Source organism: Patiria miniata, unplaced genomic scaffold (assembly GCF_015706575.1).
Source record: "Patiria miniata isolate m_02_andy unplaced genomic scaffold, ASM1570657v1 HiC_scaffold_23, whole genome shotgun sequence".
In the NCBI taxonomy this organism is placed as follows: Eukaryota; Metazoa; Echinodermata; class Asteroidea; order Valvatida; family Asterinidae; genus Patiria; species Patiria miniata.
The window spans coordinates 9,235,322-9,291,379 of record NW_024037062.1 but is presented as its reverse complement, the minus strand read 5'-3'; the positions used below and the strand labels follow the sequence as shown (position 1 = coordinate 9,291,379).

Sequence of the window (56,058 nt, the reverse complement as noted above, 5' to 3'; positions counted from 1 at the left end):
AAAGAAGAGTGCTGAACAACTAACCTGATGAAGTTTCAGCTCAGCTTCAGCTGAATATTTCGAGAAAAACAACATGCTAGGATCTCAATTTTTAATCAAAAGTTGCTGAATCATGTTTTGGGCCTCAATTCAGCGTCCGAGACACGTTCTCACTGAGCCGATTGCAGCTACCGATCCGACGAATTATAGCAACCGCGCACGCGTGTGCTTCGTGTCAACGTTTGCTCGCACTTCGCCGAATAAAAAAATGAACTACTAACGGAAATTTCCAACGGTGCTTCTTAAGACGCACCGTTGGCAAGGCCTTCTTTCGTTGATTTCTTCAAAATGAAAGCTTGCCAGAAAGAATAATTTCACAGGGAGTTTAGTCCCCTTACTTTCTTTCAACCGAGTATGTTTTTCAACAATAATTACGCCAGTTACTTTTTGGATAGCTGCAAATGATGGACTCTGGCTTTAAAAGCGGTCCTATAGTGCCCTCTATTGTGCATGACACAGAGTCAACACATGGATAGAAGTGGAAGGCAATTTATAACGGAAGAGTTGTAGAAATTTTACTGAAAGTAAAGCGCATTGGCATTAAGAACATTAGAAATATTAGAATGGAGAAAAACATGAACAACTTTCTAGTTGTTGCCCTTTTAACTTTTGACCGCGAAGCTATTTGTTCTAGTTCTGCACCTGGAATATCTGCAGAAGTTTAACTTACTTCAGAAAATGAAAGTGTGATGAAATGTACATTTGTAACATTCCAATTTTCCACTAATAGTTCATCATTATGGACAAATTTTCATCTTCGAATGAACAATATGTACAACGTTGTATATGTCGGAAAAATGTTATAAATTATGTTGACATGATTCACAATGTAAATTATGTTCATAATATTATTGATACAAAATGTAATTGTATTTTCAATCGAATGTGACTTATTTTGTGCAATAAACATCTATTAAATCTGAAAATAATTTACCAGACGGTTCAATTTTAACTAGTTTTTGTTTATGCCCAATAGTCACCCAAAATATCAGTATAGGTGAACAGTCTAATTCACAAGTGACAGTCAGTCAGTGAGATAGGTAACCAGTCTAATTCACGAGTGACAGTCAGTCAGTGAGGTAGGTAACCAGTCTAATTCACAAGTGACAGTCAGTCAGTGAGGTAGGTAACCAGTCTAATTCACAAGTGACAGTCAGTCAGTGAGATAGGTAACCAGTCTAATTCACAAGTGACAGTCAGTCAGTGAGATAGGTAACCAGTCTAATTCACAAGTGACAATCAGTCAGTGAGATAGGTAACCAGTCTAATTCACAAGTGACAATCAGTCAGTGAGATAGGTAACCAGTCTGATTCACAAGTGACAATCAGTCAGTGAGATAGGTAACCAGTCTAATTCACAAGTGACAATCAGTCAGTGAGATAGGTAACCAGTCTAATTCACAAGTGACAATCAGTCAGTGAGATAGGTAACCAGTCTAATTCACAAGTGACAATCAGTCAGTGAGGTAGGTAACCAGTCTAATTCACAAGTGACAATCAGTCAGTGAGATAGGTAACCAGTCTAATTCACAAGTGACAGTCAGTCAGTGAGATAGGTAACCAGTCAGTCAAAAATTCAGCACAAATTCAGCTGTTTGCACTTTGGATAAAGTGGTGCATCTCCAAGGTATGTTGGATCATTTGGGAAAGAATGTTGCATCCTGACGCCACTTTTTTCATCAGATATTATCTCAATGAAGGTCAGTCATTGCAAAAATGTTGAAAAGACCAGACAGGGCTCTGGAGTGCTCTGAAACGTGCAAAACTAAATCAGGCCAACTTTACTCACTCTTTAGCCAGCAAATTTCTCCAAAAATTCCACTGGGGCAAAGAAAATGTCCTCAGTATTTCACCAACCAAGTTAACAGACTCAATTCAATTTTTAATTAAATTAAAGGAGACTTTTCTTCAATATTTTGCACATGAGAGGGAAGTCAAGTGATTCCAAAATGGGGCTAAAGACTAGACTGGTACATGTCCAACCATGGTCCAACTATTTGAAAAGACTGACCTCTTCATTCAGTGTCAATAGTCTGGTGGCTGACTATGGAGAGATGTGTAGTGAATTGAGACTAGTTCCCGCTTCATGCCACATGTTTCTTAAATTCTTTTGGCATGGTTGATTGATGCAGTACTGAAGCGGTGTTGGACTGGTTGTATTAGGTGCCAGTCTATTTTCTTGTTTTGCATGTTTTCAATATCTTAAGTTTTGGGACTCTCATACACAGTATTCAGAGTCCAAAATTTTCGGACTATGAAAAGACATGAATCTGGGACTGAGAAACATTTCCAATTTTGTTAGGAAATACTTTGAAAATGATCTGACTCTCCATAGACTTTGGAAGTGGCGTCTGGATTCTACACTCTTTTCATTGCTTTTTGTGAATTTTCATGAAAGAACATTTTGCAAACAAAATCTTCAGTTAAAACAGACATTTTATTTTCTTCTGACTGTAGGCCCACATAGAAGTTGCACATAAACCCTAACTAAGTACTGGACCAAGTCCGTCAACATCCATCAATCACACTGCTTCCAATGCATGCTTTGCTTTAGGCCTCCAGGCCCAAGTCCATCATACTCCATCAATATTTAGTCAAGCCAGGCCTGCAGGACCAAGTCCCCCGAAATCCACCAAAATGGGGGGATGGATTTTGATGGAGTTGGGGAGGTTAGTGTTAACAAAGAATCTATTGAATGAGAGGTTTTCAAATCGTGACCTAGCAAATAAGCAAACAATTTGAAATGTAACGAAAACCAAAACATTTCTGTGAATACATCTTGGAAGCCAAGTCGATATGAGACAATGAGAATAGACTTTGACTGTCTTGTGGGAAATAAAACACGTAAGATTCCTAACGAAAGATGAAATATCTTTGCATAACGTCATATATTTACAGCTGTACATTATATGGTTACGTTGTTTTTACACGCAGACTAAATCTACTCAATTCATTTTTTTAGAAGCTTAGGCCAAGTTCGGGCAAGGACCATTAGTCGACTAGTGGTTGATTTGTGTTGTACCTTACGCCTGCGCAGTAATAGCAACGTGCGAACGTCTCTAGTCAAACGCTGGTCAAAATGTCATCGCAAAACTTCTGGATCCTGGCTCTCTGCTAGCGTTATGAATGCGCGCCGCTATTGGTTACCAGTGCAGCAACCAACCCCAGTAGGCTGGTTCCAAATAGTCGACTAGCGTAGTCAACCACCGTTGACTAGACAGAGTTCGGGCAAACGTTAGTTAACCATTGGTCAACTATAGTCCTTGCGCGAACTTGGCCTTATCTGATGTTTTTCTAAAGACTGTTTACCAATCTGTGAGCATGTTCCGATGAGGACCATTAGTTGAGTAGTGGTTGATTAGTGACGTAACTTACGTCTGCACCCTTATTAAAGTAACACCCGATCATCTCTTGTTAAACCTGTTAGGGCCAGATCTTGCACTGTGATCAACATGATATCGAAAACACTGACTAGCAATATTTTCACAGCCAAAGACAACCATATTGGATTTTAATGAAATAGCATTATTTCATAAACAAATCAGCCAACTGGTGCCTTTACATTCTCAACACTTCTTTTTTTTCGTAATTTAAATGCCGTATTTTCAAGTTGGAAGTGATATGGTTCAATATGGCCTTATATCTGAGCAAAATGGGTGTCGTAAAAACACCTTTCTTGGTGTACAGACAATAATGGGATTATTGTCGTTATTGATGAAAGTGTCCATGTTACTATAATTTAAACATTAAATTTTTTTATAATCTTAATTTTAAGATTGGAGTAATTCTGTTAAATTGCCTCAATAAGGGTGATATTACGACCGCTAACACCAGGAAAATTACGCTGTTATGGTGCCTTATTAAAACAATATTGCCTCTTTTGGAAAAAATGTACCAGATGTTTGGCAGTAGACAACCAACTTTTTTTGTTTTTCTTCAAACTTGCCCAAGACTTTTTCCCCCTACATCTATAGCCTCCTGTTCCTACATGTATGTATCCATGCGGGTTATAGAGTTGTCTTACTTGCTGCCACTTGCGAATACTGATAGGTCTTCTTCCTCGCGAATTCCCATGCTCTGTAAAAAAAGGAAAACAAGTTCCCAAAAAATGACTTGCAGAACTTTCTACAGTGTTGTAGGACTCAAATCCAGGACTCGGACTCGCGTCCGTCTCGAGTTGCAATTTTAGTGACTCGGGCTTAATCGAGTCACATCGGCAAAAGACTCGGACGTGGACTCGATCATGATGACTCAGAATTGATGCTAATGACTCATGAGTCACATGGTGTTTTTTTTTACAAAAATATTACGTTTAAAGTATAATCTGATGTTTTTATCCCAAAATTAACACCACTTCCTGCAAAAACTGAATTATTGTTCGACCACAAATAATACATATTTGTAAAGTAATTCCAGAATTTAACGTAGAACGATTTTTTTTCCATTCAATGTCTCATTCATAAGTGAATAACTTTTGTATTGGTAGATAAATATTAATTTCATCATGAAATCTATTTTTCGTGGTGAAACTCAGAACTAGTACGGGCAGTAAATCGTTGTTAATCACACAGACTTACTTTGCGGATGAACTGGGGCGTGACGGATATCTCTTGTTCCATCTGTCGTAGCTTCTCATCGAGTAGGATGCATTCCCGCATCTTGAAGTGAAAAATGAAATTGCCGTAAAATTAAGTACAAATAACAAAGCTGGTCCCAGAGTGCATCAATTTCTATTCAATTGATTCAGAACAGCTATACACTGGTAGTCTTATCATGCATCTGGTCTACACAATAGTCGTCATTGGGGTTATGGGGTAATCCTATACAACAGCACTGCCCGACCCACAAGTGACAGAAAGTCAGTCAGTCAGTCAGTCAGATTCGTACAAAGACGACAAGACAAAGACAGAATTTACGAACATTTAGAAGATGTTAACTACTAACCTCGCCCTCCAAGTGTTTGAATAATGATGGGTTATCATACTTCTCGGGGTTGTCATGGAAACTGACCATCCCATCTTTCTTGCTGATGCTGGCGTAAATCTGTCCTTCCTCAATCTAAAAAAACAAAATTACAAGTTCTCAAAATTTTGCAGTTACTTAAAAACCAAACTAAAACTGGTCAACTTTTTAAAGTACCCTGTGTAATTTTGAGGAGTTGGAATTCCATAGTGGCTTTTGGACAGAAAAAAAATGTCAGATTGCAGCCAAAAGGCATTCTTACCATGAATAAAAAATGTAGCATTAACACATTTAAAGGTACATAAGATCATTTGCTTTATTTTGGAGAAACAACATTGCTCAAAATCTAAGGTAGGGTGCATATCAACTAACTTGTTGAAGTTTTAGTGAGTTGACATTTTGAGAAAAAGAGAAAATGCACGCACAGTTTTTGTAACATATCTTTTGAGAGGATTCCGTTGTTATCGAACGTAAAAAATTGCGCTGTGGGCATCTTATTGTCGAACCACCTTCAATGTTTGTTTTCTTCCAAACGATACCATTTCAGGCCGAATAATTTCACAGGGTATTTGATACCAGTCCTATCTTCACTTTGAACAAGGATTCTGTCATTAAATAGGTGGGAACGTTTTGGTTGCAAATGCTCCTACGTGGCTTTAATATTTACTAAAGTGAACATGGATTTTCGTCCTTACCATGGACAGAACGTGGAGTTCGGCTTCTTTCGCAGAGTTGAGATGCACCCGTCTTGCGATATCACTCAGTGATAATGTCAGGAAGGTCTGTCATGTAAACAAAGTAAATTATGATTATTTTTTTTTCGTTTTGTTTATTTATTTTGTAAAATTTTGTCGAAATCCATTGTGAAGTGAGCAAGCGAAGAAAGTACTTTGTCTGAATTTTGATGTTTCCTACCTTTGTGAGTCTCTGGATGTTTTTGGCAAACATCGATGTCACGACTTGCTTCACCAATCCCATGTTCTGTTCCTAAACAAATAGTTACAAACAGAACTAAACTTCTAAGTATTGGGTTTTGACGTATTTCATGTACACTGTATACTCAATGTTGTCTGAGGGTTTGCGAGAAAAACTTCACAAGCTTACTCGGATGGGACTCGAACCCATGACCTCCTGCTTGCTAGTGCAGATGTCTTACCACTCGACCACTGAGCTTGCATGGCTGGCTCGAATCTGATACAGCAGTGGGTATTGTAACCAATAAATATTTGGTTTATTAATACACTGTATATCTTACCCTTGTGAACTGCTCCGAGTGTTTGAGGATGACCGCCCTTATTTCTTGGGGGTTGTTGGTGGAGTACGCGTTGGCAAGCTCATGGTAGGGTTGGCTGAGCGGCTGCATAAAGACATCATAATCAAATCATAAGTCAATCACAAGTCAATCACAAGTCCAATCACAACTCAGGACACAAGTCAATTTGCAAGTCAATCACGAGACAATCACAAGTCCATCACGAGTCAATCACAAGTCTAATCACAAGTCAATCACAAGTCAAATCACAAGTCAATCACAAGTCAATCACGAGTCAATCACGAGTCAATCACGAGTCAATCACAAGTCAATCACAAGTCAATCACAAGTCGATCACAAGCCAATCACAAGTCAATCACAAGTCAATCACAAGTCAATCACAAGTCGATCACAAGCCAATCACAAGTCAAACTAAGCACAAGCAAAGGACAAAATGTCACAGAGCATTTACACAAAACAGACAAGGACAAGAAATACAATTATACGTCACACTCATAGAATTCAGCTTTCTATGAGCGACATACCTTGATAAACCGACCGACGACGAGTGACGTGTACTTGGGTAGGGTTGTGAGTTTGCCGTGGTGTATCAACGAAACCACGATGTATTTCTTGTAGGCTTCCAACATGATGTGACTGACTGCTTGGCTAGGGGTGGTTATCGCCTGAAAGTTCAGGAAAACAGTTTGGCTTTAATTCAAAGATTTGACCATGCTATTTTTGAGTTTCAACCCGAAAAATAGATTTGCTTTTAAAATGGATATTCTTCTAGCGATACAAAAGTTATTAAAGAGGTTGTGGAATGCTGAAAGTCGTTTTGTTTTTTTATCTTTTTTTATTGTAGAGTAGACCCATATACATCATAATCACAAAGTCCCATTCTTTTGTAATGTGCGTTTATATGTTTATAAAACTGATATTCATCGAGTAATTTGTTGGTCAGCGAGCGCATAATTGAAATCAACAGGCGTCGGGTTCTTCATAAAATCAGAAAAATTGTGACGTAATAAACAGGACTCGTTTATACTACGCTGCATAGGGAGTCCTGTTTATTACGTCACGATTTACTATGTTTTGTTTGCTGCCCCCAACGACGACTTTTACACAAATTGCACGTTCGGGTCGAAACAGGACCTGAAAAACAGCTCTCAAAACTACCTTTTGTATTCATGTCATGACAGAAACAATGGTCGTTTTTATTTCATCACACCTTAGGCTACATATACCCGAAAAATGACGGAAATGTCTTTGAGCATTCCACAACCTCATTAACATTTGAATGAGACATCGAACTCAAAAAAATCGACCCATGTTCTGATGAAATGATTTTATAAATTTCACCTTCTAAATTTTGAAATTGTTTGCGGTCTGACAGTGACCGTCAAAAGAGTAACTGTCAAGAGAATTGTTTCTCACCACTTCAAAGAAGTAGACGGACCTTCCCCACTTCTTGAGAGCCGCGTAGATCATGCCTCCATAGTAGTAGTAACACAGGAAATGTGTCGCGTCAAACAGTCCGCCCTACGGACAAAAAAATACCCAAAGCAAACGACCGGTATAACGACTGTGAAACTTTACTCGAATGCTCAGTAATTTTCTTAATATCTTGAGATGCTCACAAAGACGAGGCTAGTCTTGTAAAGCTGGTCCCAGAGTGCACATTATTCTATTCAATTGATTCAGAATGGCTATTCACTGGAAGTCTTTTCATGCATCTGGTCTGCACAGTGGGCCGGATTGAGCCCATTCATTGGTGTTACAGGTAATCCTATATGATAGCACTGCCCGGCTCACAAGTGACGGTCAGTCAGTCAGTCAGTGGACACTAGGCTGGCCCTCTGGGACCAGCTTTTTTCCCTTTTTTTATTTCAATTTTTTTTTGCAAATTTGTCATGGTTTACGTACTATCGACATTGAAGATTGTAATTTTGCCTATAAATTTGATTTTTTTATGTCCATATATTCAAAATATTTTTACTACTCCGCGCAACATGTGGCAGTTTTAAACACTTCTCACTGGTGTGAAAAAGGGGGTTAAACCACCCACGTGACAGGCTCTTGACCAATAGGAATGGGTAAACTGTCCCAGGTATTTATGAAATAATTTACAATTATAATTAAACTGACAAGAATGCTACCTCTTGGCTTATGTCAGTGATGTCCACATCCAGAAACGGTAGAGCAGGCTTCATACACTTGGCTAATAAACATAACTGGTGAATAAAATATATATATAAAAAATACAATTAGGTTAAATAATTTACATTATTGAAATCGAAATTCTTTCAATTCAATCTACATGAAGTAACTCTGTGAATTTTAAAAGTTTTTACTGCAAATTCGCAATAAATTAAATTTTCTGTATAAAACCGATATTCAAGTATTATCAATGCATTAAAAAAAGGAAATTGAAGCCATTGTTAGCATCATACATTGCCAAAAGTTGCATTATTAACACCTTTATTATGTAAGAAAGAGGCATTTTATTGAAGTCTTTGGTAGCGTTTGTTGGTGTTTTTTTTAAATTTTCATCAATCAAATGATATCTTTGGAATCATTAACAACTATTGTTTATATTTGCGATGCTGGCCTACCATAGTTTGCCAACCTTGGGCTGGCCAAGAAAGTTCTATACCTGACAGAGATCGGCGTGAATGGACGTCAGTTGAGCAGCGTGCATCTGAATCTTACTGATGGCCTTACAGAGGATCTCGATGCCTCGAAGGTACTGCTTCTTCTCAATCAAGACTCTGGTGAACTGGTGGGCTAGGGTGCCATCTGAGACAAAGAAGAAGATATGGTTCAGCTTCTGTAGCGTCAACCACAACAACAAAAATTGGAAAGAATGTTGCAACCTGACGCCGCTTCAGCGGTTGTGAATAAAGTCTATGGAGAGCCACGAAAATTGTCTAAGCATTTCCTAACAAAATTGGAAATGTTTCTCAGTCCAAGATTCATGTCTTATCATCATTTTTGCAATGAATGACCTTCATTGAGATGATATATGAAGACAACATTCTTTCCAAAAAATTACATGTTCTGGTACTCGTGGCAAAGAAATATACTTCCTCTTTATGCATCTATACTTGTTGCATGTTCAATGCACCATTCTGATGCTTTTGTGGTGCTCAGTGGTCTTGTGTCAAACTGGAAGGCTGAAAGGGAGTGGTGTCCCTTGCCTCAGTGTGATGACTGGCCAGTGTATTGTAAATAGACTCCTAAGATGCCAAAACAGCGTAGGAATTGGTCAAGGAAAGACTTATTTCTCTCCAGGAAAGTCATGGAATTTTATTTCAAGATTTTTGTGGGAACCTTGCTGATGTGTATTTAGACTTGACAACTCTCCGGAAAACCGAACGGTTGTTTACAAAGTATTTCCTCCTTTTTGTGGGACACAGCAAGATTTTAAAAACTCACAGCTATCTGTCGCAAAGCGGACTTGTTCCCCGTTACACATGCTGAAGAAAAGTTGTGTCTGGGAGAAGAGCGTCTCGAAGTCCGGCGCCGAGCCCGACGGCAGAGTGAATTTGACGTTACTAGAAGGAAAAGAACCGAAAAAGAAATTAAGAGGTTAATTTACAAGTTTTCGCAAGATTATGTAGGCCTTAGAACGCCTGTTTCGTCATGGCTATGCTCACGGACGTCACATAAATATGCATCGGTAACACGCGGACAACACTGTTCAGCTGTTCGCAATCCCAAACAGGTGTTTTTAGAAATCCACGTAATATGAAGAAGGGAGGAAAAACCTCTTCATTTTTCATTCACAAATACTTAAGACAGTTTATCCGTTCAAATGAAATTTGGACTCCTAAAAATCCAGTGCCTCTTATCGTTTAATTGGGTGAACGTTCACAATCCTCACGTAGGCATGCGCAATACTACTAGTAAGTAGTTTATAGTCCTAAATTCACAATGCAACGCCCCAGGTGCATTCTGCGCGACATCGCGCAGTACGCGCGACAATCTCTGATCTCGGTCAGTGAACGTGACAACAATGCATCGTCTGAGCTCTCCGGCGGTGGCTAGTGAACCAAAGCAACAACAAAGTGATATACAAACTGTCTGTTACATATTAACCCTCCAAGCAGCGAAGCGGTGATTTGATTCTCCACATTTTCCAAATATGGGCATAATTTGTTTTTCAATGGGCCAATAAGGCCAAGCTTCCATGTAATCCTCACCCCTACTATACACTACAAGCCTGTAGACTCCCATTGGCCAGACCCTACCCACTCCTGAGTAAGGAGTGTTGAAAGACAGAAGCCAAGATGGCGCCCAATGCCTTTGTGCAGTAATGGGAGATCTTAGTGGCCAACCCCTAAGTGCCGCCGATCTCTTTGTGTCAACCCCCCGTGCCGCCAGAAGCCCAGACAGGTTGTAAACAATCCCTGGCCATGTGAATGACCTATATCTTGTGCATGTACAGGCATGCCAGGGTTATTGACCTATAAACACATGTGGTGATAAAGTTCTCCATGTGGTTCCAGGGTGTGATTTTTTTATGTAAGCTGCTCGGAGGGTTAATTAAAGCTTTCTTGAAGGTCGTGTTAGTGACTGTGATAAGCCGCGGACTTGAGAAGAATTTCTTATTAAACACATTGCCGACGGTGGCCAACCTGCACACGAAGAAGCTGAGGGTTTATCAGAACATAACTTGTCTGGTGTACTTTGTGCCACTTGAAAAACTTACAGGACAGCTAAGACGCCCAGTGAGTGTAGTTGGGGATCCAGTGTTTCTAAGATCATGTCCAGGTTGGAGGAGTTCTTCTTGAGAAGCTCTAAACTCTTGTTGATCTCCTCGCACAACTGGGCAAAGTTACCTGTGTCAATTAAAATTGGAAATCAAGTTTATTAGTAACAAGAACAAGAAATCAAACATGTCATTTCCCTGATTGTGATTTACGACCATGACAACAACCTTTTCAACTTTTGGAGAGGCTCTAGACTATATCAAATTCAGCTACAGAGAAGTTTTGTCGTTTCATATTGGCAGCGCCGGTTTTCTCTTAGTAAACATATTTTCACAGAGGCATTCTCTGACCTGCTCATCAGTAAATGTACGTCATATCGTAATTATATGGCTATCTAAAGTTTCAGCACGTTCAGTAAACGTTAGGATGTTGTCGTTGATGGCTCCAGCAAACTGGCATCACACAGTTTTCATCGGTTGCCATGTGTTACCATTCAGCACTCCAGACTCCAGAACCATTGAGTTTCAAGAACATAGGTCTGGGAGCTAGATAAGCCAATGTAAAAAATTCTCGGATGTTGGCACCCACCGTACCTATATAACATAAGCTTAATTTAATATGAGCCAAAGCAAAGAGAAAGAAAGTTTACAAAAAGTAAAACCGGCACCGTCCAAATATCCACTGGCTTTTAATAAAGTTTGACCTTTTTAACTTAAATCAAGCACATACGCCTACTCTTTGTTCAAATTTAGAACACTGTACATATGAACATGTAGAATAGTTTAGCTTAGGGCCTACTTTAACCTACACTATCTATCGTCCAACTTGGAGTTTAAAGTTAGTCAGCGTCTGCAATTTATCACGAATCTAGTGCAGTACGATCAATGTGCGCGATGCAAGAAACTACATCTAAATCGTTAGCCTACAAGTCGGATGTTGGAGCAAATGAGGTCTAGATTTCCCATACTCACCCTCTGTTGAGAGCGTAACAACAGAATTCACGAATCCTTCCACTTGCGATGCCATTTTGAAGAGAAATTAGCGCTTACTCGGCGAGATAAAATGACACAAGCAAAACTGGAGATCGTAGTTTTCGATCGACCGTGTGTACGTGTGTGCGCCCTCTACGCCTAAACGCCTTCGAGGAATCTTCAGCTGTTGCATGTATCACTAGTACGTACATGATTGTACACACATTTAGGTCCACTTATAAAGGTACACATAACAGTCGTATGGTTTAGCGTCCGTCGCGCACGTACACACACACACGACACATGCACGAGAAATCCTCATTGACAGAAGGATTTTTTGGTTGATGTGGACACTGGAAGTTTTCTATTTTCATCTCAAGAGCAGTCGGCGGAGTCAGCAAATTCCCTTTTCAAAAATGCATGATTTGGATCTGATGGGCATGTAGGTGAGTAGTATCATGAATTTTGTGGTAGGATAGTGCCTGGGAAAGTGATAAATACATGTAAAAACGTCGGATGTAAAATTGATGTCTTGACGTCTTGTCTTAACAAGTGAAGTACTTTTAATACCGGCAGCCTAGGCCGGAATTGTGTGTTGATGTCACGCCCCAACTATCGCATCGGTCCCAACTATAGTTGGGACTGTCCCAACTATAGTGCGGCAGTTGGGTCGGCCCAACTATAGTTAGGACTGGAGTTGCGCCGGATGCTTCATGCTTGATAGATCTTGTTGGATTAAATGTTCCGCGGCGCTGGCACCGTGTATTCGTCGTGCATGCATGCCGCAAGGCTGACCGGTCACGTGGTACTGCCTAGTTGGATGAGTTGTCCAGCTGCTGGGTTGACTGTCCAGCAACATTTTGCAAAATTCAAAGATTGCCATGGCCGGCCAACTATAGATGGGCCCCACCCATAGCTAATGTCAAAGGTCCCAAGTAAAGTCGGACAGTATGTAACAGAGCTGTAGGGAATGTTTTATAGTCGTCGCACATCAATGTAAACTATAGTTGGGACCGCCAAATAAAAATATTGCGGTGGCCCAACTACAGATGGTCCCCACCCATAGATAATTTCATTGGTCCCAAGTAAAGTCAGATGTGTATTAGAGTTGTAGGGAATGTTTTATAATCGTACAACAATGTACACTATAGTTGGGACCGCAAAATAAAAAGATTGGAGTGGCCCAACTATAGATTCGCCCCATCAATAGCTAATTTCAGTGGTCCCCAGTAAAGTCAGACGTGTATCAGAGCTGTAGGGAACGTTTTACAGTTGTACATCAATGTAAACTATAGTTGGGACACCGCAAAATAAAAAGATCGGAGTGGCCCAACTATAGATGGGCCAGCCCAACAGTGGAACTTACAGTTGGGACCGTCCTAACTATAGTTGGGACAGGCCCAACTATAGTTGGGCCAGCCCAACTGTGGAACTACAGTTGGGACAGGCCCAACTATAGTTGGGACAGGCCCAACTATAGTTGGGACCGATGCGATAGTTGGGGCGTGACATTGATAATCATATGCATCACGCGCTGTGTTCAAAATACAGAGAAAGAGAGGGCTATGTTTCATACCTTTTTCCCCATTTTATTAAGGCTTCTCCAAACCTCTGAAAAAGGCCTTTATTATTCGGGTTGCCTTAATTGGCCTTATTAATGATCTGTCTGATTTATTGTCCGGCAAATATAATTTAAAAACTTGTAGGCCTAAAATAATTTCCAAGTTTGGAAATTTGAAAAAAGTTTTATTTAGGCCAAGTAAAAAAATTAACCAGTTTGTCATCTGTGCCTGCTGCTTTTTTCCTGCCGCCTTCTTTTTTTTTCTTTTTTTTCTTTTTAAATTCATAGGCCCCTACTGTAGCCTAGGCCTACATTTGCAATATCTTTTATTTTTTTTCAAACTAAATTGTAGCTCTGTTGTGGAAAGGGTGATGGCTCATTTGGACACAATATTTTGTATCACTGGCAGCGAAAGAGTCGAGAAAATTAAATAATCATGCGCCATCTTAGAAAATCTGCCATCTTTGGAAAACAAAAAAAACGCCCTCCATTTTTTTCAAAAAGCTCGGACGAGAAACAATTTTATTTTTTTTACCCTGCCTTAACAGAAAATACCATTTGTCTTCAATCTTGATTATGACCACATTTTTTTTCATAGGCTTCCTTAGAAATGGTTAGGACACCTTTGGCCATATTCCCATTTCTACAATTTTTTATTGGCGAAATGGTCGAGAAAATTGGAAGAATCCATCCGCCATCTTGAAAAATCTTGGGGAAAAAAAACTCCCACCTCTTTTGTTTTTTAAAAATGGTCAGACTAGAAACTACTTAATTTGTTTACTTGGCCTAAGTTTCCAATGGTTACAGACCAGTAAATAGACTACCATAGACCTCAGTGATAATTCACGCACTTCCCAAAATTATTACAAATACTCACAAGCCTTCAACTTATTCATGGTGTTTTAGACACACATCAAATAAAAGCTTATTTCATCATCTTTCATTTTCTGTTCAACTTTGGGGGGATTCTCCAATGACTTTTGGGAAAAAGTCCATCCTCAAAGCAGGCATGATCCATCGCGTTTTTGAAAACGGACACCTACGCTCCATTGCAAAATAGAGCCATTTTAGGGCCTAATGTCATCCACGTTTCACACTGATACAAGCTGGCAGTCCACTGCATGGCTTCCGCCCTTCTTTTTCACAAATCCTCAAGTTCACGACCCTCAAAATGCTCTAATACTGCAGAATTTGAGGGCATGCAAATCCTGATGTGGCTGTCGTGAGCAATTTCTGCACTCCTATTTCACTTGAGTTCAAATCTGCTCCTTTATTAAAGTGACATTCAGACAAATATAGATATGCCAGGATTTGAATCAATTTAAGAGAAGGTCTTGAGCCATAGTGATCAATAAGGCCAAATAAAAAAAAAACATGTTTAGTGTCCTGCCTTTTTGAAGAAAAAAAAGGAAGTGGGAGGGCCTTTTTTTCCCCCCTCCAACCAGGCTATTTTTTAAGATGGCCGCCAGGTTTGTTTTTAAATGGCCGCCATTGAACTCAGGAAATGACATACCGGCTTTTTGTGGGCTAAATGCAACAGACAAAGAGGCCAGAATGATGTCACTGTTTAAAATGTATCATTTTTTCAGTAAAAAAAAATATTAATTAAAAAAAAGGAGGCGGCCTCCAAAAAGGAAGCGGGCAGGGACACTAAACATTTTTTTTTGGGAGGGGGGGGGGCCTAATATTTGAATCTTATTAAAATGTGCACCTTTTTGATTGCTTGCAGTTGATCTTTAAGAGTGGGTTTTTTTGATACAGTGTTAAATTCATTAAGATGGAGTTTTTTTTTGTTGATTGAAATTGTTGTTTGCTAAATTTCTTGCAAACGTCACTGCATGCTATTTAAATGTTTTTGATCTTTTTGTGCCTTGTCGGAGCTTGTTTAAAATCACCCTCTTTGTTTGCCAAAAGCCAACATGTATGTTTATTTAGTATTGGCTGTTGTCAAAACTTTTTTTTTTTTTTTTTTTTTTTTTAAAGATAACTGCTTCACGTGAATAGGCCAATTAAAGGCATATAAAATCATAATTTGCTTTAAGTTTTCATGCATTTTGTTCGTTTCCGAAAATAACACCACTCAAAATCCAAGGAGGAATGTTCAAAACCGAACCTGTTAAAGTTTCAGCTCAGTGGATATTACACTTTTCGAGAAAACAGTGAAAAACCATGCACAACCTAGCTTTTGATCACAAAACACGATATCACTCTTTCCAAAAAAATCAGTCAATTGACTGATCGATGGAAATCACTACATTTCTTGATTTCTTCAAAATGACAGCAAGCCAGACGGAATCATTTCACAGGGTGTTTAGTACCAGTACGATCTTTAAAGGGAATATACAACATTTGCAAACATCGAAAAATAAAACTACCAAGTTTTTAAGAAATACCTTACTAGGATGTTAGTAAATGACAGTCTAAAGCATCCTGTAAAATTATGGCACCTGGTGTGAAGTCATTTTCAAGAAAATGGTATTTTTGTATACATTTCCAACAGTGGTCGGCCGACCACCGTTGGAAAAACCTAACTATATTTCAACTACTGCTCCAAATTTACCTTTCTTCAGTCCGAATTTTGTTTGCTTATTGGTTACATGTTCATGAACGGGTGCAGGTCAGCTAAACTGGTTCCCTTACCTTACAATTTTCCGGCATCTATAAATGGATCCATTTTATCTTTAGTGGAGTCAGGGAACCAGACTACTTGAACATTTTTGTTTTTCTTGGTTTTTTTCCAGCATTTTCGAACACAAAACTTCAAACATGTCAGTGTAACAATATTTGATATATTATACTAACCCCTCAAATACTCCATTTCTGAAAATTACAGCAAAAGCCAATGATGTACATTCCCTTTAATCCAAGTAAGCTTGTTAATAATAATTTGGTAGGTTGCTTTTTGGATTTAAAATGCAAATGATCCTGAACAAACACCAGGCTTATATTGAACTGTGTTGCAAGTACACAGCTGCATTGTAGGTACAATGTACAGTGTAAATACAATACTGCATTTGTAGGGCTGTTCCAAATATACGGGTACCAAAATATCCGAATATTTGATCAGCCACTGAATATCCGAGTACCGGTAGCATATTGCCAAATAAAATATTCAAAAACTGTGTCAAGCCGTTTTGCGAAGATGACGAAAAACATTCGTGCTTTAATTTTATTTGTATAAAGTTGAGCGGTTTTATTTAAAACAATGCCAAATTTTTGTGGACGGCCACTTAACATGCCTGATTTGCCAATTTCCGTTTGGAATATTACCCCTAATTTGCATTTTTAAACTCCCTCAAATATGAGCTACCGGTATTCGGCTACATGTATCTCGAAAAAAAATATTGAAACTTGTACATGACATTCATTAAAAATATTGTATCTCAATTAGTGTTCGGTTATTCAAATATTCGATCATACCAAGTTCCAATAATCGAGTACTGCATGTAAATTATTCGAAAATCCACAGCACTGTACTACATGCGACCGTGCTTTTCGTAATGTGATAGAGCTGTGTGCAAATTGTAGCCCTATGCCATTCAGTGTCGTTGGGGACATCGAGAATTGTGTAAAATTTGATTGCCCGAAGTACGTATTACGCTTGCCGATTCGGTGATTCACCGTTATGCTGCGCGTGACCTTTTACGATACATCTTCGCATAATTTACGTGAATAGGCAGTTTAGCCTACAGTACGTGTCGCACGCTTATGTGACAAACTGTAATTTTGGCCTGTGTATAAAGGCGGGTGGGTGACCGTGACAAGTCTTTTGTGTTCTTGGGAATCAGGCAAAAGAATTGACCCACAGTTAATTAAATTTTTGGATTAAATTCGTCCTTCACCGAAATAATTTCATCACTGACCAATTTGATTAAAAGTTATTGTCTAGAGATTCAGTATACATCATACAATTTACGTATATAAATATATGCGGCCCGGTTTTCTGAACTGGAACCATTGCTAAACGCTTCAATTGTTTAAATTTTGGTAAATATCTTATTAGAAAGCTGGGAAAAATCAAAGCCATTTCGCGGAAACAACGTCAATATCAAAATCAATTATACATGCGCACGTATCTTTTATTTAAACGATCAAGTGAAGGACATGTTGAGATCTTTAATATTTGTTTGCATTTTTTGTGTGTGTGTTAGTTTGTTCTGCAAAACATCCTACTACAGTAGCTAATTCCTCATCTTTGTAATATTTTATTTACCTTTAATTAATCAAACCCACTAAACTCATCCGCTTAAATATCAAAACATGTAGGCCTATGGCTTTCTATTTGTTTGGACAAGCGCAAAATATTTCCTTTCCCTCGACCAGAAACCATACATTTTTGTTTACACGGATTCGTCATTTACCTGCGTACACGAAAAAAAAACCTTGTCCCAGCATTTTATCATTACATTAATGAGTCCTTATCTCTCCACATTGCCCGACGATTGTTTGCGAGGCCGAAACCACCCCTTGTTGCCGTGGTAACGCCTCTTCGTTTGATGAGAAAATTACCCTGTGTCAAGGGAACCCGGCGCGGCGTGTGGTGCACAGTCGAACAATTCACTGTAATCGGGGGACGGAAGTGATGCCGAAATGCCGCATAATGATGAATCGTTGTCCTGATAAAAATAGACGCTGGGGTAGTGTGAATACAGGGAATATTTTTATTTCTGAATCGTTTCAAGGCAACGAACGAGTGTTGATTGTTTTGGCATATTTTTTTTGGCCAGAAAATGGAACCCACAAAATGATTTTTAAATTTGCTTCAATTTGTGAGGCGTTAGATGGCAAAATGAGACACAGGCCGTAAATGGGCACAGGCCGTAGTGCAAAAAAATGCCAAAAAAAAAAAAAAACTGGGGTGATTTCTTTTTTGGTTTTAAGATTTATTGATATTTGTAATCTTTGATATGTCTTCTACACAGTACACAATATTTTAAAGAAATAGTATAAAAATCTTGAAATAACAGTGCTTTTTTTAAGGTTGCAATTGGTGTTTTTCATTTTCACGAATACAAAACTCAAAACTTTAAAGGCCTTTTTCTCAGTATTCTACTCTTTTTTCATTCATGTGGATAAATGCAAAATTTAAACAATCATAATTTGTCAACAGAATTTCTGATTGAAGTGCAACAAAAAGTATTATAAGGAGAATTTTATTCTCTTTCCTAATTACCCACAAACCCTCATTTCGACCTCTGCCCAGTTCTGTCTCATTTTGCCAGAGCGCCTCACTTATTTTTTTTTTTTTTCTCCCCACAAAATTTCCATTTTGTATATTTTATTAAAATGCAAATTAGCTACTTTAGTTTTCTTTTTTGGATGTTTTCAACCCTCTGAAAATATGTTTTTATTTTCGGTTGCTTTTGTACTGATTACATGGAAAAAGACGTGCTTAAAATATTGTCGTGACACAAATAATTTGAAAGTTGTAATTTGTAAAGTTAGTAAATGTTCTAATTTTATGCTGATTTTTTGTTCGATGTCTCGTTCAAAACTGAATAACTTTGGTATTGCTGGAAAGTTGAGCAATTTAAAAGCAAAGAATATATTTTGAACTGAATATTCGTATCAGGGGAGAGCAATTTTAAGACATTTTTTCACTTAATTCCTGTCAAAATTTCATATGCGATAGAAAGAGAATATTGTGCTCTAATTTTTTATAGAAATACAGTTTGCCATCTTAGTATTGCAGATATTTTTAGGTGAAAATTTGGACTGATAAATTATCAATTTCCATTGTGCTACGTAATTGTCAAAAAATGGAAATAAATGAATAAAGGCCTATGCGTGAGTATAACTAGGGCAATTTGCGACCCGTTTCATTGAGCTTAGTTGTATGGGTCTCTCTATAAATTTGAGATCCACTTTTCCCTGTCCCTGTTACATCTGACATCTATGATTTGATAATTCTGATGCACTCCTTAATGCAGTCATCCTCCAAGAGTGATTATGAATAGCAAACTACCTACCCAACAAACGATAATTTGAAGTCATTCTTAATGATACTTGAATGGCAAATTACAAAGTACCAAGGTAACAGGGACAGGAAAAATGTCACACTTTGGACCCTAAATTTATAATGGTGACCCATATTCAGAATGAAATCTAAACGTCGTATTTTTAAGGATCAATCCCCAAAAACATTAGTTTTCTGTACAGTGTGTGAATTAGTTTATAGAATGATACGTTAACGGAATTATTTTTTTATTACACATATTCCAAGTTTTGCTTTGTTTCTTTTCCTAGAAAGAGTGCTTTGGCCTACAAATTGTTGAATTTGCAGAATTGGCATTTTCTTGAAAGCACTTAAACTAATTAATGAACCCAACCACGTCCGTTGCAGATTTACCATACGTTAAAACCCTATAATTTTCTAAAGTGACGTGTGTCAAGCAGAAGCTGGTGACATGTGACAAATGGTGACACTGTGACACGGTGACAAAGTGACATTTGACAAAGTACTGAGCCCTGCCTCTCAAAACGCATTCAGCCTCAATCCCCCAAAATCCTCCTCTTCTTCAAACACCAACAGCCTCAATCCTCCAAAATCAACCGATACCGAATGTCCATTTGCCCTCAATCCTCCACAATCCTCCAAAATTGTATGTTGCATTCGGCCTCAATCCTCCAAAATCCAACAAAACTGCCCAGAGGACTTTGGAGGATTGAGGACGGTTAGGGTTTTAATGGAATGATTTACTTCACAAATTTTTAATTATTTGTTGCCGACCCAAAAATATAAGTGTATTTTTCAGAAGGCTGAAACGTCTAAAACAGAAAAAAAAATTAGCTTTTTTTCGTTTAAATAAAACTTAACAATTGGAAATTCGTTAGGTTGCAGAAAATTGCATATGTTGAAGAGCACATGTGCAACTTTAAATCTGTATTCATCTTTTCATGTAGTAACAGCAACAATAACTGTATTGTTTTGTAATTTGTCTTTTGACTTGCATGTAAATTTCATCTCGACGTACATGTATGAAATAACTATTCCTTATATCTCACCCCTACAAAAATATTGCCACACTTACGGAAAACTACACCGGAAAATTTAGTTTGTAGCCCTGGTATTCCTTGTCGACCCTTTCGTGTGTCATTCAGAATTACACAATGCAACCCCAGGACTTTTGCCATTATAATATCGACAAGGTCAGATGTACAGCGTAATTTAATTTTACAGAAGTCTTAGGTGAATAGAGCTCCATTCAAATCCTTTGAATCATCGACCTATGTATTGTAAATTAGTGTCGGTCCTGCAGGAGACAAACGTATAATTAAATTCGTCGTGATTTTTTTATAGATTATTATTATTATTTGTTTTTTAATTTCCAGGAAAACGTAACATTTATTTGCTTGTAATTGTACTGATCACTGGAATTTTGTAAGGATTCGTTACAAAAAAAACATGTCTCTTTGTGGCATGGGTTTTTACCCCTCAGCCGAGAGGCTCGAGGGGTATTGTCATCGCCTAGGGCGTCCGTCCGTCCGGATGTATGTGTGTCTGTCCGTCCGTCCGTCCGTCCGGGCAGCTTAGTTTCCGGATGATAACTTGAGTTAGAAATGTTGTTTGGGGTTGTAACTTCGGTAGGGGGTTGCCCTTGGGAGTAGGCAAGTTGGGATTGGTTTTGAGGTCAAAAGGTCAAAGGTCAAGGTCACCGTGGTGAGTTAAATGTAAATGGTTTCCGGATGATAACTTGAGTTAGAAATGAGATTTTGGTGTCTAACTTTGGTAGAGGGTTGCCCTTGGGAGTAGGCAAGTTGGGATTGGTTTTGGGGTCAAAAGGTCAAAGGTCAAGGTCAGCATGGTGAGATAAAGGTAAATGGTTTCCGGATGATAACTTGAGTTAGAAATGAGATTTTGGTGTCTAACTTTGATAGGGGGTTGCCCTTGGGAGTAGGCAAGTTGGGATTGGTTTTGGGGTCAAAAGGTCAAAGGTCAAGGTCACCGTGGTGAGTTAAATGTAAATGGTTTCCGGATGATAACTTGAGTTAGAAATGCGATTTTGGTGTCTAACTTTGGTAGAGGGTTGCCCTTGGGAGTAGGCAAGTTGGGATTGGTTTTGGGGTCAAAAGGTCAAAGGTCAAGGTCACCATTGTGAGTTAAAGGTAAATGGTTTCCGGATGATAACTTGAGTTAGAAATGCGATTTTGGTGTCTAACTTTGGAAGAGGGTTCCCCTTGGGAGAAGGCAAGTTGGGATTGGTTTTGGGGTCAAAAGGTCAAAGGTCAAGGTCAGCATGGTGAGTTAAAGGTAAATGGTTTCCGGATGATAACTTGAGTTAGAAATGAGATTTTGGTGTCTGAATGAGGTAGGGGTTTGCCCTTGGGTACAGGCAAGTTGGGATTGGTTTTGGGGTCAAAAGGTCAAAGGTCAAGGTCACCGTGGTGAGTTCAATGTAAATGGTTCCGAATGATAACTTGAGTTAGAAATGAAATGTTGGTGTCTAACTTCGGTAGGGGGTTTCCCATTGGTACAGGCATGTTGGGACTGGTTCTGGGGTCAAAGGCCAAAGGTCAAGGTCACCACGTTGAGTTAAAGGTTAATGGTTTCCGGATGATAACTTGACTCTGGCTGAGGGGTTTCAACAGCAACGCTGTTATTTTCAATATTAAAATTGGCGTTCCGCGTGATCTCTAACAAATTCAGGGTTTTTTTTCTCTAAATAACTTTTCCATAATATAGTTTTATTTTAAAGGGAATGTACAACATTTGCTTTTGCTGCAATTTTCAGAAATAAATAGATTTGGAGAATTAGTATGTTATAGCAAATATTGTTCAACTGACTTGTTTCACGTTTTGAGCTTGTAGATGCTGGAAAAACCAAGAAAACCAATCATGTTCTTGTAGTCTGGTTCCCTGAAGTACCCCACTTAAGATGAAACGGATCAATTTATAGACTTTGGGGAATTGTAAGGTCAGAGAATCGGTCTCGCAGGCTTGTACGGTACCCCTTCACAGTTGTGTAATCAATTGCAAAGAAAATGCGGAATAACTAAATATGACAAATTAGGAGCAGTTTTTGTAAAAAGCCAGTTTTCTCCAACGCTTGTCCGCCGACCAGCGTTGGAAAAATACAATTTCTCTTGAAAATGTCAGCTCACCAGGAGCCAGGATTTTACAGGATGCTTTAGACTGTCATTCCCTAACAATACTGTAAGGTATTTCGTGACAATTTTATCATTTCGTTTTTCTGATGTTTGCAAATGTTGTATCTTCCCTTTAATTAAAAAAACTTGTTTTTTCCTTTTCTGAATATCTGCAACCCTCTGATTTTTTTTCTTCTGTTTTGCGAGCAGACTGGTTCCCGGTCTGTACATTATCGATACTGATTTGTGGGGAGGGAACCAGCTAACCCTGTGAGAATGGAATATTTGTCTGGCTGCCAATTATTGTAAATTGTAAAGTAATAATTCAATAATTAAAATTAGGCCAATGTATGAAAGGTTTGCGGAGACACCAACGCGAATAATTTCTCAACTAAGAGAATGCATGGTTCTCTGAAGACTCCTGAAGACAGTCAGAGCATACTGACCGGAACGTCGAGTTTATACCGCTGGTTCTTTTCAGAACCATTCTCTTAGTTGAGAAATTATTCGCACATGGTGTTTCCGCAAACCTTTCAATTAGTATCTCCACCATGCAAAGCCTCAAATCTTACTTAAAATTAGGCCGATTTTTGTTTAGTTATTTTTTTTGGTTGATGTCTCATCAAAAGTGAATAAGTAAATTGTAAATGCTAGAAAAAATTGCAATTCTGAAAAGGAATCTATTTTTCGGGATGAAACTCGAAAATAGCACGAGGAATGCAACTTTAACATGTTTACAGGGCCGGTGCAATGTAATTTCTGTAATGCAATCCTTGAAATTGCACCTTTAACCTGATTTTCAATTTCTTTTGCCGTTTTGAAGGATTTTTTGGTACCTTTTTGGTTTTTATGTTAATGCCAATTTCCATACCATGAGCAAAAGTGTGATGTCATTTCCGGCAGAAACCTCAATGTTACAGCTATTTTACCACCAAAAGCTGCCAGAATGTTGAATATTTTGCTGTCGTAAAATTTCTTTTCATTGGTGATTCGTTGTTGTATCAGTACATGGCAGTAAGCCAATGAGCAACCTTTTCTCGCAAATGTTTTCAATGAGCAAATTTTTGGGTTCACAATTTCAACAGAAAACCCCCAAACTGAACAGTGTCTTCCTGAAACGACATCACAGCAACAGTGCCCTCAGTTGTCTGGAAAAGCGTGAAGAATTTTAAATGTTTAAAGATGGGCACTTTTCAATAAAATTAACCCAAAACCCTGCCTTAGTTTCAGTTTAATTGAGCGCATAATTCACTTGAACATGAGTGAATTCTCACTTCTTGGGAATGAGAAAGTACGTTGTATAAATGTGTACTTCTTTTTTTTTAGCTGTGAAAACAAATCGGGACAAATTTGAAAGTTAATTTTGGCAATTTTTATGCAAAGTCTGATCATTTCATATTGTGTATCATGTTCCTGTTCTGGCTTAAACAGGTTCCTTTTTTTGTTGTTCAGTTTTTCACTAAAATAAGAACAACATATTTGTGTTTAATCCTAACCCACCTCAATCCTCCAAAAAGTCCTCCAGGCGGTTTTGGAGGGTTTTTGAGGATTGAGGATGAATGGTGCTTGAGAAACATGAGGATTTTGGAGGATTGAGGATGAATGGCGTTTGAAGAAAAGGAGGATTTTGGAGGATTGAGGATGAATGGTGCTTGAGAAACATAAGGATTTTGGAGGATTGAGGATGAATGGTGTTTGAGAAACATGAGGATTTTGGAGGATTGAGGATGAATGGTGCTTGAGAAACATAAGGATTTTGGAGGATTGAGGGTGAATGGTGTTTGAGAAACATGAGGATTTTGGAGGATTGAGGATGAATGGTGCTTGAGAAACATAAGGATTTTGGAGGATTGAGGGTGAATGGTGTTTGAGAAACATGAGGATTTTGGAGGATTGAGGATGAATGGTGCTTGAGAAACATAAGGATTTTGGAGGATTGAGGGTGAATGGTGTTTGAGAAACATGAGGATTTTGGAGGATTGAGGATGAATGGTGCTTGAGAAACGTGAGGATTTTGCAGGATTGAGGGTGAATGGTGTTTGAAGAAGAGGAGGATTTTGGAGGAATAAGGATGAATGCATTTTGAGAGGCAGGAGTGTCTGACAATTTTGAAGGATTGAGGCGCTGGGTATCCTTCATTTGAACATAAGTGCAAAATTTTGTAGGATTTTGGAGGATTGAGGATGGTTTCTAGCAAAAAGGGCCTAGTGGGTTAGGGTTAAGGATTGAAATAAAGGATATATTCCCTTTTTTCAGCAATTTGGCACAAACCGAATGGTGTTATTACGATGACCCTACATGTAGATAGTGTACATGCTAATAGTGCGAAAGTACATGTACTGATAATAACTTTTAGAATAATGCCACAGAAGAGCAAAAAGAAAAAGACAAAGAGCAGGATAAATTTAAGTTGCATCCTGAATTTCGATGCAAAGTAATCAGCCCACGGATTGTGTAACTACTTCCATTACTGCAACAGAACCATCCATTATGTCATTTCTTCGTTGCAGGAAATCACGGCAACATTTTCTCCGCACGAACCCGGGAAGAATGTTTGCGTTGTCTGGGAGAGTAGATTCTGAACTTTGGACCATTGCCCCCCCCCCCCATCTCTCTTTCACCCTTAATTTTGTTCCCCATTTTTTTCAAAGGAGTTGAAATCGTGTTCTATCACGATTCTATAGTAGACGTTTATTCAGGTGTAGTGTGTACATGTACATTAGGAGTGGTATGCTAGTTGAAAATTCATCTGTGGTATTCTTTTATTTTGCAGACCGTGTGCAAGTACATGTACATGTAGTATACTGCGCCAACCATAAAATGCAGTTAAAAGGTGTACTGTTTTACATTTATGACATGCTCATATTTACTCAATGTGTATTGTTGAAGAAGCCTGCAGTTTATCACTGATATTGCTTTACTTGTATATGTACAAAACACGCTTTGAACGAGATGATGTTAATCGGAAATAACATTTAAATGTAGGATATAAACATCCACACAACTATCCTTTCAAAACTGGGCGTTTTTGAGTTATTCCTGTATTATGCGTGCGAGAACGAATTTCGGGGTCCACTTTTGCGACCCCATAAATTCGAGCTGTTTGGATGCTAGTTGTGATTTGATTCGTAAAGTGTTCACCTTTTGCGGATGTTGAAGAAACCACTTTTTGACATTGGTGATTGGTCACCGCTGTTCCCGAGACGCACAACGTGTGTGAGAACGACATGAAAAATGTATTCGTACTCCGTCATATCCGATGTAAACAAGCGGGTATTTTCGTCTTTTCTCGGGAACGGTAAGACTTTAGGTTGGTTTCCTTTCAACCAGTGCTAAGTAGTCCTTTCAGTCAAAATCAGTGAAGTGACTGTTTTTAACAGTTAAGAGCTCCCAGCCTACATGAAGCAGGATTGACTGGCCGTGACTGTTCATGTAACTCGTTACAGCTTTGCTTTGGCTGCGGGTCATTGATAAGCCAGTTGTGCCCACAACTCGCCTGCTTTTTCTGTTCGTGGTCTGTTGACTGAGTTTGACTAGTCACAGTGCTTGCTTGACATATGATCTGACTGCTGGTGACTATCCTGTGTTAAAAGTATAGCAGGGGAAGTGGATGGAAAGTTTGACTGTCTGTGACTGTTTAAATAGCAGGAAGGTCTACATATGTGCCATGTACAAAAAGAGATGTGTACACATGACCACGTACTGTTTAAAGGGCTCATGATGTGAATTTTACTTGGGCTCATTTTTTGTGCAACTTTCTACTCTTCTTATTTGTATGAAAACTACCGGCATTTGGCATCTCTTTTTGGTTAAGTTTATTGCAAAGTGCACTTCTTTATTAAAGATTTCAAATTGTCCATGCTTTTCTTGACAAATGAGGGCGATGTTGCTGTGATGTCATTTCAGGAAGACACTGTTCAGTTTAGGGGTTTTTCTGCTCAAATTGTGGACCCAAAAGTTGCTCATTGAAAACATTCGTGGGAAAAATTTGCTCATTGGCTTACTGCCATGTACTGACACAACAACGAATCACCAAAGAAAAGAAAATTAACGATAGCAAAATATCCCAAATTGTGACAAATGTTCATGCTGAAAAAGCTGTAACATTGAGGTTTCTGCCTGATGACGTCACACTTTTGCTCATGAATATGGAAATTCTCATTAGCATAAAAACAAAAGAGCACCAAAATACCCTTGAAAGGTCTATTATTATTATAATTATTATTAATCATTTCATTGGTTTTAATGAAACCAAGTTTTTCTCAAAAGTGCCCTAGGTACTGTAGCTCGCAAGCCTGAAGAAACCTGTAGAGAGACGACAATGAGAAGAAATTACAGTTTTAGAGGTGTATGGGAGGAAAACCCCAGAATGATATTCTTGGGGGAAACCCACGGAATCAGGCAGGGTCTGAAAACCCAATGTGGCCCAGGCGGGATTCGAACCCGGGTCACAGCGGTAGAAGGCGAGGGAAGAACTGCTACACCATCCTGACTCCCCCGATGTTTTATCAGAACTGATGTTTTTATCAGAATTTTAATCCACTCCATGAAGTTATTATGCAAACTGTCAAATTGTACAAAATGCATGTCCGCCACCGTTGAACTGCCCTGGTTTTTAATACCATTAGTGAGAGTTTATTTTGACGTGGAATTCGCTTTCAGAAATTGGCGATATGGACCTACATGTAATGCTCCCACTTACTGTTAATTGTCGAAAGCCATTATTTCACTGTCTTCAAAGAAAATGTCCGTAAAATCAAATAATAGCCCCAACATTATCTGCAAATTTCCCATTTTTGACGTAAGCCGTATTTTTAATGGACAGGAAATGAAATCATAATTTCATTTCTAATTTTTTTTTTTATAAATACTCTTTTTAAAAGCCCAGAGTGTTTGACTTTCCTTTAAACAAAAAAAAGTACAGATTTTTTTTTTACATGTTTAAAGAGTTGAATGCCGGATTGAACGCAAGTCAGAATTGAATGCAAGTCAGAATCAGTATTCAATGGCTCGGCAATTTAATAATCTATTCACAATTTTTTTTTTCCATGTCATATTGAAAAGCCGCAATGGTTGACTTTCCTTTAAAAAAAAGTACGTATTTCTAACATGATTGAAAGGAATGAATGGATTGGACTTAGGTGAAGCTCGCTAGCAGACAACGTTTCAGAAACCATTGTGTGACTCGGAAAGTGCGTAGGCCATTGACCAGTCACCGTGATTATAATTTCCCGTGAGTTGTGTAACGCGTATTCCTGTCTAACGATTTTTTTGTTTGTTCGTACATGCAAGAGTTCCGTTGGGGGTATCAACGTAAGTTCATTATCGCATGTTCAGATAACTCTACTGAAGAAAATACATAAAAAGGAGTCTTTTTGGCCTTTGCTCAGGTAGAGAATAAGGCCCCCCCCCCCCAAAAAAAGTTCTGCTTCCGGTTTCTCTACCTACCCTATTCTGACAGCCCCTACCCTAAGTTTTTATGGGAAAAATAATGGGGAAAAAACACCCAAAACCATCAATTTCTACCTTTTACCCTTGATTAGACGCAGATGCCTCCATATGATTGTACACAAAAAAATTGGCAAACAATTAAAATTCCCTACCTACCTACCCAATTTTCAAATGCCATGTAATCGGAAGCAGAACTATTATTTATTTTTTTTGCCTAATCATAATTACACAGTACTCATTCATTGTAGGCCAAAAAAATTGTGTTTACTGAAATTTTATTTTATTTTGAAACATTGAAGTTTATTTTTGTCTGTCGTTTTTTATACTTGAAGTCGTTACTTAAGGAGTATTCTGTTAAATTAACTTGTTGGATTGTTTTTTTAATTAACCAGTAACACGCAAAAACTTGCAGGGAAATCTTGATTTTCATTTTAAACCACTGTTGTATACTTGGGTTTTTTTAAGTTTCTTTTGAAACTGGTTAACTCAGACTCCCTAGGCATTTTTGCTGGGATGCAACCTCAATCCTGCAAAATCCTCCAACTGCCGCCGTGTCAAAATTGCATACAACCTCAATTCTGCAAAATCCTCCGTTATTTCTTGAATGTGGTCCTTGGAGGGGTGACCACTGCCTCAATCCTGCATGCAAAATCCTCCAGCAATATGTTGAGGCAGAGCTAGTGACATCCTGGAGCAGTGCGGAGGATGTAATCTAGGCCTAAATCTATGCTACATTTGTATGACTGACTAAGCATAAACAACACGAGGTCCGGCCCAAGACCTTGACACAGTGCATCCTCCAAAATCAGCCACACATTTTTGCCGTATAGCCTCATTCCTGCAAAATCCTCCATTTTGCAAAGAGGATTTTGTAGGATTTGGAACGGTTAGTGTTAAAGACTTACATTGTAGTATCACCAAAAATATATTTTTTTTATCAATTTTTTTTTTGCTTTTCAAATGAAAACATTTTGCATCAAAATATTAAAAGACCATTGAAAAATATAGCATTGGGTTTAATCCTAAACAGGTTAAAGACTTCAATTTAGGTATCAGCCAACCAATTTGTATCAAAAGATTTTGTTTTTCAATTTGAAATATTTTGCATCTTAATATTAAAAATACTAATGAAATATAACATTCGGTATAATCTTTATCGTCAGATTTTGAAAAGTTGTGCACTTTGATTTTAGCAACCTTTGATTCAGTCTTTGAGTAAATCGAATTCTGACTCCGTTGCTGGACACAACCTCCACCGTTTTTGGCTGCTCTAACGCCGCAGTCGGCAGTGTGTGCCACGCATCAACCTGTAGTCTGGCCCATTAAGGTTATGCCACGGTTGCCGTGGTGACGGCCGAGAGACTCGTAATAGCAAACGAAGTTGTCATTTGTTGTCAAATGGCTGGATATGTTGTTGGTTTGCCCTTTTCAAGTGAGAATGTAGCCAGGCGTGATGATGAGTTGCGAGAATGCCAGGTTTTTTTTCCCGTTTGTTTTTTAAATCACTCTAAAAAGTCAATATTTGATTGTACATGTATGCTGAAAACAGCAGCTGGTACAATGTAGCAACAATACGAGTTCAAAAGAAGTTGTGCCTTCGGTTAAAAACAATATCTTCTGCAAGGAAATGCGGTTTAGTTCTGTTTAAACAGTATTCTAACAAATCGCTATTAAATTTTGTGTAAACTCCAGTCGACGTGTGTCCAGCCATGTTAAAGGACGCTTTATACACTCGGTGCGAAGGTGAATGCAAATGAAGTGTTTCGCGCTGCAGAACCGCAGGAGTTTGACGCATTTGAACTCCAGCGAAACTTCGCAGCATTGTTTTTGTATTGTGACGTCTAATTCGTTTTGCAATGGGTTTGAGGTGTGAAGTACATTTTCCATTTTTTTTTTTAAAAGAACTTGCGTGTCGATGAGCCTTTTACTCAATTCGAGTCGAGTCTTTCGCTAAGATCGTTGAGTTGAGAAGTGACTTGTGTCAAGTCTAGTCATTTGTCTCTGATGACTCAAGTCAAGTTAGTCACCAAAAATTGTGATTCGAGTCGTCCTCAGGTCGAGTCGTTGACTCACTACTCGGGTTTAAGACGCCCTAATGTTTGGAGAAAAAAAATTCTGAAATTTGAAATTGTCAGAAAAGATCTTAGGATTTTTTTTTATTTCTTTCTTTAGGCTACCACGCTCCAATGATGGACTCACAATGTTCATTACTAAAGACATTTAATATCAAAGACACAAGAACAAAATTAAGAAAAAGACTTAAAATTTCCAGCCCACAATATTCTCAGAATGCACATGAATGCTAATTAACCACTATAAATTCCGCAGTCAATTTTTTTTTTCAAAACCATTTATAAAGGCTTTGCAAACATATATGCATGATGTATAAGTGCATTAACTCCAAATACACGCAAATGTATAATTCAAGGAAGGGTTTGTCCCATGTACTTCGTGAATCTTTAATTGAGTTTATTTTTTAATCTGAATTTTTTATTTTTTAATCTTAAATCTTTTTTTATCTTAATTTTTTTTTTTTTTTTTTAATCTTGTCGTATTTGCAGGTGGGATTAACGCATGTAAGCTGATAGCATAATCCAATGTGCATGTCTACCGATCGGGACAGTATATATATAAGAAGTCCGGAACGCATTCACTATAGGTCAGTGCGTGGTGCAAACCGCAAGGATGGGGACCGGTGCGAGCAGCGCGTCGTCCCGCTCTCCCTCCCCCGAGATGATGCGCAACAACCGCAAGAATTCGTTCGGAATCGAAGGCGGGGGCAAGTGGAAAGGCCACAATGTGGTCTGCAACGAAGTCGCGCCGATTATCATCACCAAGGATTGCTTCGAGGAATTCCAGTGCACGCTACTCGCCGAGAAACAGGAGGTGACCATGGGGAGTATAAGAGACGGGCTCCCGGAACACGTGCTCGTTCAGGTGAGTCTTACAAGGTTGCCAATTCCCTAAAGTTGGCCCAAAAGTGTGACATTTGAGAAGACCTTTTGAATTTTGATGATAAAACTAGGATCTTGGTCTCTCAGTTTTTGCTGTAGACATTGCAAGCTTTGAACAAATATCCTCACCTGCAAAGTATAAAAGGTTTTGTACTTTTGAAAATATGGTGGATATTGTTTTAAAAAGTGTTACGTATGTAATGAAGGACAGACATTTTAGATAAAGTCACAAAGTAAGCATAACATTGAATGACACCCTAATTTTGTCTGATTTAAGAAGATGTACCCTGGGGGAATGCCGTCATTCAAAACCTAGCAAACTCAGAGTCAATGTGAAGAATTATTTGATATTTTATGATCAGGATTTTACGTACGAATACACTAGACATTTGTCACAAAATGTCTGTCCCTGTTCGCACATAACCCTAATCACATCCTAACTTTGAAGCCAGTGCAAAAACTTATATATTTTTGCTCGATAGCATTGTAAACGGGTTGATAATGTCAAACGAAAGTGCCTATTAGAAACTGAATTTGTCCTAAGCACCCTTTTTTTTGCAGTGTGTCTGTCCATGTTACATACGTATAACACAGACAAAAAGACCTGTTATTTTCTCAAATAAAAGAAGATAGGGCCTATATCATCTCTTGTATTTTCTTGTCCGAGTCACTTTCAACTTTAGCAAGGTATAGGAAAAACTTTAAAAAAAGGCTAGCTCATCTGTTTGTACCCTTTATATTCAACATCCGTAAACTTTTTTAATTGGCCCATTTGTGTGGAATCGCCCAATTGCGTATTATTTTTAAAAAAATATGAAACAAAGAAAGAGAAATGAATGGGAGGTTTGTTGTGAATGATATCTTTTGTTGAGTTGTGTGGCTCTGAGAAGAACCAGTTGGTTTAACTCAACGTTTCAAACAATGTGCTCTGCTCGTCATCAGGATACTGCCGGTTGGTGTAGTGGTTGGTTTCTTTAACGGATACCCAGATACCCGTGGGTTTTTTTAATCGAGTACCCGATTCCCGTACTTCGTATGCACGCCACTATTATCAATTCTGAATTTTTTGGGCCTTGGAAATTTATAAACATCAGGAAATTTGTTGTTACAATTTCCCAAATGAACTTCTGAGGAAATTTACCAATTAACTTCATTGAAAATGCCTCTAGATCTGAATTTCGCTAACTTTTGCATGTAGTAAAGTCTGTCACGAGCCAATGTGCCCAATCAGGCCGGCGTTTATCTCCGGTTTCAGTAGCATGAAACGACTGAGAATAATTTCTATTCCCCCTGAATGGGATGCTAGTCCATCGCAGGTTACTCCCCAGCTAATGCCGGTACCCATTTATACTCCTGGGTGGAGAGAGGCAAGTGGGGATGAAGTCGTTTTTATGGATTTTCCACTTTTCAGCTGTGTCCACCTTCGCGTGGAATTGCTTAGTTCTGTTCAGGTTGTGCTATAACTGCAAAATCGCATAAATGTCCGTCACACGTTTTGTTCGTCTGTTTTACTCAGGGTAAATACTTCATGGTGGCCGATCAATTCAAGGGCATCGATAAGATGAAAACGACGGAAAAACACGGCGCCCCCAACTTCAGGCGAGCAGGCGGCGGTTTCGCAGTGTTCGGCATGGGTCAGCCGACAGGCCTGGGCCTGGCCAAGGTCATGGATACACTTGGTCAAGAAGGATGTTCAGTAAGTATTGGGCAAGGTTTTTAAAATTCATGGATTTTTTTTTTTTCAATTAGAAAATAATTTAAATTATATTGATTAGAATTTTTTTCATGATTATTGAAAAAGAAAATTGAAAATCAGATTGTTTTAATTTAAATCAGATTTATTTTAATCAAATTTATTTTTTAGTTATATAGTCGTATCTTTAGATATAAGTTATAAAATTCTGATTCAAAACGAGTTTTGTCCAACATATTTGACGCAAATTAAGTAATTCCACACACGTCTGGTAGTCTCTCTACGGTATATTCTCCACTGTTTGTATACTTTTAAAATTCCCAAAGACTTGTATGTACCCTAATTTAAACCAGTTTATTTGCCTTACAGTTAACAAGACAATTAATAATGGGTTTTTGTTATTTATAAGTCCAAGTAATGAAATTGTAATGTTTGTCTCCAAAAGGAACTCATTGTGTGCTGCATACGAGAGGAGCCCGTCCTTTTCCTTAAGAAAAACGAAGACTTTGTGTCATACACGCCGAGAGCGCGGGAAAAGCTGTGCGAAAACATCTACACCAGACTGGCCACGTCGCTAGATATCAGTAACAATGAAGTTGCTATGCGGAAAGAGGTGGGTCTACCCCCACCCCCATACCCCCACCCTAACTCCCCACCCCGACCCTCACTCCCCGACCCCCATTCACCCATCACCCGACCCTCAACCACTGCCCCTACCTGAATTCCAGTATATGAACAATATTATGTATGATCTATTTTGAAGTACGCTTTATTTGTACAAATCAGAGTTTTATCAAGTCAGTAAGAAGTCATCAGAAGGCATCACAAGTCATCACAAGTCATCACGAGTCATCACAAGTCGTCACAAGTCAATCACAAGCCATCACAAGTCAATCACAAGTCATTCACAAGTCATCACAAGTCAGCACAAGCCATCACAAGTCATTCACAAGTCATCATAAGACATCACAAGTCAATCACAATTCATCACAGGTCAATCACAAGTCTTTCACAAGCCAATCCCAAGTCAATCACAAGTCATTCACAAGTCAATCACAAGTCATTCACAAGCCATCACAAGTCAACCACAAGTCATCACAAGACATCACAAGTCAATCACAAGCATCACAAGTCAATCACAAGCCATCACAAGTCATCAACAGTCATCACATGTCATTCACTCGCCATCACAAGTCAACCACAAGCCATCACAAGGCAATCACAACTCATCACAAGTCAATCACAAGTCATCACAAGTCAATCACAAGTCATCACAAGTCCGTCACATTCTTTTTTCAATGAATTCTCCAGATTCTTCGGAACGCCCTCCGCAACGAAGAGAACGAGTTCTGGTTCTACGAGGACATCGACCAGTTTGTGGACGAGCCCCACAAATACTACATCGTCTACGAGGAGCATCTCAAGACGATCCAAGAGATGTACGCCATTCACACCGTCTCCCAGACTAATGCCCGATACCTGCGCATGCCTATGAGGTCGAACGGGGCACCAGACGAACAAGTCATCGATACGTTCTTCAATGTATTGAAGGTAATTTCGTTTGTGTTCTTCATTACTCTCTAGTTTATATTTCTTGGTTTTTTTTTGTTTTTTTAATCTTTGAGGGTTAACATTTTGACGTGTTTTAGTGTGTGAAATAGGCTGTACGAGTTTTCAAAATTTGTTCAATACCGTTGCAGTTTTATGTCATATACAGCAAAATGTTGAAACAAATAAAACATACACATCATTGTGAAGCTTATCATCTGTGTTTTATTGAAACCTAGTTTATTTCTTACAGTGTTCAACAGTTCAGCTGTTACTTGTAACTGAAAAATTAATTAATGAGCAGCAAAAAAAAAATCAATTTGTCCAAGTACGTCCGGACACCATGGTGTTTCGAGCCGATTCCTACCACAGCCAAAAAAGTTGGTTTGAAAAAGTTTTTTTCAATCATTGTACTGACATGTTTGATCAGATTTAAAATCCACTTTATGATTGTAAGTATAATTATATGCACATTGTTGAATTGCCAAAAGTGTACATGTACGTCCGACACCGTGCAGTGGAACTGCCGGACTGTCGCTACCGAGTCGGGCAGTGCTGTTGTATTGGATTCCCCCATAATACCAGTGAAAGGTCTAAATTTTGCCCATTGTGTAGACCATGATGCATGAGGGCAATTCCACGGTTACTCACATTACGAAAATGTAACGTGAGTAACCGATTTTGTGCGTCTTGTTTATCACACATAACACATTTTTCTGGATGTCATCTTTGATGCTTAGGTAGGTCTAGGTCTACTCTATCTACCATGGGGATACCAGTTATTAAACTTTTTCAGTAAGGTAATTACAGCCCAAGGAAACTCAAAAGTACATCAAAAAATGTAACGTGAGTAACCGTGGAATTGCCCATGAACAGACTTCCAGTGAATCACCGTTCTGAATCAGTGGAATAAAATGACTTGCACTCTGGGACCAGCTTTGCTAGGCTCGCCTCGTCTGTTCGTTTTTCTCAGGATGTACCAACTCTCTTCGACCATCAAGACACCTCCACACCAGGCTTGGTCTTCGTGGGTCACATGGGAGCTAGCCGGACGACTTTTGCCATGGTCCTTGGCATGTTGGTCCTGGGACATAAACATGGCTTTCCAGAGGAGGCCTAGTAAGTCATAGTGTTGTAGTACTTGTACTCGTACTCAAATAAACAAATGTTACATGGTCTTAGGGGGATAGTCGATATTAGGTCCGTTTGTCAGCTTCCAATACCGAGGCAGCTAAAATCGAGTATACAACGCCTGAATAAATCCCCATCTTTCATTCGGTGACAGATGGAAGGTTCCATTCCATTCGGCTTTCGCCTCATGCAATGGAACAGTCCATCTGTCACCTCATGAAATTATTCTTACCATTGTACTCATAAACATTCATTATTTTAATACTATCCACGCGAACCAAACCATATTACATGTATTCAAGGTAAACCTCGAGCTACCACCTGTTTTAATTCTGCATTCTCCCCTAAACGTAAGCGCGCGTGTATTTCATGTCAACGCTTGCACCCATTCACGGATTCGCCCAACAACAAACAGAAATTTCCAAAAATGTGTCACTTGACACATCTTCGGAAACGACCTTATTTTAGTGTTTTCTTCATAATGACAGCATGCTAGAAGGAATAATTTCACAGGGAGTTTAGTGTCATTACTATCTTTAAACCAAGAAGGCTTTTTTCACAATAATTTGGTCGGTTATTTTTTGGATAGCTGCAAATGGCCCACTCTTACTTTAAAAATTAAAAATAGGATAGATGAATGAGTCGTTTGTAAAAAAAATAAAATTCGTCGTTTCACCGTTACACATTTCTAATTCTGCAATACCTACTGTACTCGGACAGAGCCAAGTTGTATCCATATATATCATGTGACATCTTGTGTCCTTTTGTCGTCCATTTTACAGTGAGGACACCAAGCCCTTCAGCCAGGAGAATCCCAATCTGGAGAAGGCCGAGTTTCCAGTTGTTCAGCAGCTGTGCAGGGCGTTACCGGACGGCATACAAGTCAAACAAGAGGTATGGAAAAAACATCTTTCTGATTTTTTTTTGTTTTATCCCCCTGGCTTTTAAGCTGAGAAAGGGGGACCTTGCGATAGTTTATTCCTTCTGTCTGTGTGTCCGTGTGTTCCATTTTGGTTAAGTTAACTGTTTAGTGCTGTCATATGAAAAGTCGGACTTCAATCTCAACCATAGAGCTATATTAAATTACTAGAGCGCTAACTCCTCATTCTTGCTCGTGGAGACGCTTTGGGTGCAGACATTTTGAATTTATGTGTGTGTTTGTAGAACACAATCAAAATAAATAGAATTGAATTTTAAATGTTTACTCTAAATGCAACGCGCAAGTAGAAGATACGCAAACAACTTAAGCGCGTCCAGACGGTTCAAAAAAACGTCGCGGCGAAAAGCATCTGCAGCGGAGGGACGCGCACACGTTGCGCCGTTTGCGTAGAGCAAAATGAAACGCTCATTTGCTGATCGTGTGTTTCGGTTTGGGGTGTATCGGCTTCGATGACGCACCGGTATGGAATACAAACGCAGATATGCAAATAGCCGTACAAAAGCCGTACAGACTTCACTCTCAACCAAACTTGGTGACAGTAATCTTTGGATAGGGGTTTCAGATGACTTGAGACAATTTTGGCTATTACTGTCTGTAGTATGTTTCTGTCCAAAGAATTGATTTTAGTTTTAATTGCTATTTTTACACAAAAAATAGAAAAACTTATTCACCTATGAGTTTTGAATTAGCCTTTGGAAGAAAATGTCCGCTCATGTTTATTAAAACCCTCCCCCTCTGGCTGGCAATTTCAACAAGGCCAGCCCAGCTGTCAAAATAAATCAAGTGACTGTTTTTAACAGTTGAGTGCTCCCTGCCTTCATAAAGTATGATTGACTGGCTGTGATTGTTATGAAACCTGATATAGCTTTGCTTTGACTGTGGGTGATTGATAAGCCAGCTGTGCCTACCAGTCACCTGCTTTTGTCTGTTGAAAGAATTTGACTGTCACAGTGCCGACAAGAAATATGATCTGACTGTTGGTGACTAGCCTGTGTAAAAGGCATGGCAGGGGAACAGGATTGAATTTTTGACTGTCTGTGACTGATCAAACAAAAGGAGGGTTACTTGATATAATATTTAATAAATTTACAGATTTTTAAATTATTCCTGGTCTGATAAAAAAATTCAGGTTGATCTTTTGTGCATTAATTTATTTAAAAGATGAAAAAATAACCTACAAATGAATTTAATTTTTTTTTTAAAAGGGTTGCAGATGTCAAAAATAGTAGAAATCACGCTGTCTGTATTCAATCAGCTTTGATTTGTTTGAAAATCACGGGGAGAACAAATTAATCAGCGTTTGTGTTTTGCTCCGGGCAAAATGTGGCTGCCCTACTCGTGCCGAGATAAGCGCTGATTAAATTAAGCAATTAGGTTGCTTCCTCGGGCCGCAGATGTCATCAAAATCTGCGCATAATTAAGGCATTTCTTCAATGCCTGGTGTGTAATGCACTGTCGTAATTTTACAGGGAAGCGTCGCCTTCTGAGTGAGATTTTGATAAAGCCTTGAGTGCGATAATTGTAGCATCGCCCACCTCGGTTCCCTAGGGAGTGAGGAATCGCCGATGGTCCGATAACCGTGAACTCTAGCCACTCTCTCAGAGTCTGATTTAAAGGTGTGCATTCGGCCAGATTTTAGAAAATTTCATGTTTTACATTTTGTTCTCAAAGGCACAGTCCATCATTTGTGCGTTTTGTTTGTTTGAAGCAACAAAAGTGCTCAAAATCTAAAGAAGGGTGCTGAACAACTAACCTGATGAAGTTTCAGCTCAGCTTCAGCTGTATATTCTGAGAAAAACAGCATTCTAGGATCTCAATTTCAAATCAAAAGTTGCTGAATCATGTTTTGAATTGGGCCTGAATTCAGCGTCTGACGAGACACGTTCTCACTGAGCCGATTGCAGCTACGCGACCTGCGCGTGCGTTGTGCCAATGCTTGCGCGCGCTTCGCCGAATAACAAAACGAACTACTAATTTAAGTTTCCTACGGTGCGTCTTAAGAAGCGCCGTTGGAAAGGCCTTCTTTTGTTGATTACTTCAAAATGAGAGCTTGCCAGAAAGGATAATTTTTTACAGGGAGTTTAGTCCCCTTACTATCTTTCAACCAAGTATGTTTTTCAACAATAATTACGCCAGTTACTTTTTGGATAGCTGCAAATGATGGACTATAGCTTTAATGATGTGGTCAATACCCAGATCGGATGTTGGCTAAAGAGAAAAACTTGTAACCTGTCCCGTTTTTGTGGGAGAGGAGGAAACATCCAAGGGGACATTTTTTGTATACTCACCCCATACATTGTTTCTGTACGAATTCATCAGGGATCAAATACAATCTAAAATACAACGTAATACAGATGCTAATTGGTTAAGTGGTTTTAGATCTGGGTTTCATGGAAAAATCAGCAACCGAAATACGGAGGAATCATTTAAAGACGTGATCAGCTTTCGTATGAATGGAAGATATATGTAGATGACATGAATTGAAACATGACTATAAATGTATGATGTTTTCTTGGAACCTGTTCAAGAAGCCGGGATTTGTTTAGATAAACTTTAAAGGGAAGATACAACATTTGCAAACATCAAAAAAAATGAAATGATCAAATTATCACGAAATATCTTACTGGATTGTTAGGGAATAACAGTCTAAAGCATCCTGCAAAGTTGTGGCTCCTGGTGTGCTCACATTTTCAAGAAAAACTGTATTTTTCCAACACTGGTCGGCCGACCAGCATTGGAGAAAACTGGCTTTTTTTCCTAAAAAATTGGTCCTAAATATTCATATTTAGTTCGTCTGCATTTTCTTTGCAACTGATTAAACACTTGTGAAGACGACAAGCCTGCTAGACTGATTCTCTGATCTTACAATTCCCGAAAGTCTATAATTTGCTCCGTTTCATCTTAAGTGGGGTCAGGGAACCAGGCTACAAGAATATAATTGGTTTTCTTGGTTTTTTCCAGCATCTACGAACCCAAAACGTGAAACAAGTCAGCGTAACAATATTTGGTTTAAGCAAATGTTGTACATTCCCTTTAAGTGGAGTTCTTCCTTCTTTACAATGACACTTTAATTTTTGTAGACAGACGTCTCCTTTGCAACATTATGCCAGTTTGAAGTCTGTGGCTGTGATATCACAAAGGCTAAAACCCCTTCAAATTTTTCTAATTGTAAAGTTAAAAATATTCTTGAACTCAAACCCCTCTTCAAAAATCATTCAAGAAATCAGTTTACGTTTTGTTACTCTACATTTTTTGCTGTCGTGGGCTTGTGCGGTTTGTCACATTCGCGAACATTTTTTTTTGCCCTGAAAACAAGTGACGACGAAAAGTGCTTTTCAGACTTTCGTCATCTACCGAGAGTTAACACGTCATTTCGTTAATGAATGTTGGCAGGAATTTAGCGAGCCTAGCAACGGTTGTACTTTGTTGCATAGCAACCGTACTAGTATGTTACATGTATTCAGCAACGTTATATGTTTATATAGCAACTTATAATAATAATGATAATTACATAGAAAATTTATAATGCGCCTGATCCACCTTTAACCTAACTCCCTGGGCATTTTTGCTAGGATGCAACCTCAATCCTGCAAAATCCTCCAACGGCCTCCATGTAAAAATAGCATACAGCTTCAATCCTGAAAAATCCTCCGTTATTTCTTGAATGTGGTCCTTGGAGGGGTGACCACTGTTGTTCACCTGTTGTTGGATTGTGTTGTGGAGAAAATGAACTATCTATGGTTTCCGTGCGTAAACAAGAGATTGTGCTTATTAAAAGTATAGTCCATCATTTGTAATTTCCGCATTTGGTTCGTTTGAAGCAACAAAAGTGCTCAAAATCTAAAGAAGGGTGCTGAACAACTAACCTGATGAAGTTTCAGCTCAGCTTCAGCTGTATATTTCAAGAAAAACAACATTCTAGGATCTCGATTTCAAATCAAAAGTTGCTGAATCATGTTTTAAATTGGGCCTGAATTCAGCGTCCGAGACACGTTCTCACTGAGCCGATTGCAGCTACGCGATGTCACACACTGATCCGACGAATTATAGCAACTGCGTGTGCGTCGTGCCAAGCTTGCGCGCGCTTCGCTGAATAACAAAACGAACTACTAATTTAAATTTCCTACGGTGCGTCTTAAGAAGCACCGTTGGAAAGGCCTTCTTTTGCTGATTTCTTCAAAATGACAGCTTGCCAGAAAGAATAATTTCACAGGGAGTTTAGTCCCCTTACTATCTTTCAACCAAGTATGTTTTTCAACAATAATTACGCCAGTTACTTTTTGGATAGCTGCGAATGATGGACTCTGGCTTTAATTTTAAAAATGTTTTGCCAGTAAAATTGATAAAAAAAATGCTGTTCTTTAAAATGCATTCACTGTATCCAATGCAAAATTCAATAACTTAAAGTAGATGCTTGTAAATCAAAAATTTATGTTAAGTATGTCAGGTAGTTTATATTTTAGGGCTGGACAGGATTATTTTGATAAGTAGGCGCTTTAAACTGAATAATTCGTGATAATGAGATTAATGGTATTGTTTGGGAGAAAACATCATGATATTACAATGAGAGATTAAAGTGACACTGGCTCAGATGCCTTTATTCCTGGTTCTTGGTTGGTTCATCTCCTAAATACTCCGTGTGGGAGTTTATACAGGAGACCAAAAACACCGGGGAAAACCCCTTCGCTTAGCGATAAGTGTCACTGGGTTCTTTTACGTGCATTGGATTACCCAACACACGGGACCTACATGTACGGCTTTACGTCCCATCCGAAAGACGAAGCAATAATGGTTAAGTGCCTTGCTCAAGGGCACAAGTGTCCACCCGGCGGGCTCGAACCCACGCCACTGTTGCCTCTGAAACACCAGAGCATGAGTCTGGTGTTCTTAACTGCTAGGCCATGACACTCCTCTTCTGTGTATTTATAAAAAATGCAATGCCTTAACCCTGTATATGCCGTTTTTTAGCTAAGAGGAAAACAAAGTGAATTTGTTTGAAGAGCACGAACAGTACATCTCTAAGCTTGTCGTGGTGGTAGAGTTGCAAACTTATTGGAGTGGCGTTCTTTAAAGATGTATGATAACATTTTCTTCCTCATGCATATTGAATAAAGCAGCAGTAATGATAAGTATACGGTGAAAAGAGTAGAATTTTAGAGCGAGATTATAGAGGATTTCCTTTCATACATAAATCATGCGGAAATGGCAACAAAGTAATGAATGCATGTTTTGTTGAAGGTCAGAAGAACGATCGGCGTACATTTTTAATTCTAATAACATCCATTAAGGAATTAAAATTGAAGCCTGCGTTGTTAATTCATGGTGTGGTTTTGTTTGTCATCTCAGGTGGACGTTTTAATCAATCTAAGTGACGAAATGAGCAATATCCGGAGAGACATCTACGAGAGCAAGAAGAAGATGGAGGCAATAAAAGAGGACTATGAAATTGCGGTAAGTCCGTACAAGATCATTGCAATTCCTCACAAGTCCATCGCAGGTTCTGAGTCGGAGGAATCCAGTGTCAAACCCAGAGCTTCAGTAACTTGACATTATATTTATCTACATAATCTGCTTAAAGAATCGCAGCCTGTAAAACTTTGACATGTTTCTATTTTAGCAGAGTCTTTCTCAAAGACAAAATGATCTGTAGTTTTTTGTCCAAAAAAGATTTTCCCTCCATCCCCCCCCCCCCAAATTAAAAGTATCTCCAAAGCCAGTTTCCAGTGACTTTCGGGTGATTAATTAATTAACAACAATAATTAATGATAAGGGAATAAATGTGTGATTGGGAGGTGTTCAACACTATGTTTAAGACTGGTTGGAGTCTGGAATGCTGGGTAATTATCAGCATTCAGCCTCCAACCAGTCTTAAACATAGTATTTAATACCAACCAAGGACATATTTATTCCCATTCATAAATACCTTTTCGGTCAAAAAAATCAAAACTTTTCGGTCCAATATAATCAAAACAAGTCAAAAATTGAAATTTTTCCAACCATTTTGTTCAACAATTTTACTATGTTTTTTCGAAATACCCTTTAGCTATATAATAAAATGTAAACAACTCCTTTTATGGAGATTGGCGCGCGCGTCGCTCGTACTGCGCGATGACGCTCAGATGCAGCTGTGGTGAGTGCGTTGTGAATTGAGGACTATGAAATACTGACTGACTGGTAGTCTTACGCATGCCTATGTGAGGATTGTGAACGTCCAACCAATAAAATGGTAAAAGGCACCGGATTTCATAGGAGTCCAAATTTCATGTGACACTGGAAAAGTGTTTTTAAGACCAGCCAGCCATGTCTTTATCATCCGTTTAAGACCGGCCACGTGACGGGCTCTCGACCAATAGGAATGGGTAAACTGTCAGAGGTATTTATGAATACTGATTAATAATTAATTGATTTTTCAATGACTCGCTCTTTCTCTGGCCTTTTTTTTTTTTAAATTCAGGGTGGAAGTGCCAAGCAGTTCTTTCTGCAGAGGATGTTCAAATACTTGGAGCGATACTGTTTTCTTCTTCTGTTCAACAGCTACCTACACCAACAGGTTCAAAACAGATTTTCTTTTTGGTCAATTTTTTTTAAAGGTTTTTGCCGGGGTGGGACGTAAACACGTTATTTTAAAAAACACTGCACTCTGTAGTGTTGCCCAAGGGCTTGTGAAACTTCGCTAGTACTCAGGTGGGACTCGAACCCACGGCCCCCTGCTTACTAGTGCAGATGTCTTACCACTCGACCACCGAGCTTGCGGGATCGGTTGGCTGGTTCGAATCTAATATAGCAGCATCTACCGCATTCAATCACTATTAAGTGTGTGATGGAGCCGTGTATTGAGTATACATTGCCCTGTCGAAAAAAATACCTTGCTTGCATTTTTCATGCCATGAGAGTTGTGTTCTTGAGCAAGACACTTTACTACAATTACCTCTCTCTGTCCGGGAGTATAAATGGGTACCTGTGAGGGAACAGACCAGATTGCGCTGATCTCAAAACTGCTGCTGAAAAATGGCCTCTTTGACTCATGTGCGATAATGCATGGTGCTTGTGTTCTTGGGCAAGACACTTTACTACAATTGCCACTCTCCACCCAGGAGTATAAATGGGTATAAATAGAGAACAGATTGCGCTGATCTCGAACTGCAGCCCAAAACTGGTCTCATGGCCTAATGAACGGAGGTAATAATAATGGTGAAACGATTGTAGACCGTTGGTAAAATGGGCTGTAAAAACACCAGATTTGTATTTATTTATTTGTTGTTGTTGTTGTTTGTGTCTGCAGAAAATCCAGATGTTCTGCCAGTCGTTTGAGGTCTGGATGCAGCAACATCCGATACTCTATCGAATCCTTGGCGATATGGACTCATTTGAGAAGGACAACACCCCGGGAATGCACCTCGCAATGGGCAATCGATTCCTGGTGAGTGGGGCTTTTGGAGAAATTTCTTGTTGATTTCTACTCATTGTTCACTGGTCAGTCACATGTATCCAAGGGGGGGGGGGGTTTCACATTAAAGGGAATATACAACATTTGCAAGCATTGGAAAACAAAACTACCACATTTTTACGAAATAACTTACTAGGATGTTGGTAAATGAAAGTCTAAAGCATCCTGTAAAATTATGGCACCTGGTGTGAAGTCATTTTCAAGAAAAGTGGTATTTTGTATAAATTTCCAATGGTGGTCAGCTGACCACCGTTGGAAAAACCTAACTATTTTTCAACTACTCCAAATTTACCATTTTTTTCAGTCCAAATTTTGTTTGCTATTGGTTACATGTTCATAAACGGGTGCAGGCCAGCTAGACTGGTTTCCCTATCTTACAATTTTCCGGCATCTATAAATTGATTCATTTCATCTTTAGTGGAGTCAGGGAGCCAGACTACTTGAACATTTTTGTTTTTCTTGGTTTTTCCAGCATTTTCGAACACAAAACTTCAAACTTGTCAGTATAACAAACTTTGATCTATTGTACTAACCCCTCAAATAGTTCATTTCTGAAAATTACAGCAAAAGCCAAAGATGTACATTCCCTTTAATCCTAACCGAACACAACCCATCAAAGTTCAACAGCAAGTTTTGTTAAAATCTGTTGGGATAGGTACAGTACCCCTAAACAGATGGTCTTTTACACTGGGGTTGGCATACCTCCAGAAACAAAGTCCAACAGTGTGTGTGTACAATTTCCCATGTTGGTGTTGGAATTTGCCTGAATGGGTATGGTTCCTAGTAAATTATGCTAGGGAGTTAGGCTTAAAGGTGCATATTTTTCAAAGCCTTATATCTTCTGTAGGACAAGTCAGATTGGGTCGAAAATGTGTAGGTACGTAGACAGGGATATGTTATAGTTTAAGTGACGTCATGTGCCACCACGTTAACCTTAACTCCCTAGGCCTTTTTGCTAGGATGTAGCCTCAATCCTGCAAAATCCTCCAATTGGCCTCGTGGAAAAAAAGCATATATAGCCTCAATCCTGCAAATTCCTCCATTATTTCTTGAATATGGTCCATGGAGGGGTGACCACTGCCTGAATCCTGCAAAATCCTGCGACAGTGATTGTCAAAATGTTGAGGCTCGGCCAGTGACATCCTGGAGCAGTACAGAGGATTTCAAGCATAATCCAGGCCTATATTTGTGCAAGGCTGAGCAAAAACAACACAAGGTCTGGCCCAAGTCCTTGACAAAGTGCATCCTATGAAATCAGTAACGCACTTTGGCCATGTAACCTCAATCCTCCAAATTCCTCCACTTTGGCAAAGAGGATTTTGAAGGATTCGGGGCGGTTAGGGTTAAAGGGGTATTTTTTCTATTGCATATATCTACAGAACTATTGGTCCAATTTGAAGTGACGTCGTCAGCTGCAACAGTCATGGAAAATTCTGAAAAAATCCTGGAGTTTAAAAATTTTCATGGAAAGTTGTGTAAAAGTCATGGAATTTTTGAGATTTTTTACGAGAGTCATGGAAAGTTGATATTCTAAGAAAAACGGTCATGGAATCCTTTTCAACCCATGCATGATGATGCGTAGTATTTGGCTATGACCGTCTTCCAGTTTGCATTCCAGTTTACTATACTTCCTCTTTATGCATGCATGCTCTATTCTTGTTGCATGTTTAATGCACCATTCTGATGCTTTTGTGGTGCTCAGTGGTCTTGTGTCAAACTGGAAGGCTGAAAGGGAGTGGTGTCCCTTGCCTCAGTGTGATGACTGGCCAGTGTATTGTAAATTGGCTCCTAAGATGCCGAAACAGCGTAGGAATTGGTCATGGAAAGCCTTAGTTTTGTCCTGGGAAAATTCATGGAATTTCATTTTAAGTTATCTGTGGGAACCTGGTATTCTGATACATCATCCTGAAGTCTTGGGAAATCTGAGGAATTTGTCTGTGGTAATCTTGGGGTTTTTTTCCTTCAAATTTGACACAGGTTGCAGATGAGTATCTCGGTCTGGACGTGCTGAGCTCGCACCGAGAGGTCAAAGTAGCCAACTTTAGACGGGTCCCCGGGTTACCGGTGTTTGGCATGGCACAACCTTGCAGAGAGGTAAGTCCGGATACTAGACCTAGTGTTCCTTCCCCTTTAAAAAAAAACATTGAAGTCAGAATTTTAAAAAACGGAGATATTTTTAGATTTCCAATAGTAGTTGGTTTGTAATGAGTCAAATCTGTGAATGGGTGCGCGCAGGCATTGACGTGATACACATGCGCACACGGTTGCTATGTTTCATCGGTTCAGTGCGCGACGTCACTTAGCTGCAATCGGCTGAATGAGAACGTGTTCCTTATTCTGTCTGATTTCGGGCACAACGCAAAACACGACTCGCCAATTTTTGAAATTGAAATCGAGATTCTGCAATATTGCTTTCTCAGGAGTACAAGATGTGTTCCTCAGAAAAATTAATTTCATGGACAATTTAAGCTCCTTTTGCAGTGACAAGTCACATGTTGATTGTTTTCCTGCTTTTTTTTCGCCAGGGTTTATCCAAAGTAGTTCAGTACCTGACAAAGGAGAAGTACACGCATTCTTCGGTCCATATCTTCACGCTGAGAGGGGAGATGGTACTGGAATGCGACGGAGCTACATACACGCCGAGAAAGCTCAAATCGCTCACGCGGAACGTGTTCATACCGGGAATCACTGTTGAAGAACTCGAGGTATGATTTTCTGTGTCTCAAGTCAATCATATGGAAGTCAGGCTGGGTGCAGGCTCGTATTTGAGTCATCAAACCTTGAGTCCGAGTCTGAGTGTCAAATCTGAGTTGCGAGTTGTTTAGATCAAGTTGAGTCTTGAGTCACAAAGTTGGAGTTCAAGTAAAGAGTTATTGAGGAGGAGTCCGAGTCACGAGTCATATTGGTTGAGTCCAAGTCGCGAGTCATTTCGGTTAAGTCTGAGTCACGAGTCACAAATTTTTGAGTCACAAATTTTGAGTTCAAGTAACGAGTTATTGAGGAGGAGTCCGAGTCACGAGTCATATTGGTCAAGTCCAAGTTGCGAGTCATATTGGTTGAGTCCATGTCCGAGTCACAGATCAATGGGGTCAAGACTGAGTCACGAGTCACATATTTTGAGTTCGCTTCCCGAGTCATGGAGTTCGGGTACGAGTCACGAGTCATATTGGTCGAGTGTAATTCCGAGTCAAATGTCATTTGGGTCGAGACGGAGTCACGAGTCACAAAGTTTGATTACGAATCACGAGTCTACGAGGTTGAGTCCGAGTCTCAAGTCATTTTGGTCGAGTCCAAGTCCGAGTCACAAGTCATTTGGGTCGAGTTTCAAGTTCCGAGTCATTTGGGTCAAGTCCGAGTAACGAGTCACACATTTTTTGAGTTCGAGTCAAGAGTCATTGAGGTCGAGTCCAAGCCACGAGTCATGTGGGTCAAGTCCGAGTCCCGAGTCACGAATACAGAGTCCAATCATCCGAGTCACGAGTTACATTTCACAAAATTCAGAAAATGAAATCAGAAGTGGGGTTTTAAAGTTAATCAGTTTTGTCAGCAAAATAAAATGTCCAGAAAAAACGTGTGTCTGTCGAAAAATATGCCGCAACAAAGGGCGCCACCTGTGGTCCACTAGTGTCCAAGATCGTCTGCTTTCAACACTCACATAGCAGATAAGAACTGAAACCGTTAGCTGTTTAGGAAAAATGGTCAGTGTGGAATTTGTCCATTTTTAATTTATTTATTAAAAGCCCAAATTGGAAATATATTTTTTGCAATTTATGTATTTTGGTTGGGTTTTTTTCAGGATCGCGAAAGACAGCTGAAGAATGAATTTCTCAAGTTGAATGGACCAGTCCAGGTGAGATTTTGACCCCAAAAATATTTGTGTCTACTTATAGTTAAAAAATTATTGATATTAATTATTTATAATTGCTTTACGATACTTGGATTCTGTTAACCAGTTTGCGCCGGAGGCCATGTGTACACGCAAAAGTTTCGCTGTATTCGGAACGGATGACAGATAAACACGCAGGGAGCGAGGCTGGGAAATATCTGTCAGCAACCCGCTCGCAGCGAGCGAGGCCGGAAATATGAGTGTGCTGCCCGAGGATGATGGCTTCAACCCGCCTGGCTTGAGGTCGAGTGAAAAGTAATCCCGCGCCTCGTTCCGTTCTTGTCAAAATAATCCCGACTCGAACTGGTTAAGGACCACATCAAATTTTAAAAGCAAATATTGGTCTGCAATAGGGGATTTTGATTGTTTTTTTTACAGACATTTTGTTGCTTTACCTTTTGTTAACAGGTTTATGAGGATATCACAGATCCCAGAATAACCAAAGAGTTCTCTACGATTGTAACGCTGCAAGAAATGTTTGAAAATCAATGCAAAATAACGCCGGAGTTGCACTACCACCGAGTTGCGGCCATGGAGTATGAGGGCTCGCCCCCGGAAAGAGTAAGTCTGCGTACAGTGCCGTAGTAACTAGGGGGTGAAGGGGGGGGGGGTTCTTTTCAATCGGCATTCAGAGCCTCAATCGGCAATTGAACCACCCAAAAAAAAATATCATGGACATCACTAGAAGAGGGTGTTTTCATTCTGTCATTCTGTCGGCAAAATCATGTGTCTGTCGTCGGTAGTCACAAAAAATATTGTGACTACACAGTATTCAGGGTTTGCACTTAACTTTTTTTTTACTAGTGTGCCGGACTCGTGAAACGGACTCTTAGGCCAAAAAAAAAATGTCTCCGGTTTCTGGTATGCGCGCGCGTCGCCGTAGCCATGCGCGTCGGCAAAATGAAAAAGGTTTTTTTCAATGAAAGATGATGTCTCAAAACCGCCAAACTCACTGGTTTGACTGGAATCCTGCTGCTGCACAATTTTAACGTGTTTTTAGATTGGGTTATGGTCGAGAATAAGCTTTATGTGGCCTCTCTGGACTCCCATATATTTGCACTAAGTTTAGTCGGGCACCATTTGCAGTCATCAGCCGACATTTGAAGCAAAAAAATCAGGTAAAAAAAAAAAAAAGCCGCGTCGCCGCACCACTTTTTGGGTAAGCTCTATACCAGAAACCGGAGACTTTTTTTTTTGGCCTTAACTAGTCTGCGGGAGTTTCCACTAGTCTGCGAGTGGTTTTTTATTGGACTTTGCCCCCCCCCCCCGCCGATGTTTTCATAACATTTTTGCGATGTCAACTTCGACCAGTTTACACTATGTTGGCCGTGATTTGTCAAGGAGTTTTGTACGTGCAGTGCTGTCTGTATCCGACGCATTCATGCATGTGAAAAAAAATATAGAATCGGACTAATAGCCCAGAGTGAATAGAGGGCGCTATTGCGACACGCTCATTCATAAAAAGGAATGCGTACGGCGTCTTGTGTCTTGTACTTTTTCGCGCTTTTTTATACCTATACAAAACGCAGAGCCAGGCGATGTTCTTGCTTTTATACACTAGCAATCTCGGGGCAAGATTCCACAGCACCACAGCATGAAACAAGCCAAGTGCGCGTCAGTGTCAGATTAATTTTTCCACGACCCGCTTTTTAAAAACTTCCGTGGATACCTGGGAAACTGGCAAGCCTGATTACAATAATTTTAACAGACCAGGCGCATGGGCGTTGCCAGGATTTTTTCCGGGGGGGGGGGGGGGGGGCGAAGCAAATTTTGGGCAAAACTCCTTAACTTTTTCATTATATTCTCAAAATATCATTTTTCCGAGCGGGAGCGAGGGAGGAATTACCCTCCCCCCCCCCCCCTCCCCCATCAAATTAACAGCAATATGGCTTCGCACCTCTCTTTCCTTTTTTTTTTCCTCTTTTTCTTTTTTTTTTTTTTTCGGGGGGGGGGGGGGGCCTCGTGACGCCCATGACCAGACGGACTACCAAGGGGGCAATCCTGTATTAAAATTCCCATAGACACTAGTGCTAAATACCCATGTTTCAAAATTCTTTAGAAAAATACTCAGAACAGGTATTTCAGCTGCACAGAAAATTGATGATCAACATTTTTGTCTTCAACTTTTGTTGGGTTGACCATTGACTTTTCAACAAATTCTCACCCTAAGAAGACGACCCCTAGTTCTCCCCAATTCGGAAAAGTAGCCACCTTGAAAAAGGATCCCTCCACAACATGGCAAAATAGTGCCACTTTCGAGCCCAATAGCATCCAAAATGCTCGGAATTGAAAGCCCCAAGTCCGGGCCAGAGGTTCAATGCCATATCTCTTCAATTCCCCAATTCTCAAAAAACTCTCTAATGTAGAAAAGTTTGAGGGTATAACTTTTATTCATGAGCTCAGCGAATTGGTTTAGACCTATTTACTGGCGTGCACCCCTAAGGGAATGGTTTTGACTTGTCTGCCGCTGTTTTTACTCGCATTTTGGCGGGCGGACTAACGCTAAGGTCGAACCCTGGTATAACGTAAATATCGCCCAAGCCTGGTCATTATATCCCAGTCTAGTGACATATCCGCTTCAGTGCATAAACAAAATATTTAAACAAACTGTTTCTTCATCATTTTTGTTCTTTTCTTTTCGTTGTTCAGGAGTTTGATTTCTTAGTCAACGTCATCAAGGATCTCAAGGACATCTACACGGACGAGGACGGCCCGGCGTTAGTCTTCAACTGCGACTGCGGTAAAGAGAGAACCACGGTCTTCATGGCCGCAGCCGGCCTCGTCATCTGGCATCAAAAGGTTGGCGGTTGTCTTGGACCCCTCGGCTCTGAGATCTTGCTCTAAGCTGTAGTTTTTCTACAAAAAAATCGACATTTTTCGGTCAAACAAATTCATATTCCACATTGTTCCTCATTCAAACATAGCCAAACAACATTGTGATTACCCTTGTAAAGTAGCTTGAATTATGTAACACCCAAGCAAATCCTTGACATTTGATTGGAGGATTGAAGGTCACGCGGCATTCATTAATCGAACCGTTGCACGGCCTACGTCATAACCGTGCATTTTGGTTCCATTCACTGTGCATTTCCATTCCGCCCCTTTTGATCAATTGAACGTGCGCTATCCGCTCCGTTCACAAGCACCCCCTCACCGGCAAAGGAAGTACAGTTGGGGGTGACCGACCGACGCCATCTTGCCTGACTGCAATTCATTTGCCGCGAAGCGCGGCCACTGCGTGTAAATAGAACAAATCCCCTGGTGTATGTGCGTCACACACAAGGAACAGTGAGCGTCTACCAGCGAAATGTCCCGCCCATGGGACGTCATTGTTAGGTAAAAGGGCGCCCTCTTTTGGTAGCGCACGGAGCTCATAGGATCTTTGGTCTTCACTGCGTGTTAATGACCGGGTTGGGGGATAGCCGCAGTTAATGTACCGAGACAAAGGCAAAGTTCGTTAACAGCGGCCATTCCTAAACCCTGAAACTTGGATGAGTTACGAACTGAACTTCCCGTTAAAGTACATGTAGATGCATCGTTACGAACTGAACTTGCCTTGCAGATTTTTTTGCATTGTTTGAAGAACTTACAGTATTAACTTTCAAATTGTTAATGTTTTGACTTTTTTTTCAACTTTGAGCAAGCTGGGAAAAAAACAGTGGATGCCAGAATATAATTTTGTAAATTTTAATTATTCTTATAGTTTTATCCTCTAATTGAATGACAAAGATCTACTTGGATGTTATATAAAACAAATAATGAATATTTTACATTCGTGCAATGGTGAGAGTATTTTCATTCGTTGAACGATGCAATGTTCCATTCAACTTGGCTTCGCCTCGTTGAATGCAACATTCCATCCTTCAACTCTTGAAAATACTCTCACCCTTGCACTCATAAACATTCATTATTTGTATACTATGGGCTCCGTGCGCCAGCAAAGAGGGCGCCCTTTTACCTAGCAACGACGTCCCGTGGGCGGGACATTTCGCTGGTTGACGCGCACCGTTCCTTGTTTGTGACGCACGTACACCAGGGGATTTGTACTATGTACACGCAGTGGCCGCGCTTCGCGGCAATGACTTGCAGTCAGGCAAGATGGCGTCGGTCGGTCACCCCCAACTGTACTTGCTTTGCCGGTGAGGGGGTATTTGTGAACGGAGCAGATTGACCCTGAAAATCCATTAGATAATTGAATAATAAATGGAGACCTTTTGAGTGTAGAGATCAAATTTCTATTCATGCTTGTCTCTTGTATTTATTGAATTTTATTTCAGGGTTTTCCCGTTGGAGTGAAGTTAGAGGAACAGGAGAGAATCAGCGTGCCGCAGGCTGAATACACTAAAGGAGAGTTTGCGGTAAGTTAGTCTCAAGAAATAGTCCTTCGGGCCAAAGTGTTGTCTGATGATGAAGAAGCAAAAACATTTTTGGATTGACGCAATAACAATTCTATCATGAAGGCCCCCTTCAGTGGTGAATTAGCATTGTGCTATCGATCACTGTACCGGGTGAGCGGGGAAAAAAACGAAACCCAAATGTCAGGACCACTGTCTTAGTGAAGTTCTGCATGTAGCACTTTCAAAATCTAGGATATGAAAGCCCAATTCATAAGCTTTCTTTTAGTACAAGAATCATTCAAATCACTCATGTACTTTTCAAGTTACAGAATTTTGACCAGTTTTATATTTAAATGTCCATGGATCACAAAAAAAGTGTTCTTTCAGCAAAACGAAAACAAATCATATAAGGATGTGTGTGAACTGTTTTTCGTTTTGCTGATAGAACTCTTACATGTGTCCAAAAACATAACTCTAAAGATGCCGTTTCTATGGTAACAGGTCGTGATGAATCTGGTGCGGAGGCTGCCCTCAGGGCCACAGGTCAAACGGGAGGTGGATTTGATGCTAGACAAATGCTCGGAAACGATGACCCCGATGCACTACCATCAACGAGAGACAATCTTTTCGACTTACAACAAGGTGAGTCCGTCTAAAAACCCTCCTAGTCTTCAAGGAGGGTTCAAATTCAGATTCCTCCCTCAGGTCTCGACCATCAACTGAAGAAAAATTATGAAACTCGGTGCATGCATAGAACAACTTAAAGGGAAGATACAACATTTGCAAACATCAGAACACAAAATGATCAAATTATCATGAAATACCTCACTGGATTGTTAGGGAATGACAGTCTAAAGCATCCTGTAAAATCGTGGCTCCTGGTGTGCTGTTATTTTCAAGAAAAATGGTATTTTTCCAACGCTGGTCGGCCAACCAGCGTTAGAGAAAACTGGCTTTTTGTCAAAAACTGCCCCTAATTTTTCATAATTAGTTATTCTGCATTTTCTTTGCAATTGATTACACACCTGTGAAGGGGTACAAGCCTGCTAGACTGATTCTCTGACCTTGCAATTCCCCAAAGTCTACAAATTGCTCCGTTTCATCTTTAGTGGGGTCAGGGAACCAGACTACAAGAACATGGTTGGTTTTCTTGGGTTTTTTCAGCATCTACAAGCCCAAAACGTGAAACAAGTCATGTTAACAATATTTTCTATAACATACTAATCCTCCAAATCCATTTATTTCTGATAATTGCAGCAAAAGCAAATGTTGTACATTCTCTTTAATATGAACATACCCAATAAATTTCATGACTAGAGGTTAAAGAGGTTTTGGAATTATGTCTAATTAATTATTAATAAAGTAGTTACACCATGAATTTGCAAAAGTTGAACTCCTTGAACTCCCGCAAATGTTTAGTGATGTCAAATTCACTTTTTCCTTTGCATCTCCTCAGATAAAATTGGCCAAAGATGAAGAGACGGCCGCCAAACTCGGCAACCAGAGCTTCAATTTCCTGGAGCGCTACATCTACCTGATCCTGTTCAACAGCTACCTGCACATCGAGAGACCCAACAATTGGACCAGCAAGTTTGCCACGTGGATGATAGAGGTAAAAGTAGTCTCAAGAAGTAATCAAGTCTGTCAAAAAGTTGGTCGCAATTTATTTTCTAGGCCCCTTTGGATGAGGGTAGTTTGAAAAAAAGTTGAAAAAGTTCGCGCGAGAACTATCGTTAACCATAGTGCGACTAAGTTAGTCCGGAACTCTGTCTAGTCGACGATGGTTGACTACGCTAGTCGACTATTTGGAACCAGCCTGCCGCGGCTGGTCGCGCAACGATTTATAGCTGGTTATCAATAGCAATTTCCATAGCATGGTGCAGAGGGGACCAACTATCAACACAAATGGCGGAAAACGAAACTGTGAACGCTAAATGTCATTTTCATTGCACAGTTTTTCCGTGTTCAGAGATGAAACCTTTCAGATTTTAATCTGACAGCAGATTTTTTGAAACTTTTCCAGTGGGGTTCCAGATTTTTTTAACGATTCCACAAAAAAATGATTATTTAACGATTTTTCCACAAAACGTTTTGTTTTTTCATAATAATTTCAAACTAAAGGTTGTAGGTAGAAACAAGAACAACCACACGGTGTTGAGCCATTGATTACCGCAAACTTTGCCAAACATACCAACGCAATTTCAGATTTGGTTTGCCAAGGCCACTTTCATCTCTGCATGTTAGTTTACCATTATGTCACTTTTGTCACCATTGTACAATAATATTGGCGATTGTGTAAGATGTCCTAAACTATACACAATCACTATTAGTGTGTAAATAAAGAGAAACAACAAGTGTTGAATAATTGTGCGACCGCCATTTTGTGACGGTAGTTGACATGACAATGTGACCGGCTCCACAATAAAGGGTATTATGTCGCAAATAAAGTGAAATTGAGTTATATACATGGTTGGAAAGCCCACAATGTAAGCTTTCATTTGGTATATAATAGAGCTCCATAGCCCCTCCCGTTCTGGATATATGACGTATTTGCATATTCATTACTTCCTTGGAGTTCAAATTACACAACTGAGAAAACGGGCTTTGAAATAGCAGGCTTTGTGGTAGAACAACAGAATGATGCACACAAAATGGTTGTTGTTTTCCTTTTTGTTCATCAAAATCAACATTTCTGTAAATGAAACCTGAATCTGTAGGTATTAAAGATGTCATTTATGACAAAAAATGAAAATCACATTTTGACAAAAAATGTTCACCCTCTCAATGTTGAAAAGGCCATTACACAATAATGCTCAATGCAACTTAATACCCTTTTTTGTGGAGCTGGTCACCATAGTTCGACTAGAGTCGTTCCCACTTCAACTTCAGTGCGCATGCGCTAGATACGTCACGAACCAACCACTAGGTAACCACTGGTCCTTGCTTGAACTTGCCCAACATTCGCAGCCGACTCGATTACGAGCTCCTTGTCTTTTACGAACAGACCGGTCGAAAGATCGGCGCCTACGAGACACTGGACAACCTTCACTACCACGACCTGGACGAAGACGACGCGCGGATAGTCAGCTGCATTCGTCACCGGTGGGTCAACAAAGGAAACAAACTTGGCTACCAGGGGACAGTGGAATAACGGGTCAAAGGTCACATGGGGTCAACTGGGGCCGGAGGTCAACTCAATCTGTTAAGTGCAACGGTATTACTACTTTTTGTCTTATTTAAGTCTTATAAAAGTTAAGGAACATGAACACAAATTGCCAATAAAGCTTTTAATTCTTTTTTTTTTTCTAGTTACATTTTTAGTCCTTGCATTACTGCACTCTTCAAAACTTCAGTATATGTATCAACCGTCAGTATTTATTATTATGGCCCGTACGTACGAGTGCGAAGCCGACTTGACGTCACAAAAAGTCGCTGCAAAATTTGCCGGAGTTAAAATGTGTTCAACTTTTGTGAGTTTACAGCGAGATAAAATTGTCTTGACTTCACAAATTTGTGTTTGCTTTCGCGTAAAGTATACACTGGCTTTTACACTGTATAGAGCGTGCAAGTCTCACCAGCTCACGTTGTGTGTGAAGTCTTGGTACCAGACACTGACTAGTCTAGTCACAGACTCCCAAGGTTCGATATGGCCCAATAGTAATGTGCACGATGGCTTGACCAGCTGAGGTTCATTTTTTTCTCATTAAAGACGTAAATTTGCAATATTTTCACAGTTCTGTCGGTAAAAATTCAGAGAACAAAAGCAGAAGAGTTTTCCTTTGTGTCAGAAATCAAAGAAATGGATTTCTTTTTAAAGAAACTTTTGTAAGATAAAAAGGTCACAGACGATAAATTTGCATATTGAAGCACGTCTGCTTAAAATCTGACAAAAATTACTTGAAGTACATTTGTTAAATATTACATGACTTTGAGTATATTGAGATTTACACAGAAACTCCTGCCTCAAAAGTATTTTATATTTTTCACACTGTATTTATTTGTTTGTGCTAAAAATGAACAGGGAAAAATAATATTTTTGAGTGATTTAAACGTGATGGAATGAAGCGTTTAGTTTTTGGCTGCA

General features: G+C 39.5%; 2 protein-coding genes across 3 annotated transcripts; one reads left to right on the top strand and one right to left on the bottom strand.

The window, feature by feature from the left end:
- Positions 1-3,517: 3,517 nt before the first annotated feature.
- LOC119731071 (COP9 signalosome complex subunit 3-like) lies at positions 3,518-12,095 on the bottom strand. The gene is made up of 13 exons (XM_038204082.1): positions 11,940-12,095; positions 10,968-11,097; positions 9,692-9,810; positions 8,910-9,052; positions 8,413-8,487; positions 7,691-7,795; positions 6,799-6,939; positions 6,257-6,358; positions 5,917-5,988; positions 5,697-5,783; positions 4,984-5,097; positions 4,617-4,697; positions 3,518-4,116 (listed from the first exon to the last, which is right to left on the bottom strand). Exons 1-13 carry the CDS (start codon positions 11,992-11,994, stop codon positions 4,060-4,062), a joined length of 1,281 nt encoding a protein of 426 aa, XP_038060010.1. The 5' UTR covers positions 11,995-12,095; the 3' UTR covers positions 3,518-4,059.
- Positions 12,096-12,239: 144 nt separating this feature from the next.
- On the top strand, positions 12,240-55,725 carry LOC119731070 (paladin-like). 2 transcript variants are annotated; one of them, XM_038204080.1, is made up of 19 exons: positions 12,240-12,385; positions 30,600-30,975; positions 32,509-32,688; positions 33,131-33,298; positions 33,997-34,236; positions 35,207-35,352; positions 36,147-36,258; positions 41,651-41,755; positions 42,759-42,854; positions 43,587-43,724; positions 45,729-45,845; positions 46,277-46,456; positions 47,548-47,601; positions 48,046-48,198; positions 50,287-50,436; positions 51,915-51,995; positions 52,476-52,616; positions 53,431-53,586; positions 54,979-55,125. In XM_038204080.1, the coding sequence occupies exons 2-19, from the start codon at positions 30,724-30,726 to the stop codon at positions 55,123-55,125; spliced, it is 2,616 nt and encodes an 871-aa protein (XP_038060008.1). In that variant the 5' UTR covers positions 12,240-12,385; positions 30,600-30,723. The 2 variants fall into 2 exon arrangements, with proteins under 2 accessions (XP_038060008.1, XP_038060009.1); XM_038204081.1 differs by lacking the exon at positions 12,240-12,385 and having other exon boundaries at positions 30,724-30,975; positions 54,979-55,725.
- Positions 55,726-56,058: the final 333 nt, after the last annotated feature.

Excerpts from the sequence above, each read along its gene's own strand:
- LOC119731070 (XM_038204081.1), top strand. The coding sequence starts at position 30,724 with ATGGGGACCGGTGCGAGCAGCGCGTCGTCCCGCTCTCCCTCCCCCGAG. Across the intron at positions 32,689-33,130 it reads TTGGTCAAGAAGGATGTTCA|GAACTCATTGTGTGCTGCAT; the intron begins GTAAGTATTGGG and ends TGTCTCCAAAAG. Across the intron at positions 33,299-33,996 it reads AAGTTGCTATGCGGAAAGAG|ATTCTTCGGAACGCCCTCCG; the intron begins GTGGGTCTACCC and ends TGAATTCTCCAG.
- LOC119731071 (XM_038204082.1), bottom strand. The coding sequence starts at position 11,994 with ATGGCATCGCAAGTGGAAGGATTCGTGAATTCTGTTGTTACGCTCTCA. Across the intron at positions 11,098-11,939 it reads TGTTACGCTCTCAACAGAGG|GTAACTTTGCCCAGTTGTGC; the intron begins GTGAGTATGGGA and ends TAATTGACACAG. Across the intron at positions 9,811-10,967 it reads CTGGGCGTCTTAGCTGTCCT|TAACGTCAAATTCACTCTGC; the intron begins GTAAGTTTTTCA and ends TTTTCCTTCTAG.